The sequence below is a fragment of the Pinus tabuliformis genome, chromosome X, assembly GCF_031772625.1.
Source record: "Pinus tabuliformis cultivar Carrire ecotype Pingquan chromosome X, CPIR1, whole genome shotgun sequence".
NCBI classification, from domain to species: domain Eukaryota; kingdom Viridiplantae; phylum Streptophyta; class Pinopsida; order Pinales; family Pinaceae; genus Pinus; species Pinus tabuliformis.
The window spans coordinates 470,791,174-470,863,262 of record NC_142308.1 but is presented as its reverse complement, the minus strand read 5'-3'; the positions used below and the strand labels follow the sequence as shown (position 1 = coordinate 470,863,262).

Sequence of the window (72,089 nt, the reverse complement as noted above, 5' to 3'; positions counted from 1 at the left end):
ACCTCTTCCTATCTCTTCTACTTTTGAAAACATTTCTTCTTCAGATGATGAAAGTGAGGATGATAATCCTCCCCCACCTTCTCAGGATCCTCAACTTCCAAGATGGGTCCGTGCTACTCGAGATGCAGCAGGTGATCTTGCCGGTGATCCTACAGATCAGCGACGTACACGTTCTCAGTTTGAAAGAGCCTCTTCTTTACTGGCTCAAGCTCCAGTAAATCATGATCCTGACACTTTTGCAGAAGCTTCAGGCCATCCACATTGGGAAGCAGCTATGAATGAAGAATATCATTCATTGATGACAAATGATACATGGGATCTTGTTCCTCTACCAAAGGGACGCAAACTTGTTAGATGTAAATGGGTTTACAGAACCAAGTATGGACCAGATGGGAAAATTGATAAACATAAAGCTCGTCTTGTTGCTAAGGGCTTTTCACAGGTTGAAGGCATTGACTACACTGAAACCTTCTCCCCTGTTGCCAAAATGAACTCTATCCGCCTTGTTCTTTCCCTTGCTGCCTCTTTAAAATGGGAAGTCCATCAAATGGATGTTAAATCTGCCTTCTTGCATGGGGACTTGCAGGAAGAAATCTATATGGAACAACCCATTGGCTTCATACAAACAGACTCCAGCCTTGTGTGTCGACTTAAGAAATCCCTTTATGGTCTCAAGCAAGCTCCTCGGGCTTGGTATGCCAAAATGGATAGCTTTCTTTTAGAATCTGGCTTTTCTAGGTGTCATTCTGACAATACTGTCTACACCAAGAAAGTGGGTGACTCTCTTATCATCCTTGTTCTTTATGTTGATGATCTTATCCTTACTGGTAGTGATCCCAACCTTATAAACCATGTGAAGTCTATCCTTAAAAAGAAATTTGAAATGACAGACTTAGGACACTTACACTATTTTCTCGGTCTTCAAGTCTTGCAATCCAAGGAGGGTATTTCCCTTTCCCAGTCCAAGTATGCTTGTGATATTCTTCGTCATTTTCACATGGAAGACTGTAAGCCAGCCCCTTCTCCCTTTCAGTCTGGAGTCAAACTTTCAGTCTCTTGTACTTCTCCTGAAGTTGATGCTACCTTATACCGTCAACTTGTAGGAAAACTCTTGTACTTAACCCATACTCGTCCTGATCTTTCCTTTGCTGTTGGCCTTGTTGCTCGTTTTATGCAAAACCCCCGTGAAAGTCATTGGAAAGCAGCCAAAAGAATACTTCGTTATGTTCGAGGTACAGTACAGTTTGGGATTCATTACAGTGCCAAAGCAGCTCCTCTGTTAGTTGGTTTCACTGATTCTGATTGGGCTGGTGACCCTGATGATCGGAAGTCTACTGCCGGTTATGTCTTCACTCTTGGTTCAGGACCTATTACATGGGCTTGTAAGAAACAGGCTGCCATTTCTCTTTCGTCAGCAGAAGCAGAGTATCGTGGTGCCGTGGAAGCTAGTAAGGAAGCCTTGTGGCTTCGTCAGATCCTATCAGAGTTTGGCTTTGAGCAGCAGCATCCAACCACACTTTGGTGTGATAATCAAAGTGCCATTCAGCTATGCAAAGATCCAGTCCAGCATCAGCGCAGCAAACACATCGAACTACACATGCACTTCATCAGAAAACTCATTCATGACCATGTTCTTGAAGTGCAATATTGTCCAACAGATGATCAGGTTGCAGACATCTTCACAAAGGCTCTCACAGAGGCGAAGTTCACTAAACTTCGATATATGCTTAGAGTTCAGGAAGTTGTCACTAAGGGGGGATAGGCTCTAGTGCCTCCTTCCTTCTCCTATTGTGTCATATTTGTAAATCCTTCAATCCTATCCCAAGTTGTTCTTAAGGGGGGATGTTAGGATATTCCGACACATAGGATATAGTTAAGATCAACTTGGTCTAGTTTAGAGTTAGGTAAAGTGTCTTTCTTTACCGTTGTACATATTGTAACTTACAATCCGACGGTCACGATATGTAGTGATCCGACGGTTCACTCTCACCTCGGTATTATCGACACTTGATCCGTGGCTTGACACCCGATTGGTCCATGAGTTCTATTTAAAGCGCATGGAGGGTCATTGTTCGGGTAATCCGTGCATGAGAGAAGCTTATGTAAATTTTCATTCTTTGATTAATAAATTGTCTGTACCCACGTTGGGACAGGCCGTGGACTGTTTCCCTCCTTGCACTCTGAGGGTTTTAACCACGTCAAAAATACTGGTGTATTGATTTGAGATCTGGTTGTGAGCGGTGTCCTTTTGGTATTCTTTCTGAGGAACTTACCCTGTAAATTCCTACAATAGCTTCGTGTAATTTTTTTGTTGGTAGATTTTATATTTGAGTTTGAATTTTAGTAAAAGGGTTGATTGCATTATAATAATTTCTTGTGGGTATTTGATGATATTAGGTTGACAGCTGTATGTAATTTTTTTTGTTTGTAGATTTTATATTTGAGTTTGAATTTTAGTAAAAGGGTTTAGGAAAATTTAATAGTATGTTTAAATTTTATTTAAGTTTATTTTTAAATTTCTAGAATCTCTGTTATTTATATTTTCAATTTAATATCTCTATAAATATTAGGTGAAAATCATTTTAATTCTTCTCATTGTATATAATAATGTGATATAATTTATTTTATTCTTTTTTCCATTTTATTGTAAATTATTTTTCAAAATTTTAACAATGTAATTATTTTTCTCTATATCTTAATATTAATACCTATTTTCTAATGTTTTTGCAGGGAGATGGAGAATGAAGATGATTCAGAATTATAATTTCTTATTTTTTGTTTATTTATATGTAAATTATATTATTATTTCTAAACAATAACAATTTTTATTAATAAGATTTCTATTTATTTTGAGGGAGTGCCTTTTCCCTCTCTCTAAGACCTCAAGATAGCTATGGCTATGACTATCTGTGAGGAATGTCTAGTGTGATTATGGTTATTTTGTTATTATTTTTTTCTGTCTTCTTAAAGAAATTTACAAAAAAAAATTGTGGAATGTAGTAAAAATTATAAAATGGTGACAATTTGTCCAAATAAATTGATATTGGTAATGAATGAACAATGAAACTTTAAAGAAAATAAATAAATAATTAAATTGAACTTCCTTATCCCACAATGAAATTGGGTTGTACAACTTCTCTTCCTCATTGATCAAACCTTAAGCTCCTTTAATCTATGCCTCATGTAACAGTCACCGTAGTCCTTCAATGGTGATGTATTTAGGGCCAACTTGGTCCAATCTCATGCTTCCCTCCAATAGTCAACATGTCTCCAATACTAAAATTTGCAACCTGGACCTCTGATTCAACTAGAAAATCAACATCAACAGGAGGATACACATACCTTTCTTTCCACCACACTCCTTGTCCTCTTGTCCTCAAGACCTAAGCTTCTTGAGATCTAGTTAGGGCACACCAACAACCCTAAATGGCTATTCCCAACTATGTTTACCTTCTCCAAACACATGCTCTTCTTTGAATTCCTTTCTAGACTTTTAGAACATTATTTTGGGCATAAGGAACCTCCTAAAAATACCCTACAATTCTCTATCTCAAGATATATGTAAAAGTCCATAAAGATAAAACGAATGCCAAGAACAACGATTTGAGGACATAAAAAATAGTTGGGTTGAAGAAATTGTGTTGTGTCAAAGATGTTACAAAAAGAAAAAGGAAGCAAAAAAACCAAAGTCACGGTTTAAAGTTGAAAAGGAAAGTCAAATATTAACACTGTTTGCAAGCAGATTAAGACATTGATTAAATGTTTGGATAACAAAAAAAATCATCTAAGAATCAATAAAGAAGTTAAAATGCAAGAAAGAGTCAATGCCAATTGTAACCTCAAATCCGACCCTTGCAATTCAATATCAGACTACTTTAATAACTATGCTTTAGACCTGATATTTTTCGACAGTCTGCAATAGGTCACTGTTGAGGAGAAGTAAGCTTACAAGTGATTGAAAAAATACACTCCAATCATTAATAACATGCAACATACCTTAGAAGATCCTCACAACCTAGACAAATCAATCAAATAAAGCCCACAACCCTGCAAGAGAAATCTAGAAAGAATTTTTATGTGTGAATCCTCATTGTTTCTTTCTAGATTTCTTGTTTCTTTGTGTGAATTTAATTATTTAAAGCCTCTTGTAATATGAAATTTTGTGTGTGAAAACCATTCCAATTATGAGTTTTAGATCCGACATGTATTTAGTCATCCGTAAGGCTCATGTTAAGGAAATGTAAGATTGAAGTTACAATATATAAATAAAGCGCTCATTGATTGCAAAGGCCAATGGATTACCTTGTTTTCTAATACAATTTTTTAAAATCAGAATCTCGTGGTAACTCTGTAGGTTGTTACATCCATGCCAAGAGTTTCTATTGCATATGGTACAAGGAACATGAGGAGGCGAGGGGCGAGCCAACTGTGATCTAGTTCATCAGATGAGGGTGGGGGGGTGATGTGAACTCTCGTAAGGCACCCAGTAATGTCGTTGAAAAGTACATTGTGGTGGCATATCATGCTATCCCACCATCAACCACAGTGAAAGGTGCAAGTTCAATAAAGAAAATCAACGTCATCAGAGGCTAGACAAAGCAAGATATGCTAGCTGCAATTGATGAGATCGAGTTTAAGTGACATTCAATCTGTGCCACTGCAAAAAAACATGGTATTGTTGCCTTTAACATACATCATTGGATAAATGGGTTGACTAATACAAAGCGGGTCTGTTACAGTTATGATTGAAGAGGAGGAGGAGGTGGTTGAGTGGTGTAAGGAGATGGACCAATTGGGACATGGGTTAGAGTTTATACAACTTAAATCCGCAGTAGCTCAAATCTGTCAGGGGAGACCAAACCCTTTCAAAGATGGGTTCCCTGGTAAATCATGGTGGAGTGGGTTTAAAAAAAGTCATCAAGACCTTGTGCTACGTACAACTTAGGGCCTTGACAGAGACAGGGCTTTAAATCTATGCCCTACAATTGTGTCCAAGTTCTATAACACTCTTTCTGCTGCATATGAGCAACACTCATATGCCCCATACCATATATGGAACTGTGATGAAACAAGCTTACAGGCAGGAAGGAATTGTGGTATGCGGGGATTTTCCAAGAGAGGGAGCATAAATGTGCCTAAGATTTTCCCCAAGGGCAGGGGGTGGATCATTATTCTTTGTTGTGTTAATGCAATTGGTTCTTTAATCCCGGGATTTTATCTATTCAAAGGTAAAACACAACTAAAAAACTGTATACAAAATTGTGAAACACGTGCATGCATGGCTACACATTCCCATGCATGGATGACAAAGCAACTATTCCTAAATTGGCTTTGTCACTTTGCTGCATCTGTAGCAGGTGGTGTCTCGCCTTAAAACAAACACCTACTAGTTTTGGATGGCCATGGAAGCCACTTAGTTGTGTAGACAATTTAGGAGGCCAACAATTTGGGCATTGACATGTTAATATTGCCGAATCATAACACTCATATATTGCAACCCCTTGACGTCAACGTTTTTGGGCCTTTTAAGAACTATTTCAGGGTCAAGTGATCTTCGTGTATGACAAAGAATCTAGGGGTGGAAGTAAAGAGGTTTGAGTTCGCTGAGCTTGCAAGTAAAGTATTTAAAAGGGCTGTCACACCTTTTAATATCAAGGCTGGATTTAGGAGGACTGGTATATGGCCACTTAACGTTGATGCTCTTATGCATGATATTGGTTGTAGCCAAGCATTTGATGTGGAAGGTCAAGATGCAGAGAACTTACAAGACCATGTTGATGGTCAAGAAGATGTTGTTGCTGCTGAAGGTATAACGTCCCTTTCTGAAGAGCACTTCTATGGTGATGATGATGAACATGTGAGTGAGACATAGTTTAATCATGAACCAACTGTCAATATCATGGAGGCTGTCACACCCATTGAACCACCGACCAATTCTTCATGTGATATTCCATATGAGGTAGTTGATCAAGCAAATGAAAATGCAAACTTGATTTCAAATGATAATGCAATAGGATTAAACAATGAGCAATTGAGCATGCCAACCCAAGTAAGCCCACCACCATGGTTGGTAGAGGCCATGATGAATATCAACACACATAATGTGTCTACCACCAATGAGGAAAGCATGGACATGCCTTCAAAACCATCAGAGTTGAACACCGAAATTGTTCATTATTTTGTGGACAATGGGTCACTGGAAGAGGAGCCTATTCAACATGAAGTACCTAAAGAAGACAACAATGGGGGCCAATCAGTTGTCCCAGAGGTTGAAATCCAAGTGTTAGGTCTTGAGGAGCATGGGACATAAAAGAAGAGAATACTTGGTGCATTCCTAAAGTTACCAATAGAGAGAGTGAAGGCCTCATCAAGGCACTGAACATCAGATTGTCTTCGTTTGGGGATGAGTTCATAATTGCTCACATCTGAAGATTATATGAATTTATTGTTTGAGTATGAACGTAAAAAAAATGAAATTCAGGAATCTTAAAAAAGAAAGAAGGAGCTGGCCAAGGAAAAGAGAACTGCAAGGATTGCAGTAGCAGAAGCTCGAGCAAAGGAAATGTTGGAAATACAAAAATCAAGGGAATTTAAGGAACATATTTTTTTTTTTGGCAAGGCAAGAAAGGGAGGCAAGAAAGGTTCAACAAGTGTTGGAAAAAGGAGGGGTGACAAGCATGGAAGACTATGGTCCAAGACAATTTGAAGAAAATAGGATGATGTCGAACACGCTGGACCACATTTGCAGAGCACACACCATCATACCAAGATCTGATTAACATCCAAGTTCCCCGCCATCAGTGAGGGGTTATTCCCATCTCTTATACCCCTACCAGTGCAGGTCTAAATCCCAACTGTTTCTATATGACACCTTCACTCAGTGTTGGGTTTAGTAACACAAGTGGACACTTGGGCTACTTAGTCACTCCATGGATACAAGGAGGGAATTGGAGTCAAGCATATGGTAACATTCATGCACATCCTAATCAACTAATCTTGGGTAGTCCACCATACTTGGGTCAGGCAGGCGACACAACAATTTTGGGAAATGCAGGAAATGGAGGCCACCAAACATAGGGGTGGCATGACATAATTTTTGTAACCACATCACAATGTAAATTTTGTAAGGATGCAATATGTTGATTGGTTTAATAGTATAAGCTACACTTCTACACAATTAAGGATTATCTAGTTCATCAGATTGAGGATTGCAAATGATAAAAAATACCATTCTCTTCTATATAATTACATCGAGTTTTACTTGATTTGAGAATGTTTGGTAATGGTCATTGTGATGATCAAGGAACAAAGGTAGATGAACTGAATTCAAGAATTTGAACTTTGTTGGGATAATATGATCTGTAGATAATTGAACTTTGTTTGGATAATTGATCAAAGTTAGATAAATTGAATTCAAGAATCTGAACTCTATTGAATTTGAATTTGAATTTGAATTCTAATCTAAAAAATATTTTTATTTTGATGTTAGGTTTTTATGCTTTTTTCAATCATCAAAATCTCCTCTTTTATTTAGAGAAAATCACTAACTCTAAAGCAATGAATCATTTAGTTTAATATTTTCCTTGGAAGCTTTAGTTTATGGTTTTGTTAAGAGTCAGTAACAACAACGTTTTTAAGCATCTTATTGCTAACCAACTTTTCTAGTTTGAATCACAAGTTCCATACAACAACATACAAGCCCTAAATGTGATTCTAAGCATCTTCTCTGATGAATCTACAAGCACTTTCTTTGTTGCAATCACATATGATGGTTGTATCTCCTCCTCACATAATTTGTTGGCCATGAAAAAGCAGAGAGACTTCCAAACCTTTCTCTATCACCACAAATATACAACTCACAACTCAATCGTTTAAACCATTAGGGGAGGGATGCCATTACTCACATTAAAAAGAGGGAGGGAGGGACTATAGACAGTGAATAAAATCACATGTATTTAGGCAAATTTTGAATTTAAATCTAACAAACAAACAAACAAGCTAACAACATTTTACTGCTAACCACTGCTAACAATTAAATGTATTATACCGCTGACAGTTGCTAACAATTTTAATGTATTATACTGCTAACAACTTCAGCCAACATTATACTGCTAACAACTGCTAACAAAAATTATGCATCAGTCAATTACATTCATAACATAATCCTAATCCAATCAAGTACCAATCATAATCTAGACTACTTATAACATGTACCTGCCATACCCTTTATCACAAAAACCAGAAACTCTAACTCATTGAAGAAAATCACATGTATTTAGGCAGTTTTTAAATTTAAATCTAACAAACAAACAAGCTAACAACATTTTACTGATAACAACTGCTAACAATTTAAATGTATTACACTGTTGACAACTGCTAACAATTTAAATGTATTACACTGCGAACAATTTCTAACAACACTATATTGCTAACAACGGTTAACAAAAATTATGCATCATTCAATTATAGTGGTAACATAATCATAATCCAATCAAATACCAATCATAATCTAGACTACTGATAGCATGTACCCACCATATCCTCCATCACAAAAACCCAAAAACTCTAACTCACTGAAAAAATATACCAACATAACCGCACAACATCAACTACAAACTAGTACCATTTCAACTTGAAAAGAAAAACACTGCCCAAAAAATCTCAACAAGATCGTAGCCAAGCCAATTAGCAACACTAATAGCCAAAAACCCTGTTTACTTACAAAATTTCAATCAAGACCATGATTTACTAGATTCCTCTATCTTAAGAGATTCGAAGGTGAATTACTTAGTTAGATCTCTTCGTCTTAAGTTGGTTGTAAACACTTTTCTATTTGTAAAACACCATGTCTAGAAGTTTTATTAATAATATTAAGGGCAAGTGCCCATTTTCTGTAACAAGATTTCAATAATATTTGTGCTCTGTCTATTTTGTCGAGGGTTTCACCTCCTCCTAAGGATTTATTTCCAGACTCTTATTTCACTCTTCAATTCTTGGCTGAGGCCCATATGGCCACGATTGTAATTTTTCTTCTTACATTTCCAAGACAATAAATACCTACTTCTCTATAATTCATTAGGAACGATAGTTAAACATGAATTCTCTTATGGGGCTTCTTATCTTGTTTAAAAATTAAGGCTGAGGCCTGTAGGGTCATAAATTTTTAGAATTCTTTCTTTGTTTTAAAGAAAAACAACTATATGCTCTCTTTGTCCTTTTATAGTTGAACCTGTAGCTTATTAAATATTTCAACAATACTTTCTACCTTGGTAGGTTGTGCTCATTTCAAAGCCTATTCTCACATACAAAGCAGTATAATACACCAAACGCCAACACTGAGCGCGCAACCAGAATAAATTATCACAACCAGGGCACCAAAACACCAAAACTACAACCAAACTTGACGCACTATTGCTGCACAAATGACTCGACGCGTGGAGTCTTTATGCTTCAAACCCCACAATTTACACAAAGCCCATAATTTAGACAAAACCCACAATTTGGACAAAACCAACACAACTGAAAGTGTTCAAAGACATAGGCAAATAAGCACAAAGGTACAACAATCCATCCAGTTAAATGTGTTTAAAAACACAGGTAGATATAGGATGGTAGGACAATGTCCTACCTTCCAGGTCTCGTTTTGTCGGCTTCCTCCATGCCAGCGCGCCACAGGAACCCTAGATGCTCTATAAATTGTAGGTCAAACTGCCAATCGCACAGTGACCCGCAAGACAGACCTGACATGGGGTTAGACATCCAAAAACCTGCATAAAACAAGAAATATCTCCAATGTAGCTCAGAAGCTTACTCTTTTACTTGATAAAACCCTTCGGAGCACGAAACTGCCATAACCAGCACCAAGCCAAGCTAAATCCGCCATAAGGACAAATGCAGACGAATACCAAGGCCAATACACCATACGGGGAAGAGAAAACAACCCAATAAACCATACCAAAATCTAGATAACAACCTCACAACCTCTCAAACAAGCAACAAAAAGACCCCAAAACCCGCTATTTGCAGGGCCAAGGACAGACATGGATGCGAGCGACATTGTAGCAGCCCCGTGCAAGTACTCGGGACCAAAAACGCACAAGAAACATGTCCGAATAAAATAAGGCAGAGGTTGAATGAACGCTCGAACAAGTGACTGCTAGGTTAACTTAACATGCCCTAAACCGATTGAATCGGTCACCACACACGCATGACAAGTGTCTGCAGGCCGAGGACAGGTGTCATACGACACCTCAACTGATTGATGTGGCATTGATGAGGTCCTAGCTGGACTCGTTCGCGTAATGGCATCCCTCCCCTAGTGAATTTCAATAATAAGTACACCAAATACTTTAATTTCAAAGGCTCAAAATGGAATATGACCTAAAAAATTCATATGAATTTTGGAATAAAGCTACCCTATTTAAATGTTGAAAATATTGTTCATTCACAATTTGAGTTTACCCATTGTTTTTCTATTTCTTCATAATTAATGTGCTTCTTTCTATGATAGTGCATAATCTTTTGGATAGTGAATGAATTCCGTCTATCATAAAGATTTCGTGCGTTTCATCCACTTAACAACCATATCATTTTGATCCTGCCATGGAATCTTTAAAATAAAAAGAATATCGGATAATATATTCTAATGGTAAAAAATCTTATTAGAATTGTTAAAATAAAAGGAATATGTGGTAATATATTCTAATGGTAAAAGTTCTTATTTCATGGGTACAATAATAAAGTTTAGGGAGATGGATGTTACAATTTACAACAATTTTGCATGAGAGCTTTTCTGAAAGGAACAAGATTTATTTATTAAAGAGTGACTAAAGGGCGGTGGTGGTCACATAGTATAGCCTTTTTTGTGCTGACATTAGCAGCAAGAATTATTCTTTGCGTAATTATCTCTTTCTCTTTAAACCGAAATGGAACAAAATTAAAAAGACATGGTGTAGGCAAGGATTTAATGGATACTATAAATTATTTATTAACTAAAGAGTGACTAAAGGGTAGTGGTGGTTAGTATAGCCTTTTTTGTGCTAACATTAATAGCAAGAATTATTCTTTTCCTACTTATCTCTTCTCTTTAAACTGAAATGAAACAAAATTAAAGAAACATGGTGTAAGCAATGATTTAATAGATACTATAAATTAGACATACCCAATACAAATTATAAAACACTAATGACAAATGAATAAAATTGATCTTAATTTAAAATTTTAAAGATTTAGAAAAATACTAGTTCATTTTAGTTTTTTTTAATAAAAAGTTTATTTAATATACACTTTAACCCTATTAAGAAGATCCATCAACAATCGAGAATCAGAAAATGTATTCTTTTTATATTGTAAATATATTCCTATAAGATGTCGATGAAATAAAACTTAATTTTTGGAAATATTTTGGAAAAATCCCATTGATTTCGAGTCAGATATTCAATAATGAAAAAGATTCGTTAGTGAAAATATATATATATATATATTTATTTATAGCCTTCCAAATTAAATTAAAACTGTACCACTCAAATTTAATGTTGCATTGTTTTTTCAAATTAAAATGGTACAAATTGCAGTTGTGGATGGGAAAGATCAGTAAAATATCAAAAAACATCACACCACATGTCTAGTATTTTTCTTGTTTGCTTCGTCTTTTTATACAATAAATTTGATTACTAATGTTCCGAATTTTTAAAGTTAATGGGTGGAAATAATCAAAATTTGCTTTGTCTTTTTATACAATAAATTTGATTACTAATGTTCCGAATTTTTAAAGTTAAATGGTGAAAATAATCAAAATTTCAGGTTCGTCAATTTTTCTTCTCTCCCTTATGACCTAATCTCAGCAGTTGTGAGGATAAATTTTCTTTTACTTGTATGCCCAAATTCCCGATAAATATTCTCTGCTGGACCGCAGGTGTGCCCACATATATCTCAATACCCTACCCACATGATTAAACGGCTCCATTTCTGCCTCCTTCCCACTTTTCCCTCTGCTTATTCTGGTCCTTTCCGCGACAGAGTCTTTCCATTTGTTTCAAATGGGCCGAGCGTTTAAGGGTTCCTTTGGAGAGCACAATTGAGAGCTCAGAAGGTTTCACGTTGTAAAAGACTGGAATTGATAATAATGGAACCTCCCACTTTAACACGAGGAGGAGCTTCTTCATTCAAAAATGAGGTCTGTATGAGCTCTCCTCATATTGAAGTCGGTGTTTCTCATTATTTCCCTCTTTTACAGCGTGAGATCTTCTAGGTTTAGATGCAGGACAAAGATGTAGTGTATGCTAACGAAAATTTTCGAAATACAAGAAGTGACAGAGGCACTCTTTGACGTCTCATCTTTAATCTGTCGACACGAGATTAGAGGCGTGTTTTGAGTGAAATATCTTACTCTCTTATTACCCCTTGTTATTTTATCAAGTTGCATGGGTTTACAAAGTTTCAGGTGATTTTTCTTTGTTTTATAGTGAAGTATTGTGGAGAAGGGTTTTATAAAACAACCTTGACTGTGGATATACCCATTCAAGACAAAAAGAGGGTATATCAACGCAGGTCGAACTTTTATCTTGGGTATATCCACACAGGTCGAACTTTTAAGATAAACTGTACACATCGATCAAAGATCCTTAGAGCAGTATGCGATCGAATATCTATCTTGTTTAGAAGAAAAGCAGAGATTTAAAAAAACTGTTGTTATTGCAGTAGTGGCCAAGGGCGTAGAGGTTTGGGTGTCGAAAAAACAACCTTGGCCAAATAATTCTTCTTAACCCGTAAAAGATCTTATTAGTTCGGCCCTGCATAAGTTACAGCTACAAGGTCTTTCAATTCGTTCATCGGGGCTTAACTCAACATGATTTGCGAATAGACAGTGACGACTAAGGTATGTACATAATCTCTCACTTCCCTGAGCTTTTCCGCTTGCAGGCCTTTCACTAGCCACCACCTCATCTCGTTGTATTGTAGGATTTGATTTGAACAACTAGTTACAGAGTTTTTGGATGCGTTCTATGGATTGCTCTACTGATGTAAGCATCCTTACCCTTCCCTGTCTTCCCTTCAAAAGATCCTAAGGTTTTTGTTGGAACTTTGGAAACATGATCATTGAAGCGAAGCACCCCACTTACGATTTCCAAAGCCCACAAGGAAGCTGTTACAAATATTTTCTTGCTATAAGGCGTTTTCTAATTTGGAAACTTTGGTGTTTGATCCATGTGTCGGATGAGAACATATCTTTTCTCCTAAAATGTTACAAGTTCAAATACAGATTACAGCAAAATATGTATACCTCCAGAGATTATTGAAGCCGAGCACCCCACTTGAAATTTCCAAACCCCATAAGGAGCCGAGCAACCCACTTGAAATTTCCAAACCCCATAAGGAGCCGAGCACCCCACTTGAAATTTCCAAACCCCATAAGGAAGCTGTTGCAAATATTTTCTTGTTTGAAAGCTTTGTCTGATTTGGAAACTTTGGTGTTTGATCTATCTGTCTAATGGTTGAGAACATATCTTTCTTCTTTAAGTTCAAATACAGAATAGAGCAGAGTATGTACACCTCCAGATTTTAGCAATCAAATAAGTCAAATATGTGGAGGGTCCCATTATCTTACAAATGTCTGGCTTGGCTATTGTTGCTGTTGTTATTGTTATTGTTAATGGAGCGGCAATCTACATCCACTTAGTTTCAACAAATATACTTTCAAATTCTCTAATAATTTGGTACTTCTTGAGTGCGATGTCGCAACAATTTCACTATCTCAGGTAAGAGACAAAAATATTTGCACTGTGTGGTCCTTAGATCTCACAAGTACAAATAGCACATCGACTATGCTGGGTAGAAACACACTTGATAGGTACAAACTTGAGAAAAGCATTTTGTAGTGGTATTGGAAATCTAAGCAATTTTACAGTCTTGGATATCATAAGTTCTTTGTTGAAAATGCTGACCCTTGCTTGACTTAGTTACTTAAGGAGCTTGAAAGAAAACTATTGGCTCTTTTGTTTATTATTTGGAATCTTTGTTAGATTTATTGGCATTCAACAGTGTCTAGGATCACTATGTGAAAGTGGCAATTACCTTGGATGATATGGTGAGGGTTGAGGAGCTTGGGTTAAATTTGACTCTCCCTTAGAGGCAGGGTTGAGGAGTTTGGGTTAAATTTGACCCTCCCTTAGAGGCACCATTTTGTGAATGTCTGATGACAATTTAGTGGAGGTTGGAGCGCTGCCAACAAGGAATTGACTTAGCCACTTAGCATTGTGCGTTGAAGGAAATATAATTTCTTTGGAGTAATTGAAACTGCTAAAATTAAGAGTCTTTTATAAAAGAGGATGAACCAAGGCTTTACATTTAAGGTCCATTGTGAATCCTCCAAGCCAGTTGCGTTAAAAGAATAATGAACCATCTTCGTGATAGTTGTCAACTTCGTCTTGAAAAGGCGAGTTATGGAACTATTTGATAAATCAGTTATAGACTAGCAGAAATCAGAAAATAGAACATATGCATCTGATTTGTTGATGTTGCAATCGTTGTTGTCATTGTTTTGTTGGATCAACAACATTTTGAAGAGCACCACTTACTAGGAGAGAAATTAGATGGAATGGGTGTACACCTAATTCGTCACAACAAGAATGTGTGAACCCAAATGGAAAGATTCAGTCAACTGTAACATTTCATGATCCTAACCTTAATTTAAAAGTTAAAACATCATGAATCCATAATCTCAACCTCAACTCAGGCAGAATTGTAAGAATCTCCCCGTACGCCATTGTGTAATGAAGAGTTAGATTCCAAGGTGGGGAAAGAGCCCAAGGATGAATGTGAAGAAGCCAAAAAACTCCATACCAAAATGTGGGTATGGAATAGGAGTGATATGGCGTTGTTATGCTGAGTCTCGTTCTTGAAAATGGTGAGGAAAATTGTCATTTGATAAGTAAAGGAGGGCCCACTTTCGTCCCTTGCAGAATTTTGTCAATCCTACATAAGAGGATAATTAGTGCGATTCTATGGGGTCATCTCTTGAGTCCTAAACATGAATTAAAGCTAATAGGAAGGTCAAAATTGACTAGTTGACCACGCAGGAAGACATGAAATATGGGTATCGACAACTAGGATAAAATTAGGGATGGCTGGAAAACTGTAAGGCATCTAAGACTATAAGGCATCCAAGAGGCTAGAAAAGTAATAAGAATGGCCACAATACAAAATAAGACTACTGACGATTTTGAAAGAGGCCAAATGTTTGTGCATATGCTTGCTGTAGTTCCTGTAGGGATAGATTAAAGGTTGGACAAAGTCCAATTGCTGGCAGTTTTTCTCCTGCAGGCAGGTCTCCAAGGATGGTTGCTTTTTCTCCAGCAGTAGGATTCTGAGGATGGTTGCTAGCAGCAAGAAATACTATCGTTGTATTAAAATTGGCAACTAGGGCAAAATTCCACCTTGGGACAACTCATTTGATGGAGATGATGATTGCATTAGATTCCTCTTTTTGAGAGGACCAAGATTGATATAAATATCATCACATTCGGACAAGCAAATGTATGATTTTGAATTTGTGCCCACTCACAAATTGTTCAGGTTGGCTTCGTCATCATGTAGATTCATGGAGCTCAATAGACATGACCCTTTCAACTTCATTGACTTGTATAAATACAAGTGTCCCTCCTCCTCATTTGGCACATTCATCACTAACTCATTCTCTTTCCTTCTCTTATTGGTTCGTACAACATTGGGCAGTGTCTCTCTCTCACACGTGTGGCAAGAAGGACGAGTTTTTTCTGGGTTGAATTGCAAAACCGATATTTCAGAATTTTAGACAGTTTGACTAGCGTTGACCAAGGGCTTGTTTACTAGTTTTGACTACGATTTTTGGAGGAACATTTCTGTTTGACCAAGCCGCATTTACTGGCATAGAAATCGAGATTTCTTGGGTTGTTTGACCTGTGTTGACTGTAGGGTTGACCACAGGTTGACCGAATTTGATTGTTGCTTTTGTGACTGTTTTGGGCTGACTTTGACCACTGTTGGAGGCTGAGTTTGACTGTTGTTTTGACCAACGTTGACTTTTTGGTTAGGGCTGAAGTTTGACTATGGAAATACACATGGCTGCTTTGACTTTGAATTGGGCAAGTCAATTTGACTTTTGTACTCTCTCTCTCTGTTGAACTTTTGATATAATAATAAGAAGAATTGATCAAGGGGTTTTTCCCACATTGGGGTTTTTCCCTGGCATCTGCGAAATTTGGTGTCTTCTTGTCTTGGCTTGTCTTCTACATTTTGTTTCATGTTCTATCTGCTTTTATTGTTAATGTGATTATTGTGATTGCTAATGGAAATTCTTATTGGGCTACTAAGGAACATTGAAGTAAATTGTGCTAAGCATAAAACATACCATTGTTAACTAAAATTAACATGGAATTAGAGCCCAGGTGAAGACAAAGCCCAAGCAATAGTGAGAAAAGCAATCACTAAGGAAAGTTGTTGGACAAAGAATATTGGTCTAGATTCAATGAGGACTACATCATACTTCAAATCCAAGGACAAGCTCAAGGACAAATCCGACTATCGTGCATGGAAGATGACTTTGGATTTGATTTTGGAAGAGGATGATGCTATGGACTATGTAAAGGGAAGAGTGGTGGAGCCTCCTTCAAATGCACCTGCTGCTGCAAAAACAAAGTACAAGAAAGGTGAGGTCAAAGATAAGAAAATTATTGTAGATTCCATTCACAAGCCTTTGGTTGCCTATATTTATGATTTGGAAACATCTAAGGAGATGTATGACAAGCTGGTTGGGATATTTAAAGTAAACAATGCAAATCAAGTCTTTCTCAAGAACAAACTGAAAGACATCAAGATGGATAGAGGAGAGTCCATTCAATCCTACTTCATGGGGATTACCGAAATCAAGGATGGTCTCCAATCTATTGAAGAAGTTGTTGGTGACAGGAGCTCACTCTTATTGCACTTGGAGGTCTTACAAGAGCATGGAATGTGTTTAACACCACCATCCTCAACAATGACAGGATTCCAGGTTTTGATGAATTATTGGCTAGATGCACTCAAGAAGAAATAAGGATGATGGAGAGAGATAAGCCTTCAAATGGAAATGATCCTACCGCTTTCTCCGCTCATGCTAAAAGGAAGAAAAATGGTGGTCCAGGAAGACAAGGTCAAGGATTTAAGCTGAGATTCAAAGAAGTAAGAAAAGGAAGAGGCTTCAATTGCAACAAGTTTGGCCACTATGCTAGAAAGAGTCCTCACAAGAAGGATACTCCAAGGGATGATGAAAACAACAACCACAACAACTACAAAGGCAATGAAAATCAAAGAAACAACAAGTTCAACAATAAAGGAAAGAGGAATGCTGCCGCTACTCGATATGGAAATGGTCGTCCTCCCAAAAGATCAAGAAATTTCAGGTATGAGGAAAGTAATGTTGTAGAAAAACAAAATGAATTTTATCTTATTTCCTCTTTATTTATTGCCTCTCCTCCGGATACATTGGATCATTGGTTGATTGATAGTGGAGCCTCAAGGCACTTTACTGGGTACAAAGAGGTCCTCTCAAATTTGGTTGAAAATAAGACTAACTTGGAAATCATACCATCACTCTTGTGAAAGGAATAGGTACCATCACTCTTCACTCAAATCAAGGGAAAACCATTCATATACAAGAAGTATTTGTATGCTCGATTTGAAGAACCTGTTATCTATTTCTGCGATGGAAGATAAAGACTTAAAGGTAACATTTATTGATGGAAAGGTACATCTTTGTCAAAGAAACCCTAAAGACGCATTTACACTTAAATTTAGGGTTGGTGGTCTTTATTAAATTGGAGGAAGTCCTTTGGGAGCCATGTCTTGCAATACTTCTTTTCAATCAGAATTATGGCATCAAAGATTTTCCCACCTTCATTTCAAAGCCTTACCTCGGATAAAGAAGATAGTCACAGGTATGCCCGATTTCAACATGAATCATGAAAGTGTTTGTCAGGGTTGTGAAGCTAGGAAACTTACAAGGGGACCATTCCCTTCAAGTGAAAGTCAAACTTATGATATTCTTCAATTGGTCCATGCTGACCTATTTGGTATGTTGGCCATAACATTATTAGGAGGATTTTTATATTATGCTATCTTTGTGGATGACTTCTCTCGCAAAACATGGATCTATTTCTTGAAGAAGAAGGAAGAAGTGTTCAAATGGTTTCGTTCTTTCAAAGTCTTGGTGGAGAATCAAACAAGGAATAAGATCAAAATATTGAGGACCGATAATGGAACCAAATATGAATCAAATGAATTCATTGACTTTTGCAGAGAGTCTGGCATTAAGAGGGAGACAACCGTTGTATACACTCCTGAGCAAAATGGAGTTGTTGAAAGAAAGAATCGAACGATCATGGAAACCACTTGTGCCATGCTTCATGATCTAGGTATATTGAAGTTCTTATGGGGAGAAGCTACAAATACCGCCGTATATGTTCAAAATAGGTGTCCACATGAAGCATTGGATTTCAAGACACTCGAAGAAGTTTTCACTGGTAAGAAACTTGATGTTTCTCATTTTAGAATATTTGGTTGTCCCGTATATTTTCATGTGCCTAAAGAAAAGAGAAACAAGTTGGGAGCATGTAGGAAGAAAGTAACTTTTGTGGGCTATAGTGAAAACTCAAAGGCATATAGAATTTATGTACCTGGTCAATGAGATGTGGAAGTAAGCCATGATGTTACATTCGATGAAGACACTGCTCTTGGGAAAGCCAGAGATCTCCCCATTCCAGGAAAAGAGAATGATGATGCTACAGGAAAGCATATGCCCGATGTTGAAGGCCCGATGGATCCCACTGGTCCACCTCCTAGTGATCCCTCTTTCTCAAGAAAAAGGACCTTTGTTGCTCAAAGACACCCTCAAAGATGTTGAAAGCATATTGCTCCAAGAGGAACATTTCGTGAAAGTGAGAATCCAAACAGGTATCAAGGGTACCTTGCTGACATGAGTACTATTGTTCAATCTGAGCCTTGTATGTTTGAAAAATCTGTGAAACAACGAGTATGGAAGGATGCGATGAATGAGGAGTACAAATCAACCATGAAGAATGATGTATGGGATGTGGTTCTTAGACCCAAGGACAAGTCTGTGGTCACTTCTAAATGGCTTTACAAAATCAAACATGGAGCTGATGGGAGTGCTGAAAAATGCAAGGCCAGATTCGTTGCTCGAGGCTTCTCTCAAAAGGAAGGGGTGGACTATAATGAGATATTTGCACCAGTTGCCTGATATACCACTATCTGTTCAATTATAGCTCTTACTGCCTCTCAAGGATGGAGCCTACACCAAATGGATGTTAAGACTGCTTTTTTGCATGGCTCGCTTAAGGAGGAAGTCTACTACAGATTGAAGATTTCCCTCTGTGGGTTGAAGCAAGCCCCTAGGGCTTGGTATGAGAGGATTGATAGCTATCTTATGAAGCTGGGATTTACAAGGAGCAAAGCTGACCCTAACCTAAATTTCAAGGTTGAAAATGACACGCCTCTCATTCTGGTCCTTTATGTGGATGATCTCTTTCTAACAGGTGCAAACCCTCTCATTTATCAATGCAAGAGGGAGTTGGTTTCCGAATTCGATATGAAGGACCTAGGACTGATGCATTACCTCCTAGGCTTGGAGGTCTGGCAAAAGGTAGGTGAGACTTTCCTATCTCAAGGAAAATACATTGTGAAGCTACTCGAGAGATGTGGGATGGTGGATTGCAAGTCTATGTCTGTTCTGATGGAACTCAACTTCAAGACGCTGTGTGGAAGTGTTGTTGGGCCCGAATTGGCAAATCCTTCTAAATATAGAAAACTTGTGGGGGCCCTGATGTTCTTGGTAAATTCCTGTCTTGACTTATACTTCGCTGTGAATACGTTGAGTCAATATATGGTTGAGCTTCATCACGTTCATTGGATTGCTGCTAAGAATTTCTTGAGATATCTCCGAGGCACAATCTATTATGGACTGAGATAAACTGCCTGGAATTTGAGGTTGCATGGGTATACAGATGCTGACTGGGCTGGCAATGTGGTGGATCGTAAGCGCACATCTAGTTGTTGCTTCTCATTAGGATTTGCTTCAATTTCCTGGATGAGCAGGAAGCAGAAATCAATTGCACTAAGCACCACCGAGGCCAAATACATTGTAGCTAGTATGACCTTATGAAGCTGTTTGTTTGAGGAAGCTCTTCAGTGAGCTATTTGAGCATGTTTTAGACTGTGATCTTCTGCGACAACCAAAGTGGGAATCGCCTTTCAAAGAATACCGTATTCCACAACCGCTCTAAGCACATTGATATCAGGACCACTTTATTCGTGATATGGTACAGTGGGGAGCAATAAGGCTCCAACACATCAGGACTGATGAGCAGGTCATAAATATCCTCATGAAGCCTTTGGGGAAGGTCAAATTCTTAACCTTTTGAGAGAGACTTGGAGTCGTGGAAAAACCCTCCCATGAGTGTCCTGCTTGAGTTGGACATTGAGCTCTGGAAGCTCCTAGGGGCTTGGGGTACTTCTTGGAGCTATGAGCGACCACAAGGTGAGTGGTTCACCTTCCCCTATGTGGTGCGTTGTGTACAGGGTGAGTGGTTCACCTTCCCCTATGATACCCCATGGTGACATGTGTGTAGGGTGAGTGGTTCACCTTCCCCTATGATTGACATATGGCATATAAGCAGGATGAGTGGTTCAACTTCTCCTATGTCATATAAGCAGGATGAGTGGTTCACCTTCTCCTGTTGATGCCCCAACATACATCCTACCCATGTAGTTCGGGACTCATGGGAAGTATCTCTCATCTGGCCAATGAGTTGGGAAATGTGGATAGCGACCGTTGCATTAGCGATGGATGCATCGTGTACTGTCGTACTCCCTATGTCTAAAATGCATTGTGTTCAACAACTTGATCTGGGATCATTTGAGGTTCTACCTTTGGACTGACTTTTGTTAGTGGAGAGTGGTAAGGTCTTGTGACTCACTCTCGATTGATTCTTCTTCATTATTACTTCACGGTTCAACAGAGCAGAGATGAGATGACATAGATGATACATGAAGACAGATGGATTGGTAGTGGAATTCTCCCTAGTTGAGAAGGAGTGTTAAAATTGGAAACTAGGGCTAAATTCGACTTTGGGACAACTCATTTGATTTATATGATGATTGCATTAGATTCCTCTTTTCGAGAGGACCAAGATTGATATAAAGATCATCTCATTCGGACAAGTAGAAGTATGATTTTGAATTTATGCCCAGTGATGTACAAATTGTTCAGGTCGGCCTCATCATCATGTAGGCTCATAGAGTCCAATAGACATGACACTTCACCCTCTTCAACTTGTATAAATACAAGTGTCCCTCCTCCTCATTTGGCACATTCATCACTTGCTCATTCTCTCTCCTCCTCTTATTGGTTCGTACAACATTGGGCAGCTTCTCTTTCACATGTGTGGCAAGGACGAGTTTTTTCTGGGCTGAATTGCAGAACCAAAATTTCAGAATTTCAGACAGTTTGACCAGTTTTGACTGTGGTTTTTGGAGGAACATTTCTGTTTGTCCAGGCCGCATTGACTGGCACATAAATCGAGATTTCCTGGTCTGTTTGACCTGTGTCGACCGCTGCTTTTGTGACTGTTTTTGGCTGACTTTGACTGCTGCTGGAGGCCGAGTTTGACTGCCTTTGACCGAGCTTCAAAGGAGGAGTTTGATTGCTGTTTTGACCAGTGTTGACTTTCTGGTTAGTGCTGAAGTTTGACTGTAGTTGACTGCAGAAATTTACAAGGCTGTTTTGATTTTGAATTGGGCAAGTCAATTTGACTTTTGTACTCTCTCTGTGCTGAACTTTTGATATAATAATAAGAAGAATTGATCAAAGGGTTTTTCCCACATTGGGGTTTTTTCTTGGCATGTGCCAAATGGTGTCCTCTTGTCTTGGATTTTCTTCTGCATTTTGTTTCATGTTCTATCTGCTTTTATTGTCAATGTGATTATTGTGATTGCTATTGGAAATTGTTATTGGGCTACTAAGGAACATTGAAGTAAATTGTGCTAAGCATAGAACATACCATTGTTAACTAAAATTAACACGTTCAAATCCTCTTATCTTGAGTTTCCCTGGCTTTGTTCCCTTAGGAGATATGGGAGATGACTTTATTTCATTATCCTCAGAATGCTTATCTTTCATAGCGCTCCAAATCTAACATGGTGTGAAACATGGACACTTTCATGTATAATAAAAAAGATGCTCTTCAGAACATTAGCGCAAACAGTATTTTTTTATGGTTGTCCTGTTTAGGCTCTGGGCCTCTCCAAAAAATCTTGGAAGAAAGTTGAAAAAGTTCAGAAACTATTTCTTATAGAGTATCTGGGAGTTAAAAATATAAACCCATTACTCTGATGTTAGCAGAAACAAGTGTGTTACTTTTAGAAGGAGAAGCATTATGTCAATTTATGATATATATTATCAAAATACAGCATATGGATATGAATGCATTACTGAGGCAATCTAAGGTTGCATCTCAAGATAAGGTAGCATTCAGTGATTACTATGTGAGCGGATGAAAAACCCTTCAGATCTTTGGTTAGTAATCCAACGCTTAGTTTCCCAAGTCACTCAGGAGCCATTGACCTGATGGATTCTGTGCTTCCACCACTTATCTTGAATAACGTGGCACCCTCGCAGAAATTCAGATGGCCTAATCTCCTCGTGCAGCCTATTGAGATTTTTCATGATTTCAAACAGCTGCATTTGAAATCTTCCACTTCAAAAATCATGAAAGCATGAAAACAAGCTGCACTAACCAAAAGGAAATGAGTTAAATCTTCAAGCTATTTTTGATCAATTGAAAACAGAAACTAGATAAAAGAAAGCAAACTGAAATCGAAAGCAATAGAATCAAAATTCTACAACAAATTGTTCAAGCAAAACATCAAAAGTAAAATTATAAGCAATGGAAATTAACAATAACGAGAGCAAAACTAGGTTTGAGCAGAAACAGAGTCTTGAGAGGCAACCGTCCAATTTTGATAAGCAGAAAATAAGCTGCAAGCAAACAAAATTACTTTTGGAAAAATGAAGTGAAGCTTGCTCATTCAGTTCCTGGAGAAAGGCTCATCTGTATAGAAGGCCAGTAGGTAAACATCTTGTTGAAAACAGTTACATCACTTGGATGAATCAGGACCACTTTCATGGCTGATTGCTCAATTTCTGATCACTGATCCTCATTACCTTGGTTCCTTAGATGGGGTTACTTGGATCCTCAGTCATGCACACAATGTTATGTTTTATGATCAGCGAATTTACTTTTGAATTTCCCCTTTGAATCGTGCTTATGTTTACATCAAATCACAAGTGTTTGCGAATTCTTCTGATTTATTACTACAGTGCAACTGTTGGTTTCTTTTCAATTTGCTTTGACTCTGATACGGATAAGAATAACAGTGGTGGCAAGAATCCATTGCATTTATTGCTGCATCGTTTGCCAGTAGTATAGTTCAACATTGATTCCTGGCCACCCTTCTTTTTAGCCTCCCATCTCATGTGCAAGTACAGACTTAAATTGTTAAAGAAGGCATTCAATTCGTGAATTCTTGTGGGTTACTGTGATTTTGATTCCTGAAAAATCAGATTCTTCGAAAGCAATGCTCCAACACTTGCATAGTTTACTAGAGTAGTAAATAACATAGCAAGAATGGTCTTAACCTAGATGAGCACCACTCTGAGAGAGCAAGAAATCGAATTGAAAATCCTTGCTGACTAAATGACACTTTGACTTTTGATCATCAATACGCCAGCTTTAATGTGATGTTTCATTGTTAGCAGCAAAGTGTTTGTATTTGTATAATCTTCTAAACTGGCAGGCTTTCTAAAGATAATTTGAGACAGGTCACAAAGGATTGAAATTCCTTGCTGCGTTATTGAAGATCTACTCTAGAGATAATTGACGGTTGTTTTGATTTCCAGGAAAAGAATACGTGTCCCTAAAATCTCCAGAATATTCTATCAACAGAACAACAGACACTCAATGCGAAAGCCTAATTGCACACTCACATGACTGGTAAAAGGGTGTGGAGGTAGGTTTCCTCAGTAGATTTTTTTCAAGATCCCAATTTACTTCAAACAGGCAAGTGGTTTTTTTAGTACAGCATTCTATATATCAACACATCCGAATAACTTAATTTAGTGAAAACGCATACCTGTTTCAAAAGTTAATAGCCTAACTTTTGACTAGCTATTCTTGATTATGGAAAGCAAGAAAATAGCCATGGTGGGGAAGGTTCCTTTTTCCAACAGCTCCTCCAAAATGTCCTCCCATAAGACTCCATACAATAGGTCATAAATAAACCAGTGATCAAGACAGGCGTTCAGGAATGTGTTAGAATCATAAGAGACATCAAAGACTAGCAAGTTGGCAAGGCTATGCTGAAATGAAAGCAAAAGGTAGATGACAAACATGAAACCAAGATTAAAGGAATCTTATTCTTGCAAAAAGATAAAAAATTCTTATTCTAAGCAAGCAAAATGTTGAACGCGTAAACCTATTCTATAGACAGAAAATAATACCTAGCTGGACATCAAAGACTAGCAAGTTGGCAAGGCTATGCTGAAATGAAAGCAAAAGGTAGATGACAAACATGAAACCAAGATTAAAGGAATCTTATTCTTGCAAAAAGATAAAAAATTCTTATTCTAAACAAGCAAAATGTTGAACGCGTAAACCTATTCTATAGACAGAAAATAATACCTATTTCTGTGTCATATGTTGAACATGAACAACGTATGTCATATGAAGTAATATTGGTAGTGTAACCATCCATACTGATGGTTCAGCCCTGAACATGGTTCTGGTGTTGAGTGGGCAAAAAAGTACTCTGCAAAATGGTATAAAACAAGGTACAATCCAGAAATAGCTCCCTTATGATGAAAATTTCATGAAAATTTAAAATACAAAGGGCCTCGATAATGACCAGGAGTAATGTTTTTGGATTTTGGCCCAGTAATCATCACTGTTTTTGTAATGTTCCCAATTTTATGAATGAAAAAATTAAAAATCACTAAGGAGTTTTGCCAATTTTTTGTAATATTAAATTAATAAAGGAAAATATTATTTTTGGTGGAGAAAGGTGGAAATTATTATTTTAATGGAGGATGGTGGCAAAATAATATTTTATTGAGGGGAGACAAATCATTATCTTGAGAATGACGACAATAATATTTTATTGGAGAATTGAGACATTATTATTTTATTTAAAATGAAGAATCTAGAAGCTAGAGGGAGACTCCATGAATAATTATAACAGGAGGAATTCAATTGCAAATAATTTTATTCCTATCTATATCTTGACATAGAAAATAGGTTAAGCAAGTTTCAAGAGTTTCATGCAAAAGTCAAAGCTAATTTCGGTGGACTTCGAGTGCCACCCTATTTAGCTCTTTGGGAGGATTATTTTAGATCTTCCATTGTGCTTATTATAGAAAATCTAATTATCATTGTTTGCAGGAGGCTCCAACATTGGGATGTAATTTGGTTGCAGGATCATTCGATCACCAGGGCCGAGCTTATTTGTCTCACCAAGTGAAGATCGAACTGCCCAATCTGGAGGAGGAATTTATATTTGCAAATCCAGAATTTATCTTGGGCTAAGAAGGGGTTGAGTTCATTAAAATTGCAGGAGGGCTGAGTTAATAATGACGAGGGCTGAACTGAATTGCTGATTTAATGATCGAATTGCTGATTTAATGATGAGCCGAAATTATCTCCAAGGAGGGACGTTATGCAAAAAGGATTTAGGAGGCTGCATATTCTATCTTGATGCCAAGGAAGAACACATTTAAATTCTGACAAGAAGAGGATCGAGCTCATTCAAGAGGGAAGAGGCCAAGTCATCTTGCACCAATACTTGAGCTCATTCAAGAGGGAAGAGGCCAAGTCATCTTGCACCAATACTTGAGATTCAACACGCCAAAAGACACATTTTAGAGGAGGATTGATTGCCTTGATTACCTGATCCTTCATTCTAGACTTAGAGACTCTTGGGCCGAACTGTCATTCATCATTCTGCTTCCAATTCTAATTGCTATTTTCGTCATACAAGAAGGGACATATTAGTTTAAGGTGAGGAGGATGAATTATGAAGTTTCCAGGCATTGTATTTTAGAGGGCTGAGCAATATATTGCATAAGTGTTTATGGTACCAAGTGCTGGCAAAAAGGGGACAAAATTCTAAATTAGGGAGTCATTAATACGCTCATGTACCAGATCTAGAAATTTCCTTGAGACCACATTCTTTGCATGCCTGTAGCAGCCTATTCAGGGGAGGCCGAGTTGGATTTAGAAGTACAACCAAATCAGTCAACTTAAGTTCTGTTCGTCGGTGCACTTTCTAGGTGTATACTTGACAGTGGCATTGTAAATTTGACATTTTTCTCTCAATTAAAGATATGAATTGCTTCATAATTTATGAATGTTATCTCTCAAGTTTGATACACATCCTATGTTGTCCATGGAAGCAAATTTATAGAATTGCTTACAAACTGTTGTTTACGATTGGATCATTATATTGTTTGTCATCTATCTCTATGCTTTCAGAATTGAAAAAGTGGAGGAATAAGCTCACAGGACTGTTTTTACCGGCAGAACACAATGTGGCAAAATAAGTCCTAAAACCTTGTGAGAGCATTCTGAGGCATCAATCGACGTTTTTTGGGGTAAAACTTTGGCGCAACACTTTTTCATGCTATTCTACACATAGATACCTTTCCAACGGTGCAAGAATCACATCAGGGAAAAGTTATGCCACTCAGAAGTTGACTTTCCTGTTTTCACCACCATAATTCGAGAGGGTGTCACGTCAACCCCCATTATTTATGAAAAAGGGGCTAGCATGTGATTATGATGTAGAAGACTCTAGAAGAGTCTATATTGTAACTTTGGTCAAGAGTTGAGATAGTCAAACCTAACCACTAGTAGGCTATCATGTTGTGTGATAATTGAGCCACTAGGAGGAAAAGAGATTTCATTCTTTTGAGTGCATTTGTTCCATCACTGAGCAAAAAGAGCCAAGAGAGATAAGATGTAGAGCACATAGAGAGGATTTGTGCACTGTAGCAGCGCACGGGCCACAAGCCATACGTCATTGTACTTGCAGCCATATTTCCATTCAGAGAAAGAGAGCGGAGCGACTTGACCTTCTAGCTACGTTTTTCTCTCTAAAGGGTTTCCCAAAGCATATTTTGTGTCAAATGTGTGTGTGAGCTTTTATTTTGCCGTTCTCTATTTTTTGCATAATTTTTATTCACATGCATGTACTATTAACAATAGATCTACATATCCAAAAAATCTAATAAAAATGTAAGTGTAAAATTTCAGATTTAAAATATATTTTTATTAGATTTATTGTGACGTGCAACGGAATATCCACGACGATTTACGGATCATATTGGTATCACAACAATTTCTTTCGAGAATATTGCGAAGATCAAGATCCGTTGAGCGAAAAGTCATAAAACCCTAATCATGGCCGACGAATCTGTGAATAACCCTCGTGATCCTGCAAAGGAGAGGTTTTCGTGGTTGGAACAACAAGTCATTGATATAAATCATCCTCATGGTGGCCATGAGTAATAAGCTTGGGATATTTGGAGAAGATGGGGGTTCAAATGTAGATGACAACTCAGAAGGGGGATCAAGAGATTGGAAAGAAATAGAGAACCAACTAAAGAAAGAATTTGGAAAAAATCAATCCAGTTTGAGTGTTGTGAATCAATCACAACCCTTGTTTAAAATGGAAGCAAAGGTTGATATCAAGTTGTACCACGATGAGATCGACGCTTTGAAGTTAAATCATTGGTTGCAACAACTAGAGTGTATTTCGATGTCCAACAAATTGAGGAAGAACAAAAGATTTCATTTGCGCGACTTAAATTAAAGGGCCATGCCCCGAGTTGGTGGGAGAGCCACACAGAGACCCTTGAGGTTGGAAGGGGATCCTCCAATGAATAATTGGGAGGACTTCAAACCCTCATTAAGTAATAGTTTTACCCTATTGGGTACATAGAGGACCAGTGGATTCGATGGCACTACTTCGACAAAAGTTGGGGCAAAATGTGCAGGAGTACACCACAAAGTTCAAAAAGATTAGCATAATGCTGGGTATCTCCTCAAAGAACCCATATGTACTTAAGTATTTGGGGGGCCTACACTGTCACCTATGGGAGCAAGTGATGTTGTTCAAGCCCAAATCAATGGACAAGGCTTGTGTACAGGGACATAATCTGGAGAACATAGGCTTGAAGAGGGTGCAATCAAGTGGATCGAAGCACAAGGAGCAATAAGACGCTTCTAAGGATGGGAAAAAGAAGCATAAAGCATGAAAATATAAAAAGATGGTATCCAGAACACATCAGTGCAAAGATCCCAACAACCATTGCAACCACTGCAACATAGACAACCATACAGAGGAGAAGTGTTGGAAGTGCATCCAAAGCTAAATCCAAAGAACAAAAAGAAAGACAATAAGAAGAAGAATGTCATGGATACTGATTTGAGCAGACAAGTTGAAGAAACTTGGACGTGGATGAGAAGATTGTCTGTACATCAGTGCAAAAAGAGGTGAATTTGAGTAGCCTTTAGCAACAAGAAGAGAAAGAAATGACCAAACACTTCCATATTAAGATACAAGTCAAGAAGACAAAAATTGATGCTCTATTTGACTCAAGATTGCAGGTGAATCTCCTTGCAGCATAGTTGGTCAAGAAATTGGGGTTGGAAGTTCTTGATCATCCAAACCCATATCCATTGGGATGAGTAAATAAGGATGTAGAGTTGATGGTAACAAAACATTGCAAAATTAGATTTTCTATTAGTGTTGATTTTATTGATGAAACAGAACTAGATGTGGTTCCCCTAAATGTATGTGGAGTCATGTTTGGGAGTCCCTATGTGTACATGTGAGATGCAATATTAATGTGGAGAGCCAACTAGTATTAGCTCGTCAAGGATGGAAAATCGTTCATGATCAACACACAAAGGGAAGTCAAAAATTTTGCTGGTAAGTGTTAACCAAGTCAAGAAATTGATCAGTTCTAGCAAGATGTATGTTTTATTGTTTTTAAGAGAAAATTAGTTTATAGAAGAGTCAGTAAGAGGCAAGGCATCCTTGGAGGGGTGCACTAAGAAACATAAACAACAACTGGAAGAGTTGCTATAAGTATACAAGGATGTGTTCTGAGAGCCTAAAGGGTTATCGCCTAAGAGGGAGATGGAGCACGAGATCCAACTATTGCCGGACTCCGCATTGCCAATAATTGGGTTGTATAGGCAGTCAGTTATAGAAGCATGTGAGGTGAAGAAACAATTGCAGCAACTTTTGGAACATGGCATCATTTGATCGAGTAAATGATCATGTGGGTCATCCATCATCATTGTGCCAAAGAAAGATGGGACTTGGCGAATGTGTATAGATTATAGGGCGTTGAACAAAATCACGCTCAAGAACAAGTACCCTATGTCGAGGATAGATGATCTGTTGGATTAACTGCTGTAAGCAAAATACTTCGCCAAGCTGGACTTAAAGTCTAGATACGCCAGGTTCATGTCAAAAAACAAAGATACCTGGACAACCGCCTTCAAAACCAGTCAAGGTTTGTATGAGGGGTTTGTGATGCCATTTGGCCTATGTAATGCGCCGACTACATTTATGAGATTAATGAATGATGTATTGCACTATTTTATAGATTCATTTGTTATTGTCTATTTGGATGATATACTAGTATACAATGCTACCTAGGAAGATCACATCTCACATTTGACATAGGTGTCAGAGACATTAAAGAAGCACCAACTACTAGCAAACCTTAAGAAGTGTGAGTTTGCATAGCAATCTTTGCGATATGTGATAGGTGGAGGAGAGATGTAGATAGACCCTGCCAAGATGGAGGCCATCATGAAATGGATGGTGCCTACTAATGTTTTTGAGGTCAAGAGTTTCATTGGGGTAGCTCAGTACCAGTACCTGAGGAAATTCATAGCCTCATTTTCAATAGTAGCAACATCGCTCCATGCCATAACAACAAGTGGCAAGATTTTCCAATGGGGAAAGCATCAACAAAGGGATTTCGAGGAGCTAAAGAAAAAGATCAATCAAGCACAAGTTATGGTATTACCAAACTTGCAGCGACTCTTCGAAGTGGAGACAGATGCGAGTGGGTATGCTATAGGAGCGGTTTTGATATAACGAGGATGACTCGTATGCTACATTTTTGAATTCTTTTATGGGGCAGTTTTTAACTACCCTACCTACAACAAGGAGCTCTATGCCGTGGTGCAAGCTGTGAAGAAGTGGAAGCCCTATTTGATGGGAAAGGAGACAATAATCCACACAGATCACCAACCACGACAACACTTGTATGCCTAGAGTAAGTTACAACAAACCAGACATTCCAGACCTTGTGCTATGTACAACTGAGGGCCTTGACAGAGATAGGGCTTTAAATCTACGCCCTGCAATTGTGTCCAAGTTCCATAACACTCTTTCTGTTGCATACGAGCAACACTCATATGCCCCATACCATATATGGAACTGTGATGAAACAGGGTTACAGACAGGAAAGAATTGTGGTACGTGAGTATTTTCCAAGAGGGAGCATAAGTGTGCCAAGATTTTCCCTAAGAGCAGGGGGTAGATCGCTATTCTTTATTGTTTCAATGCAATTGGTTCTTCAATCCCAGGATTTTATCTATTCAAAGGTAAAACACAACTAAAAAACTATATACAAAACTGTGAACCAGGTGCATGCATGGCTACACATCCCCATGCATGGATGACAAAGGAACTATTCCTGAATTGGCTTTGTCACTTTGTTGCATTTGTACCAGGTGGTGTCTCGCCTGAAAATAGACACCTACTAATTTTAGATGGCCATGGAAGCCACATGGTTGTGCAGACAATTGAGGAGGCCAACAATTTGGGCATTGACCTGTTAACATTGTTGGCTCATACCACTCATATATTGCAACCCCTTGATGTCAACGTGTTTGGGCCTTTCAAGAACTATTTCAGGGTCAAGCGAGCTTCGTGGATGACAAAATCTAGGGGTGGAAGTAAAGAGGTTTGAGCTAGCTGAGCTTGCAAGTAAAGCATTTAAAAGGGCTCTCACACCTTCTAATATCAAGGTTGGATTTAGGAGGACTGGTATATGGCCACTTAATGTTGATGCTCTTATGCATGATACTGGTTGTAGCCAAGCATTTGATGTGGAAGGCCAAGAAGCAGAGAACTTGCAAGACCATGTTGATGGTCAAGAAGATGTTGCTGCTGCCGAAGGTATAATGTTCCTTTCTGAAGGGCACTTCTATGGTGATGATGATGAACATGTGAGTGAGACACCATTTAGTCATGAACCAACTGTCAATATCTTGGAGGTTGTCACACCCATTGAACCACCGACCAATTCTTCATGTGATATTCCATATGAGGTAGTTGATCAAGCGAATGAAAATGCAAACTTGATTTCAAATGATAATGCAACAGGATTAAACAATGAGCAATTGAGCATGCCAACCCAAGTAAGCCCACCATCATGGTTGGTAGAGGCCATGATGAATATCAACACACATAATGTGTCTACTACCAATGAGGAAAGCATGGGCATGCCTTCACAACCATCAGAGTTGAACATTGAAATTGTTCATTATTTTGTGGACAATGGGTCACTGGAAGAGGAGCCTATTCATCATGAAGTACATGAAGAAGACAACAATGGGGGCCAATTAGTTGTCCTGGAGGTTGAAAGCCAAGTGTTAGGTCCTGAGGAGCATGGGACATTAAAGCAAAGAATACTTGGTGCATTCCTAAAGTTACCAGTAGAGAGAGTGAAGGCCTCATCAAGGCACTAAACATCATATTGTCGTCGTTTGGGGAGTTCACAGTTGGTCACATCTGAAGATTATGTGAATTTATTGTTGACTCTGAACGTAAAAAAATTGAAATTCAAGAATCTAAAAAGAGAAAGGAGTTGGCCAAGGAAAAGAGAGCTGCAAGGATTGCAGTAACAGAAGCTTGAGCAAAGGAAAGGTTGGAAAGACAAAAAGCAAGAGAAGACAAGGAACATAATTTTTTTTGGCAAGGCAAGAGAGGGAGGCAAGAAAGGTTCAACAAGTGTTGGAAAAAGGAGGAGGGGTGACAAGCATGGAAGACTATGGTCCAAGACAATTTGAGGCAAATAGGATGATGTCCAACACGTTGAACCACATTGCAAAGCACACACCATCATTCCAAGCCCTGATTAACATCCAAGTCCCCCGCTATCAGCTAGGGGTTATGTGCACCTCTTATACCCCTACCAGTGCAGGTTTAAATCGTAACTATGTTTATATGACACCTGCACTCAGTGTTGGGGTTAGTAACACAAGTGGACATTTGGGATACTAAGTCCCTCCATGGCTACAAGGAGGAAACTGGAGTCAAGCATATGGCAACATTTAGGCACATCCTAATCAACCAATCTTGGGTAGTCCACCATACTTGGGCCAGGCTGGCAACTCAACAATTTTGGGCAAGCATGACATAATTTTTGTAACCACATCGCAATGTAAATTTTGTAAGGATACAATATGTTGATTGGTTTAATAGTAGAAGCTACACTTCTACACAATTAAGGATTATCTAGTTCATCAGATTGAGGATTGCAAATGATAAAAAATACCATTCTCTTCTACACAGTTACATCGACTTTTTCTTGATTTGAGAATGTTTGTTAATGGTCATTGTGATGATCAAGGAACGAAGGTAGATGAATTGAATTAAAAAATATGAACTCTATTGAATTTGAATTTGAATTCTAATTTGAAAAATATTTTTATTTTGATGTCCGGCTTTTATGATTTTTTCAATCATCAACATCTGTGCTTTTATTTAGATAAAATCACTAACTTTAAAGCAATGAATCATTTTGTTTAATGTTTTACTTGGAAGCTTTAATTTATGGTTTTGTTAGGAGTCAGTGACAACAACATGTTTAGGCATCTTATTGCTAACCAACTTTTCTAGTTTGAATCACCCAGTTCCATACAACAACATACAAGCCCTAAAGCTAATTCTAAGCACCTTCTTTGATGAATTTGCAAGCACTTTTCTCTATTGCAATCACATATGGTGGTTGTATCTCCTCCTCACATAATTTTTTGGCCATGAAAAAACAAAGAGACTTCCAAACCTTTCTTTGGCACCACGAATATACAACTCATAATGCAAGCATTTAAACCATTAGGGGAGGGACACCATTATCCAAATTGAAAAGAGTGAGGGAGGGACTAAAATTAGTGAAGAAAATCACATGTATTTAGGCAATTTTTAAATTTAAATTTAACAAACAAACAAACAAACAAGCTAACAACATTTTACTGCTAACCACTGCTAACAATTTAAATGTATTATATTGCTAACAATTTAAATGTATTATATTGCTAACAACTTCCGTCAACATTATACTGCTAACAACTGTTAACAACTTCGGTCAACATTATACTGCTAACAACTACTAACAAAAATTATGCATCATTCAATTACACTGGTAACATAATCATAATCCAATCAAGTACCAATCATAATCCAGACTACTAATAACATGTACTGCCATACCCTCCATACCCTCCTTAAAAAAAACTAGAAAATCTAACTTACTGAAGAAAATCGCATGTATTTAGGTAGTTTTTAAATTTAAATCTAACAAACAAACAAACAAGCTAACAACATTTAACTGCTAACAACTGCTAACAATTTAAATGTATTACACTGTTGACAACTGCTAACAATTTAAATGTATTATATTGCTAACAATTGCTAACAACTGCTAACAAAATTTATGCATCATTCAATTACACTGGTAACATAATCATAATCCAATCAAGTACCAATCATAATCCAAACTACTGATAGCATGTACTCGCCATACCGTCCATCACAAAAACCAGAAACTCTAACTCACTGAAAAAAATATACCAACATAACCACATGACATCAACTTCAAACTAGTACCATATCAACATGAAAAGAAAAACATCGCCCAAACAATCTCAGCAAGATCGTAGCCAAGCCAATTAGCAACACCAACAGTGAAAAACCCTGTGTACTTACAAAATTTCAATCAAGACCATGATTTACTAGATTCCTCTATTCTTAAGAGATTCGACGCTGAATTACTTAATTAGGTCTCTTCGTCTTACGCCGGTTGTAAACACTTTTCTATTTGTAAAACACTATGTCTAGAAGTTTTATTAATAATATTAAGGGCAAGTGCCCATTTTCTGTAACAAGATTTCAATAATATTTGTGCTCTGTCTATTTTGTCGAGGGTTTCACCTCCTCCTAAGGATTTATTTCCAGGCTCTTATTTCACTCGTCAATTCTTGGTTCAGGCCCATAAGGCCGTGACTATAATTTTTCTTCTTACATTTTCAAGACAGTGAATACATATTGTTCTATAATTAATTAGGAACGATAGTTAAACATGAATTCTCTAATGGGGCTTCTTATCTTGTTTAAAAATTAAGGCTCGGGCTTGTAGGGTAATAATTTTTTAGAATTCTTTCTGTGTTTTAAAGAAAAACCATTGTATGCTCTCTTTATCCTTTTACAGTTGAACCTGTAGCTTATTAAAGATTTCAACAATACTTTCCACCCTGGTGGGTTGTGCTCATTTCAAACCCCATTCTCACATACAAAGCAATTTAATACACCAACCCCAGCACTGAGCACGCAATCAAAATAAATTATCGCAACCAGAACACCAAAACATTAAAACTACAACCAGATTCGATGCACCATTGCTGCACAAAGGACTTGACGCATAAAGTCTTCATTCTTCAAACCCCACAATTTACAAAAAACCCACACAAAATCCACAATTTAAACAAAACCAACACAACTGAAAAGTGTTCAAAAACACAAGCAGATAAGCACAAAGGCACAATAATCCATCCAGTGAAATGTGTTTAAAAACACAAGTAGATATAGGATTGTTACAATTTACAATTTACAATAATTTTGCATGAAAGCTTTTTTGGAAGGAACAAGATTTATTAACTAAAAAGTGACTAAAGAGCCGCAGTGGTTAGAAAATATGGTCTTTTTTTTGCGCTGACATTAGTTATTAACTAAAGAGTGACTAAAGAGTGGTTACAGAATAGAGTCTTTTTTTGCGTCGACATTAGTAGTAAGAATTATTCTCTGCTTAATTATCTCTTACTCTTTAAACGGAAATGGAAACCGAAATGGAGCAAAATTAAAGGGACATGGTGTGGTAGGCAAGGATTTAATGGGTACTATAAATTATTTATTAATCAGAGAGTGACTAAAAAACGGGGGTGGTTACAAAGTATAGTCTTTTTTGCCCTGACATTAGTAACAAGAATTATTCTCTGTTTAATTATTTCTTTCTCTTTAAACTGAAATGGAGTAGCTTAATTATCTCTTGCTCTTTAAACCAAAATGGAGCAAAATTAAAGAGAAATGATATAGGCAAGGATTTAATGGATACTATAAATTAAACATGCCCAACACAATTTATAAAACATTAATGACAAATCTTAATTTAAAATTTTTAAAATTTAGAAAAATATTATTTCATTTGGTTTTTTCAATAAAAAGTTTATTTAATATACACGTGTGTAAAATTGCATTTTTTTTTAAAACTTTTAATAGTTGAAAAGTTAAATATATATATGCCGTTCCAAATTAAATTAAAACTGGAGCATTCAAATTTAATCAGTGGACAGCGGTGGATGGGAAAGATCAAGTGAAATACCAACGTGTCTAGCATCTTTCTTTTTTGTCTTTTTCTACGATAAATTTGATTACTATTGTTCCGAATTTTAAAAGTTAAATGGTGAAAATAATCAAAATTCCAGGTCCGTCAATTTTTCTTTTCTCCCTTGTGACCTAATCGCAGCAGTTGTGAGGTTTCTTTTCTCCCTTACGACCTAATCGCAGCAGTTGTGAGGTTTCTTTTCTCCCTTACGACCTAATCGCAGCAGTTGTGAGGATAATTTTTCTTTTACTTGTATATGCCCAAATTCCCGATAAATACTCTGCTGGACCGCTGGTGCGCCCACACATCCATCTGAATACCCTACCCACATGATTAAACGTCTCCCTTTCTGCTTCCTTCCCATTTTCCTCCTCTGCATATTCTGGTCCTTTCCGCGACAGAGTCTTTCCATTTGTTTCAAATGGGGCGAGAGTTTAAGGATTCCTTTGGAGAGCACAATTGGGAGCTCAGAAGGTTTCACTTTGTAAAAGACGGGAATTGATAATAAAGTGGGAACCTCCCACTTTAACATGAGGAGGAGCTCATTCATTCATAAATAGGATAGGTCTGTATGAGCTCTCCTCATATTGAAGTCGGTGTTTCTCATTATTTCCCTCTTTTACAGCGTGAGATCTTCTAGGTTTCCATGCAGGGCAAAGATGGAGTGTATGCTCACGAAAATTTTCGAAATACAAGAAGTGACAGAGGCCCTCTTTGATGTTTCATCTTTAATCTGTCGACACGAGCTTAGAGGCGTGTTTTGAGTGAGATATCTTACTCTCTTATTACCCCTTGTTATTTTATCAAGTTGCATAGGTTTACAAAGTTTCAGGTGATTTTTCTTTGTTTTATAGTGAAGTATTGTGGAGAAGGGTTTTATAAAACAACCTTGACTGTGGATATACCCATTCAAGACAAAAAGAGGGTATATGAACGCAGGTCGAACTTTTATCTTGGGTATATCCACACAGGTCGAACTTTTAAGATAAACTGTACACATCGATCAAAGATCCTTAGAGCAGTATGCGATCGAATATCTATCTTGTTTAGAAGAAAAGCAGAGATTTAAAAAAGCTGTTGTTATTGCAGTAGTGGCCAAGGGCGTAGAGATTTGGGTATCGAAAAAACAACCTTGGCCAAATAATTCTTCTTAACCCGTAAAAGATCTGATTAGTTCGACCCTGCAGAAGTTACAGCTACAAGGTCTTTCAATTCGTTCATCGGGGCTTAACTCAACATGATCTGCGAATAGACAGTGACGACTAAGGTATGTACATAATCTCTCACTTCCCTGAGCTTTTCCGCTTGCAGGCCTTTCACTAGCCACCACCTCATCTCGTTGTATTGTAGGATTTGATTTGAACAACTGGTTACAGAGTTTTTGGATGCGTTCTATGGATTGCTCTACTGATGTAAGCATCCTTAACCTTCCCTGTCTTCCCTTCAAAAGATCCTAAGGTTTTTGTTGGAACTTTGGAAACATGATCATTGAAGCGAAGCACCCCACTTACGATTTCCAAAGCCCACAAGGAAGCTGTTACAAATATTTTCTTGCTATAAGGCGTTTTCTAATTTGGAAACTTTGGTGTTTGATCCATGTGTCTGATGAGAACATATCTTTTCTCCTAAAATGTTACAAGTTCAAATACAGATTACAGCAGAATATGTATACCTCCAGAGATTATTGAAGCCGGGCACCCCACTTTAAATTTCCAAACCCCATAAGGAGCCAAGCACCCCACTTGAAATTTCCAAACCCCATAAGGAAGCTGTTGCAAATATTTTCTTGTTTTAAAGCTTTGTCTGATTTGGAAACTTTGGTGTTTGATCCATCTGTCTAATGGTTGAGAACATATCTTTCCTCTTTAAGTTCAAATACAGAGTAGGGCAGAGTATGTACACCTCCAGATTTTAGCAATCAAATAAGTCAAATATGTGGAAGGTCCCATTATCTTACGAATGTCTGGCTTGGCTATTGTTGCTGTTGTTATTGTTATTGTTAATGGAGTGGCAATCTACATCCACTTAGTTTCAAACAAATATACTTTCAAATTCTCTAATAATTTAGTACTTCTTGAGTGCGATGTCGCAACAATTTCACTATCTCAGGTGAGAGACAAAAATATTTGCACTGTGTGGTCCTTAGATCTCACAAGTAAATCTCACAAGTACAAATAGCACATCGACTATGCTGGGTAGAAACACACTTGATAGGTACAAACTTGAGAAAAGCATTTTGTAGTGGTATTGGAAATCTAAGCAATTTTACAGTCTTGGATGTCATAAGTTCTTTGTTGAAAATGCTGACCCTTGCTTGACTTAGTTACTTAAGGAGCTTGAAAGAAAACTATTGGCTCTTTTGTTTATTATTTGGAATCTTTGTTAGATTTATTGGCATTCAACAGTGTCTAGGATCAGTATGTGAAAGTGGCAATTACCTTGGAAAGTTGGATGATATGGTGAGGGTTGAGGAGCTTGGGTTAAATTTGACTCTCCCTTAGAGGCAGGGTTGAGGAGTTTGGGTTAAATTTGACCCTCCCTTAGAGGCACCATTTTGTGAATGTCTGATGACAATTTAGTGGAGGTTGGAGCGCTGCCAACAAGGAATTGACTTAGCCACTTAGCATTGTGCATTGAAGGAAATATAATTTCTTTGGAGTAATTGAAACTGCTAAAACTAAGAGTCTTTTATAAAAGAGGACGAACCAAGGCTTTACATTTAAGGTCCATTGTGAATCCTCCAAGCCAGTTGCGTTAAAAGAATAATGAACCATCTTTGTGATAGTTGTCAACTTCGTCTTGAAAAGGCGAGTTATGGAACTATTTGATAAATCAGTTATAAACTATGGAACCATTTGATAAATCAGTTATAGACTAGCAGAAATCAGAAAATAGAACACATGCATCTGATTTGTTGATGTTGCAATCGTTGTCGTCATTGTTTTGTTGGATCAACAACATTTTGAAGAGCACCACTTACTAGGAGAGAAATTAGATGGAATGGGTGTACACCTAATTCGTCACAGCAAGAATGTGTGAACCCAAATGGAAAGATTCAGTCAACTGTAACATTTCATGATCCTAACCTTAATTTAAATCGTCATGAATCCATAATCTCAACCTCAACTCAGGCAGAATTGTAAGAATCTCCCCGTACGCCATTGTGTAATGAAGAGTTAGATTCCAAGGGGGCAAAAGAGCCCAAGGATGAATGTGAAGAAGCCAAAAAACTCCATACCAAAATGTGGGTATGGAATAGGAGTGATATGGCGTTGTTATGCTGAGTCTTGTTCCTGAGAATGGTGAGGAAAATTGTCATTTGATAAGTAAAGGAGGGCCCACTTTCGTCCCTTGCAGAATTTTGTCAATCCTACATAAGAGGATAATTAGTGCGATTCTATGGGGTCATCTCTTGAGTCCTAAACATGAATTAAAGTTAATAGGAAGGTCAAAATTGACTAGTTGACCACGTAGGAAGACATGAAATATGGGTATCGACAACTAGGATAAAATTAGGGATGGCTGGAAAACTGTAAGGCATCCAAGAGGCTAGAAAAGTAATAAGAATGGCCACAATACAAAATAAGACAACTGACGATTTTGAAAGAGGCCAAATGTTTGTGCATATGCTTGCTGTAGTTCTTGTAGGGATAGATTAAAGGTTGGACAAAGTCCAATTGCTGGCAGTTTTTCTCCTGCAGGCAGGTCTCCAAGGATGGTTGCTTTTTCTCCAGCAGTAGGATTCTGAGGATGGTTGTTAGCAGCAAGAAATGCTATCGTTGTATTAAAATTGGCAACTAGGGCAAAATTCCACCTTGGGACAGCTCATTTGATGGAGATGATGATTGCATTAGATTCCTCTTTTTGAGAGGACCAAGATTGATATAAATATCATCACATTCGAACAAGCAAATGTATGATTTTGAATTTATGCCCACTCACAAATTGTTCAGGTTGGCTTTGTCATCATGTAGATTCATGGAGCCCAATAGACAAGACCCTTTCAACTTCATTGTCCCTTTCAATTTCATTGACTTGTATAAATACAAGTGTCCCTCCTCCTCATTTGGCACATTCATCACTAACTCATTCTCTTTCCTTCTCTTATTGGTTCGTACAACATTGGGCAGTTTTTCTCTCTCACACGTGTGGCAAGAAGGATGAGTTTTTTCTGGGTTGAATTGCAAAACCGAAATTTCAAAATTTTAGATAGTTTGACCAGCGTTGGCCAAGGGCTTGTTGACTAGTTTTGACTACGATTTTTGGAGGAACATTTCTGTTTGACCAAGCTGCATTTACTGGCATAGAAATTGAGATTTCTTGGGCTGTTTGACCTGCGTTGACTGCAGGGTTGACCACAGGTTGACCGAATTTGATCGTTGCTTTTGTGACTGTTTTGGGTTGACTTTGACTATTGTTGGAGGCTGAGTTTAACTGTTGTTTTGACCAACGTTGACTTTCTGGTTAGCGCTGAAGTTTGACTATATAAATACACATGGCTGCTTTGACTTTGAATTGGGCAAGTCAATCTGACTTTTGTATTCTCTCTCTCTACTGAACTTTTGATATAATAATAAGAAGAATTGATCAAGGGGTTTTCCCCACATTGGGGTTTTTCCCTGGCATCTGTGAAATTTGGTGTCTTCTTGTCTTGGCTTGTCTTCTACATTTTGTTTCATGTTCTATCTGCTTTTATTGTTAATGTGATTCTTGTGATTGCTATTGGAAATTCTTATTGGGCTACTAAGGAACATTGAAGTAAATTGTGCTAAACATAGAACATACCATTGTTAACTTAAATTAACATGGAATTAGAGCCCAGGTGAAGACAAAGCCCAAGCAATAGTGAGAAAAGCAATCACTAAGGAAAGTTGTTGGACAAAGAATATAGGTCTAGCTTCAATGAGGACTACATCATACTTCAAATCCAAGGACAAGCTCAAGGACAAATCCGACTATCATGCATGGAAGATGACTTTGGATTTGATTTTGGAAGAGGATGATGCTATGGACTATGTAAAAGGAAGAGTGGTGGAGCCTCCTTCAAATGCACCTGATGCTGCAAAAACAAAGTAAAAGAAAAGTAAGGTCAAAACTAAGAAACTTATTGTAGATTCCATATATCTTGAGGACCACAACATAATTATCTTAGCTTTTTCCCAACGGATGGAGTCAAGACCACAACGAAAAGCTTTTTCTGAATGCCTCACTCGCATTACTCCAGTCCCAGTATTTCACCAACGTTAGTAGTCGCTCAACGTCCCAGTCGTCAATCATTGCCTCGTCTGTCAGAAAATTCAAAAGCTCCACAACGCGCTGATTTTAAACAATTCAATAAAGGTGCGTATAAGGCCGAAGTTATTGGAATTTCCACTTTCGGCTTCCCGCCTAGATAGTTTACTTGCCATTAGCCATTATTGGAGAATGGGTTCTGAGCAATTGCAAGTGAGTTTTCCCTTAATTATTATTGTTTTTTTGTTTTATTAAATATTATATTAACAATCTGTTTCACGTATCACATTATAATAATTTTTTCTGCGTATTTGATGATATTAGGTTGATAGCTTCGTGTAATTTTTTTGTTGGTAGATTTTATATTTGAGTTTGAATTTTAGTAAAAGGGTTGATTGCATTATAATAATTTCTTGTGGGTATTTGATGATATTAGGTTGACAGCTGCATGTAATTTTTTTCGTTTGTAGATTTTATATTTGAGTTTGAATTTTAGTAAAACGGTTTAAGAAAATTTAATAGTCTGTTTAAATTTTATTTAGGTTTATTTTTAAATTTTTAGAATTTCTGTTATTTATATTTTCAATTTAATATTTTTAATATTTTCAATTTAATATCTCTATAAATATTAGGTGAAAATCATTTTAATTCTTCTCATTGTATATAATAATGTGATATAATTTATTTTATTCTTTTCTCCATTTTATTGTAAATTATTTTTCAAAATTTTAACAATGTAATTATTTTTCTCTATATCTTATTATTAATACCTATTTTCTAATGTTTTTGCAGGTAGATGGAGAATGAAGATGATTGAGAATTATAATTTCTTATTTTTTGTTTATTTATATGTAAATTATATTATTATTTCTAAACAATAACAATTTTTATTAATAAGATTTCTATTTATTTTGAGGGAGTGGCTTTTCCCTCTCTCTAAGACCTCAAGATAGCTATGGCTATGACTATCTATGAGGAATGTCTACTGTGATTATGGTTATTTTGATATTATTCTTTTTTCTCTCTTCTTAAAGAAATTTACAAAAAAAATTGTGGAATGTAGTAAAAATTATAATTTGTTTAAATAAATTGATATTGGTAATGAATGAACAATGAAACTTTAAACAAAATAAATAAATAATTAAATTGAACTTCCTTATCCCACAATGAACTTGGGTTTATCAAACCTTAAGCTCCTTCGATCTATGCCTCATGTAGCAGTCACCTTAGTCCTTCAATGGTGATGTATTTAGGGCCAACTTGGTCCAATCTCATGCTTCCCTCCAATAGTCCACATGTCTCCAATACCAAACATTGCAACCTGGACCTCTGATTCGACTAGCAAATCAACATCAACAAGATGATACACATACCTTGCTTTCCACCACACTCTTGGTTCTCTTGTCCTCAAGATCTAAGCTTCTTGAGATTTTGTTAGGGCACACCAACAACCCTAAATAGCTACTCCCAACTATGTTTCCCTTCTCCAAACACATGCTCTTCTTTGTTTTCCTTTCTAGACTTCCAAAGCATTATTTTGGGTGTAAGGAACCTCCTAAAAATACCCTACAATGCTCTATCTCAAGATATATGTAAAAGTCCATAAAGATAAAATGAATGCCAAGAACAACGATTTGAGGACATAAAAAACAGTTGGGTTGAAGAAATTGTGTTGTGTCAAAGATGTTACAAAAAGAAAAAGGAAGCAAAAAAACCAAAGTCACGGTTTAAAGTTGAAAAGGAAAGTCAAATATTAACACTGTCTGCAAGCAGATTAAGACATTGATTAAATGTTTGGATAACAAAAAAAATCATCTAAGAATCAATAAACAAGTTAAAATGCAAGAAAGAGTCAATGCCAATTGTAACCTCAAATCCGACCCCTGCAATTCAATATCAGACTACTTTAATAACTATGCTTTAGACCTGATATTTTTCGACAGTCTGCAATAGGTCACTTTTGAGGAGAAGTAAGCTTACAAGTGATTGAAAAAATACACTCCAATCATTAATAACATGCAACATACCTTAGAAGATCCTCACAACCTAGATAAATCAATCAAATAAAGCCCACAACCCTGCAAGAGAAATCTAGAAAGAATTTTTATGTGTGAATCCTCATTGTTTCTTTCTAGATTTCTTGTTTCTTTGTGTGAATTTAATTATTCAAAGCCTCTTGTAATATGAAATTTTGTGTGTGAAAACCCTTCCAATTATGAGTTTTAGATCCGAGATGTATTTAGTCATCCGTAAGGCTCATGTTAAGGAAATGTAAGATTGAAGTTACAATATATAGATAAAGCATTGATTTTTGTTGCTCATTGATTGCAAAGGCCAATGAATTACCTTGTTTTCTAATACAATTTTTAAAATCAGAATTTCGTGGTAACTTTGCAGGTTGTTACATCCATGCCAAGAGTTTCTATTGCATATCGTACAAGGAACATGAGGAGGCGAGGGGCGAGCCAACTGCGATCTAGTTCATCATATGAGGGTGGGGGGGTGATGTGAACTCTCGTAAGGCGCCCAATAATGTCGTTGAAAAGTACATTGTGGTGGCATATCATGCTATCCCACCATCAACCACAGTGAAAGGTGCAAGTTCAATAAAGAAAATCAACGTCATCAGAGGCTGGACAAAGCAAGACATGCTAGCTGCAATTGATGACATCGAGTTTAAGTGACATTCAATCTGTGCCACTGCAAAAAAACATGGTATTGTTGCCTTTAACATACATCATTGGATAAATGGGTTGACTAATGCAAAGCGGGTCTGTTACAGTTATCACTGAAGAGGAGGAGGAGGAGGTGGTTGAGTGGTGTAAGGAGATGGACCAATTGGGACATGGGTTAGAGTTTATACAACTTAAATCCACAGTAGCTCAAATCTGTCAGGGGAGACCAAACCCTTTCAAAGATGGGTTTCCTGGTAAATCATGGTGGAGTGGGTTTAAAAAAAGTCATCAAGACCTTGTGCTACGTACAACTTAGGGCCTTGACAGAGACAGGGCTTTAAATCTATGCCCTACAATTGTGTCCAAGTTCTATAACACTCTTTTTGCTGCATATGAGCAACACTCATATGCCCCATACCATATATGGAACTGTGATGAAACAAGCTTATAGGCAGGAAGGAATTGTGGTATGCGGGGATTTTCCAAGAGAGGGAGCATAAATGTGCCTAAGATTTTCCCCAAGAGCAGGGGGTGGATCACTATTCTTTGTTGTGTTAATGCAATTGGTTCTTTAATCCCAGGATTTTATCTATTCAAAGGTAAAACACAACTAAAAAACTGTATACAAAATTGTGAAACACGTGCATGCATGGCTACACATCCCCATGCATGGATGACAAAGCAACTATTCCTAAATTGGCTTTGTCACTTTGCTGCATCTGTAGCAGGTGGTGTCTCGCCTTAAAACAAACACCTACTAGTTTTAGATGGCCATGGAAGCCACTTGGTTGTGTAGACAATTTAGGAGGCCAACAATTTGGGCATTGACATGTTAATACTGCCGAATCATACCGCTCATATATTGCAACCCCTTGACGTTAGCGTGTTTGGGCCTTTTAAGAACTATTTCAGGGTCAAGCGATCTTCGTGTATGACAAAGAATCTAGGGGTGGAAGTAAAGAGGTTTGAGTTCGCTGAGCTTGCAAGTAAAGAATTTAAAAGGGCTGTCACACCTTTTAATATCAAGGCTGGATTTAGGAGGACTGGTATATGGCCACTTAACGTTGATGCTCTTATGCATGATACTGGTTGTAGCCAAGCATTTGATGTGGAAGGTCAAGAAGCAGAGAACTTACAAGACCATGTTGATGGTCAAGAAGATGTTGTTGCTGCTGAAGGTATAACGTCCCTTTCTGAAGGGCACTTCTATGGTGATGATGATGAACAGGTGAGTGAGACACAGTTTAATCATGAACCAACTGTCAATATCATGGAGGCTGTCACACCCATTGAACCACCGACCAATTCTTCATGTGATATTCCATATGAGGTAGTTGATCAAGCAAATGAAAATGCAACAAGATTAAACAATGAGCAATTGAGCATGCCAACCCAAGTAAGCCCACCATCATGGTTGGTAGAGGCCATGATGAATATCAACACACATAATGTGTCTACCACCAATGAGGAAAACATGGACATGCCTTCAAAACCATCAGAGTTGACCGAAATTGTTCATTATTTTGTGGACAATGGGTCACTGGAAGAGGAGCCTATTCAACATGAAGTACCTAAAGAAGAAAACAATGGGGGCCAATCAGTTGTCCCAGAGGTTGAAATCCAAGTGTTAGGTCTTGAGGAGCATGGGACATAAAAGAAGAGAATACTTGGTGCATTCCTAAAGTTACCAATAGAGAGAGTGAAGGCCTCATCAAGGCACTCAACATCAGATTGTCTTCGTTTGGTGATGAGTTCATAGTTGCTCACATCTGAAGATTATATGAATTTATTGTTTGAGTATGAACGTAAAAAAATGAAATTCAGGAATCTTAAAAAAGAAAGAAGGAGCTGGCCAAGGAAAAGAGAACTGCAAGGATTGCAGTAGCAGAAGCTCGAGCAAAAGAAATGTTGGAAATACAAAAATCAAGGGAATTTAAGGAACATATTTTTTTTTTGGCAAGGCAAGAAAGGTTCAACAAGTGTTGGAAAAAGGAGGGGTGACAAGCATGGAAGACTATGGTCCAAGACAATTTTAAGCAAATAGGATGATGTCAAACACGCTGGACCACATTTGTAGAGCACACACCATCATACCAAGACCTGATTAACATCCAAGTTCCCCGCTATCAGTGAGGGGTTATTCCCATCTCTTATACCCCTACCAGTGCAGGTCTAAATCCCAACTGTGTTTATATGACACCTTCACTCAGTGTTGGGGTTAGTAACACAAGTGGACACTTGGGCTACTCAGTCACTCCATGGATACAAGGAGGGAATTGGAGTCAAGCATATGGTAACATTCATGCACATCCTAATCAACTAATCTTGGGTAGTCCACCATACTTGGGTCAGGCAGGCGACTCAACAATTTTGGGAAATGCAGGAAATGGAGGCCATCAAACATAGGGGTGGCATGACATAATTTTTGTAACCACATCACAATGTAAATTTTGTAAGGATGCAATATGTTGATTGGTTTAATAGTATAAGCTACACTTCTACACAATTAAGGATTATCTAGTTCATCAGATTGAGGATTGCAAATGATAAAAAATACCATTCTCTTCTACATAATTACATCGAGTTTTACTTGATTTGAGAATGTTTGATAATGGTCATTGTGATGATCAAGGAACAAAGGTAGATGAACTGAGTTCAAGAATTTGAACTTTGTTGGGATAATATGATCTGTAGATAATTGAACTTTGTTTGGATAATTGATCAAAGTTAGATAAATTGAATTCAAGAATCTGAACTCTATTGAATTTGAATTCTAATCTAAAAAATATTTTTATTTCGATGTTAGGTTTTTATGCTTTTTTCAATCATCAAAATCTCCTCTTTTATTTAGAGAAAATCACTAACTCTAAAGCAATGAATCATTTAGTTTAATATTTTCCTTGGAAGCTTTAGTTTATGGTTTTGTTAAGAGTCAGTAACAACAACGTTTTTAAGCATCTTATTGCTAACCAACTTTTCTAGTTTGAATCACAAGTTCCATACAACAACATACAAGCCCTAAATGTGATTCTAAGCATCTTCTCTGATGAATCTACAAGCACTTTTCTCTGTTGCAATCACATATGATGGTTGTATCTCCTCCTCACATAATTTGTTGGCCATGAAAAAGCAGAGAGACTTCCAAACCTTTCTCTATCACCACAAATATACAACTCACAACTCAATCGTTTAAACCATTAGGGGAGGGATGCCATTACTCAAATTGAAAAGAGGGAGGGAGGGACTAAAGACAATGAATAAAATCACATGTATTTAGGCAAATTTTGAATTTAAATCTAACAAACAAACAAACAAACAAGCTAACAACATTTTACTGCTAACAACTGCTAACAATTAAATGTATTATACTGCTGACAACTGCTAACAATTTAAATGTATTATACTGCTAACAACTTCGGTCAACATTATACTGCTAACAACTGCTAACAAAAATTATGCATCAGTCAATTACATTCATAACATAATCATAATCCAATCAAGTACCAATCATAATCTAGACTACTTATAACATGTACTTGCCATACCCTTTATCACAAAAACCAGAAACTCTAACTCATTGAAGAAAATCACATGTATTTAGGCAGTTTTTAAATTTAAATCTAACAAACAAACAAGCTAACAACATTTCACTGATAACCACTGCTAACAATTTAGATGTATTATACTGTTGACAACTGCTAACAATTTAAATGTATTATACTGCGAACAATTTCTAACAACACTATATTGCTAACAACTGTTAACAAAAATTATGCATCATTCAATTACAGTGGTAACATAATCATAATCCAATCAAATACCAATATAATCTAGACTATTGATAGCATGTACCCGCCATACCCTCCATCACAAAAACCAAAAACTCTAACTCACTGAAAAAATATACCAACATAACAGCACAACATCAACTACAAACTAGTACCATTTCAACTTGAAAAGAAAAACACAGCCCAAAAAATTTCAACAAGATCGTAGCCAAGCCAATTAGCAACACTAATAGCCAAAAACCCTGTTTACTTACAAAATTTCAATCAAGACCATGATTTACTAGATTCCTCTATTCTTAAGAGATTCGAAGGTGAATTACTTAGTTAGGTCTCTTCGTCTTAAGTTGGTTGTAAACACTTTTCTATTTGTAAAACACCATGTCTAGAAGTTCTATTAATAATATTAAGGGCAAGTGCCCATTTTCTGTAACAAGATTTCAATAATATTTGTGCTCTGTCTATTTTGTCGAGGGTTTCACCTCCTCCTAAGGATTTATTTCCAGACTCTTATTTCACTCTTCAATTCTTGGCTGAGGCCCATATGGCCACGATTGTAATTTTTCTTCTTACATTTCCAAGACAATAAATACCTATTTCTCTATAATTCATTAGGAACGATAGTTAAACATGAATTCTCTTATGAGGCTTCTTCTCTTGTTTAAAAATTAAGGCTCAGGCTTGTAGGGTCATAAATTTTTAGAATTCTTTCTTTGTTTTAAAGAAAAACAACTATATGCTCTCTTTGTCCTTTTACAGTTGAACCTATAGCTTATTAAATATTTCAACAATACTTTCTACCTTGGTAGGTTGTGCTCATTTCAAACCCTATTCTCACATACAAAGCAGTGTAATACACCAAACGCCAACACTGAGTGCGCAACCAGAATAAATTATCACAACCAGGACACCAAAACACCAAAACTACAACCAAACTTGACGCACTATTGCTGCACAAATGACTCGACGCGTGGAGTCTTCATGCTTCAAACCCCACAATTTACACAAAGCCCATAATCTAGACAAAACCCACAATTTGAACAAAACCAACACAACTGGAAGTGTTCAAAGACATAGGCAAATAAGCACAAAGGCACAATAATCCATCCAGTTAAATGTGTTTAAAAACACAGGTAGATATAGGATGGTAGGACAATGTCCTACCTTCCAGGTCTCGTTTTGTCGGCTTCCTCCATGCTAGCGCGCCACAGGAACCCTAGATGCTCTATAAACTGTAGGTCAAACTGCCAATCACACAGTGACCCGCAAGACAGATCTGACATGGGGTTAGACATCCAAAAACCTCCAAAAACCTGCATAAAACACGAAATATCTCCAATGTAGCTCAGAAGCTTACTCTTTTACTTGATAAAACCCTTCGGAGCACGAAACTGCCATAACCAGCACCAAGCCAAGCTAAATCCGCCATAAGGACAAATGCAGACGAATACCAAGGCCAATACACCATACGGGGAAGAGAAAACAACCCAATAAACCATACCAAAATCTAGATAACAACCTCACAACCTCTCAAACAAGCAACGGAAAGACCCCAAAACCCGCTATTTGCAGGGCCAAGGACAGACATGGCTGCGAGCGACATTGTAGCAGCGCCGTGCAAGTACTCGGGACCAGAAACGCACAAGAAACATGTCCGAATAAAATAAGGCAGAGGTTGAATGAACGCTCGAACAAGTCACTGCTAGGTTAACTTAACATGCCCTAAACCGATTGAATCGATCACCACACATGCATGACAAGTGTCTGCAGGCCGAGGACAGGTGTCATACGACACCTCAGCTGGTTGATGTGGCATTGCTGAGGTCCTAGCTGGACTCGTTCGCGTAATGGCATCCCTCCCCTAGTGAATTTCAATAATAAGTACACCAAATACTTTAATTTCAAAGGCTCAAAATGGAATATGACCTAAAATATTCATATGAATTTTGGAATAAAGTTACCCTATTTAAATGTTGAAAATATTGTTCATTCACAATTTGAGTTTACCCATTGTTTTTCTATTTCTTCATAATTAATGTGCTTCTTTCTACGATAGTGCACAATCTTTTGGATAGTGAATGAATTCCGTCTATCATAAAGATTTCGTGCGTTTCATCCACTTAACAACCATATCATTTTGATCCTGCCATGGAATTTTTAAAATAAAAAGAATATCGATAATATATTCTAATGGTAAAAAATCTTATTGGAATTGTTAAAATAAAAGGAATATGTGGTAATATATTATAATGGTAAAAGTTCTTATTTCATGGGTACAATAATAAAGTTTATGGAGATGGTTGTTTTGTATTTTTTTTTTCTAATTTATGGAGATGGATGTTACAATTTACAACAATTTTGCATGAGAGCTTTTATGAAAGGAACAAGATTTATTTACTGAAGAGTGACTAAAGGGCTGTGGTGGTCACAAGTACAACCTTTTTTGCGCTGACATTAGCAGCAAGAATTATTCTCTGCTTAATTATCTCTTGCTCTTTAAACCGAAATGGAACAAAATTAAAAAGACATGGTGTAAGCAAAGATTTAATGGATACTATAAATTATTTATTAACTAAAGAGTGACTAAAGAGCAGTGATGGTTACAGAGTATAACCTTTTTTGTGCTGACATTAATAGCAAGAATTATTCTCTGCCTACTTATCTCTTGTTCTTTAAACTGAAATGAAACAAAATTAAAGAAACATGGTGTAAGCAATGATTTAATAGATACTATAAATTAGACATACCCAATACAAATTATAAAACACTAATGACAAATGAATAAAATTGGTCATAATTTAAAATTTTAAAGATTTAAAAAAATACTATTGAAAAAAATTCGTTAGTAAAAATAATTTTTTTTATAACTTTTATATATATAGCCTTCCAAATTAAATTAAAACTGTACCACTCAAATTTAATGTTGCATTGTTTTTTCAAATTAAAATGGTACAAATTGCAGCTGTGGATGGGAAAGATCAGTAAAATATCAAAGCATCACACCACGTGTCTAGTATTTTTCTTATTTGCTTTGTCTTTTTATACAATAAATTTGATTACTAATGTTCCGAATTTTTAAAGTTAAATGGTGAAAATAATCAAAATTTCAGGTTCGTCAATTTTTCTTTTCTCGCTTATGACCTAATCTCAGCAGTTGTGAGGATAAATTTTCTTTTACTTGTATGCCCAGTGTGCCCACATATATCTCAATACCCTACCCACATGATTAAACGGCTCCCTTTCTGCCTCCTTCCCACTTTTCCCTCTGCATATTCTGGTCCTTTCCGCGACAGAGTCTTTCCATTTGTTTCAAATAGGCCGAGCGTTTAAGGGTTCCTTTGGAGAGCACAATTCGGAGCTCAGAAGGTTTCACGTTGTAAAAGACTGGAATTGATAATAATGGAACCTCCCACTTTAACATGAGGAGGAGCTCGTTCATTCAAAAATGAGGTCTGTATGAGCTCTCCTCATATTGAAGTCGGTGTTTCTCATTATTTCCATCTTTTACAGCGTGAGATCTTCTAGGTTTCGATGCAGGGCAAAGATGTAGTGTACGCTAACGAAAATTTTCGAAATACAAGAAGTGACAGAGGCCCTCTTTGACGTTTCATCTTTAATCGGTCGACACGAGCTTAGAGGCGTGTTTTGAGTGAGATATCTTACTCTCTTATTACCCCTTGTTATTTTATCAAGTTGCATGGGTTTACAAAGTTTCAGATGATTTTTCTTTGTTTTATAGTGAAGTATTGTGGAGAAGGGTTTTATAAAACAACCTTGACTGTGGATATACCCATTCAAGACAAAAAGAGGGTATATCAACACAGGTCGAACTTTTATCTTGGGTATATCCACACAGGTCGAACTTTTAAGATAAACTGTAAACATCGATCAAAGATCCTTAGAGCAGTATGCGATCGAAGAAAAGCAAAAATTTAAAAAAACTGTTGTTATTGCAGTAGTGGCCAAGGGTGTAGAGATTTGGGTGTCGAAAAAACAACCTTGGCCAAATAATTCTTCTTAACCCGTAAAAGATCTGATTACTTCGACCCTGCAGAAGTTACGGCTACAAGGTCTTTCAATTCGTTCATCGGGGCTTAACTCAACATGATCTGCGAATAGACAGTGACGACTAAGGTATGCACATCATCTCTCACTTCCCTGAGCTTTTCCGCTTGCAGGCCTTTCACTAGCCACCACCTCATCTCGTTGTATTGTAGGATTTGATTTGAACAACTGGTTACAGAGTTTTTGGATGCGTTCTGTGGATTGCTCTACTGATGTAAGCATCCTGACCCTTCCCTGTCTTCCCTTCAAAAGATCCTAAGGTTTTTGTTGGAACTTTGGAAACAGGATCATTGAAGCGAAGCACCCCACTTACGATTTCCAAAGCCCACAAGGAAGCTGTTACAATATTTTTTTGCTATAAGGCGTTTTCTAATTTGGAAACTCTGGTGTTTGATCCATGTGTCTGATGAGAACATATCTTTTTCTCCTAAAATGTTACAAGTTCAAATACGGATTACAGCAGAATATGTATACCTCCAGAGATTATTGAAGCCGAGCACCACACTTGAAATTTCCAAACCCCATAAGGAGCCGAGCACCCCACTTGAAATTTCCAAACCCCATAAGGAGCCGAGCACCCCACTTGAAATTTCCAAACCCCATAAGGAAGCTGTTGCAAATATTTTCTTGTTTTAAAGCTTTGTCTGATTTGGAAACTTTGGTGTTTGATCCATCTGTCTAATGGTTGAGAACATATCTTTCCTCTTTAAGTTCAAATACAGAGTAGGGCAGAGTATGTACACCTCCAGATTTTAGCAATCAAATAAGTCAAATATGTGGAGGGTCCCATTATCTTACAAATGTCTGGCTTGGCTATTGTTGCTATTGTTATTGTTAATGGAGCGGCAATCTACATCCACTTAGTTTCAACAAATATACTTCCAAATTCTCTAATAATTTAGTACTTCTTGAGTGCGATGTTGCAACAATTTCACTATCTCAGGTGAGAGACAAAAATATTTGCACTGTGTGGTCCTTAGATCTCACAAGTACAAATAGCACATCGACTATGCTGGGTAGAAACACACTTGATAGGTACAAACTTGAGAAAAGCATTTTGTAGTGGTATTGGAAATCTAAGCAATTTTACAGTCTTGGATATCATAAGTTCTTTGTTGAAAATGCTGACCCTTGCTTGACTTAGTTACTTAAGGAGCTTGAAAGAAAACTATTGGCTCTTTTGTTTATTATTTGGAATCTTTGTTAGATTTATTGGCACTCAACAGTGTCTAGGATCACTATGTGAAAGTGGCAATTACCTTGGATGACATGGTGAGGGTTGAGGAGCTTGGGTTAAATTTGACTCTCCCTTAGAGGCAGGGTTGAGGAGTTTGGGTTAAATTTGACCCTCCCTTAGAGGCACCATTTTGTGAATGTCTGATGACAATTTAGTGGAGGTTGGAGCGCTGCCAACAAGGAATTGACTTAGCCACTTAGCATTGTGCGTTGAAGGAATATAATTTCTTTGGAGTAATTGAAACTGCTAAAACTAAGAGTCTTTTATAAAAGATGATGAACCAAGGCTTTACATTTAAGGTCCATTGTGAATCCTCCAAGTCAGTTGCGTTAAAAGAATAATAAACCATCTTTGTGATAGTTGTCAACTTCGTCTTGAAAAGGCGAGTTATGGAACTATTTGATAAATCAGTTATAGACTAGCAGAAATCAGAAAATAGAACATATGCATCTGATTTGTTGATGTTGCAATCGTTGTCGTCATTGTTTTGTTGGATCAACAACATTTTGAAGAGCACCACTTACTAGGAGAGAAATTAGATGGAATGGGTGTACACCTAATTCGTCACAACAAGAATGTGTGAACCCAAATGGAAAGATTCAGTCAACTGTAACATTTCATGATCCTAACCTTAATTTAAATCGTCATGAATCCATAATCTCAACCTCAACTCAGGCAGAATTGTAAGAATCTCCCCGTACGCCATTGTGTAATGAAGAGTTAGACTCCAAGGGGGGAAAGAGCCCAAGGATGAATGTGAAGAAGCCAAAAAACTCCATACCAAAATGTGGGTATGGAATAGGAGTGATATGGCGTTGTTATGCCGAGTCTCGTTCCTGAAAATGGTGAGGAAAATTGTCATTTGATAAGTAAAGGAGGGCCCACTTTCGTCCCTTGCAGAATTTTGTCAATCCTACATAAGAGGATAATTAGTGCGATTCTATGGGGTCATCTCTTGAGTCCTAAACATGAATTAAAGCTAATAGGAAGGTCAAAATTGACTAGTTGACCACGTAGGAAGACATGAAATATGGGTATCGACAACTAGGATAAAATTGGGGATGGCTGGAAAACTGTAAGGAATCTAAGACTATAAGGCATCCAAGAGGCTAGAAAAGTAATAAGAATGGCCACAATACAAAATAAGACTACTGACGATTTTGAAAGAGGCCAAATGTTTGTGCATATGCTTGCTGTAGTTCCTATAGGGATAGATTAAAGGTTGGACAAAGTCCAATTGCTGGCAGTTTTTCTCCTGCAGGTAGGTCTCCAAGGATGGTTGCTTTTTCTCCAGCAGTAGGATTCTGAGATGGTTGCTAGCAGCAAGAAATACTATTGCTGTATTAAAATTGGCAACTAGGGCAAAATTCCACCTTGGGACAACTCATTTGATGGAGATGATGATTGCATTAGATTCCTCTTTTTGAGAGGACCAAGATTGATATAAATATCATCACATTCGGACAAGCAAATGTATGATTTTGAATTTATGCCCACTCACAAATTGTTCAGGTTGGCTTCGTCATCATGTAGATTCATGGAGCCCAATAGACATGACCCTTTCAACTTCATTGACTTGTATAAATACAAGTGTCCCTCCTCCTCATTTGGCACATTCATCACTAACTCATTCTCTTTCCTTCTCTTATTGGTTCGTACAACATTGGGCAGTGTCTCTCTCTCACACGTGTGGCAAGAAGGACGAGTTTTTTTTGGGTTGAATTGCAAAACCGAAATTTCAGAATTTTAGACAGTTTGACCAGTGTTGACCAAGGGCTTGTTGACTAGTTTTGACTACGATTTTTGGAGGAACATTTCTGTTTGACCAAGCTGCATTTACTGGCATATAAATCGAGATTTCCTGGGTTGTTTGACCTGTGTTGACTGCAGGGTTGATCACAGGTTGACTGAATTTGACCATTGCTTTTGTGACTGTTTTGGGCTGACTTTGACTACTGTTGGAGGCTGAGTTTGACTGTTGTTTTGACCAATGTTGACTTTCTGGTTAGGGTTGAAGTTTGACTATAGAAATACACATGGCTTCTTTGACTTTGAATTGGGCAAGTCAATTTGACTTTTGTACTCTCTCTCTCTGTTGAACTTTTGATATAATAATAAGAAGAATTGATCAAGGGGTTTTCCCCACATTGGGGTTTTTCCCTGGCATCTGCGAAATTTGGTGTCTTCTTGTCTTGGCTTGTCTTCTACATTTTGTTTCATGTTCTATCTGCTTTTATTGTTAATGTGATTATTGTGATTGCTATTGGAAATTCTTATTGGGCTACTAAGGAACATTGAAGTAAATTGTGCTAAGCATAGAACATACCATTGTTAACTAAAATTAACATGGAATTAGAGCCCAGGTGAAGACAAAGCCCAAGCAATAGTGAGAAAAGCAATCACTAAGGAAAGTTGTTGGACAAAGAATATTGGTCTAGATTCAATGAGGACTACATCATACTTCAAATCCAAGGACAAGCTCAAGGACAAATCCGACTATCGTGCATGGAAGATGACTTTGGATTTGATTTTGGAAGAGGATGATGCTATGGACTATGTAAAGGGAAGAGTGGTGGAGCCTCCTTCAAATGCACCTGCTGCTGCAAAAACAAAGTACAAGAAAGGTGAGGTCAAAGATAAGAAAATTATTGTAGATTCCATTCACAAGCCTTTGGTTGCCTATATTTATGATTTGGAAACATCTAAGGAGATGTATGACAAGCTGGTTGGGATGTTTAAAGTAAACAATGCAAATCAAGTCTTTCTCAAGAACAAACTGAAAGACATCAAGATGGATAGAGGAGAGTCCATTCAATCCTACTTCATGGGGATTACCGAAATCAAGGATGGTCTCCAATCTATTGGAGAAGTTGTTGGTGACAGGGAGCTCACTCTTATTGCACTTGGAGGTCTTACAAGAGCATGGAATGTGTTTAACACCACCATCCTCAACAATGATAGGATTCCAGGTTTTGATGAATTATTGGCTAGATGCACTCAAGAAGAAATAAGGATGATGGAGAGAGATAAGCCTTCAAATGGAAATGATCCTACCGCTTTCTCCGCTCATGCTAAAAGGAAGAAAAATGGTGGTCCAAGAAGACAAGGTCAAGGATTTAAGCTGAGATTCAAAGAAGTAAGAAAAGGAAGAGGCTTCAATTGCAACAAGTTTGGCCACTATGCTAGAAAGAGTCCTCACAAGAAGGATACTCCAAGGGATGATGAAAACAACAACCACAACAACTACAAAGGCAATGAAAATCAAAGAAACAACATGTTCAACAATAAAAGAAAGAGGAATGCTGCCGCTACTCGATATGGAAATGGTCGTCCTCCCAAAAGATCAAGAAATTTCAGGTATGAGGAAAGTAGTGTTGTAGAAAAACAAAATGAATTTTATCTTATTTCCTCTTTATTTATTGCCTCTCCTCCGGATACATTGGATCATTGGTTGATTGATAGTGGAGCCTCAAGGCACTTTACTGGGTACAAAGAGGTCCTCTCAAATTTGGTTGAAAATAAGACTAACTTGGAAATCATACTTGGAGATAATGCAACATATCTTGTGAAAGGAATAGGTACCATCACTCTTCGCTCAAATCAAGGGAAAGCCATTCATCTACAAGAAGTATTTGTATGCTTGATTTGAAGAACCTGTTATCTATTTCTGCGATGGAAGATAAAGACTTAATGGTAACATTTATTGATGGAAAGGTACATCTTTGGCAAAGAAACCCTAAAGACGCATTTACACTTAGATTTAGGGTTGGTGGTCTTTATTAAGTTGGAGGAAGTCCTTTGGGAGCCATGTCTTGCAATACTTCTTTTCAATCAGAATTATGGCATCAAAGATTTGCCCACCTTCATTTCAAAGCCTTACCTCGGATAAAGAAGATAGTCACAGGTATGCCTGATTTCAACATGATTCATGAAAGTGTTTGTCAGGGTTGTGAAGCTGGGAAACTTACAAGGGGACCATTCCCTTCAAGTGAAAGTCAAACTTATGATATTCTTCAATTGGTCCATGCTGACCTATTTGGTATGTTGGCCATAACATCATTAGGAGGATTTTTATATTATGCTATCTTTGTGGATGACTTCTCTCGCAAAACATGGATCTATTTCTTGAAGAAGAAAGATGAAGTGTTCAAATGGTTTCGTTCTTTCAAAGTCTTGGTGGAGAATCGAACAAGGAACAGGATCAAAATATTGAGGACCGATAATGGAACCGAATATGAATCAAATGAATTCATTGACTTTTGCAGAGAGTCTGGCATTAAGAGGGAGACAACCGTTGTATACACTCCTGAGCAAAATGGAGTTGCTGAAAGAAAGAATCGAACGATCATGGAAACCACTTGTGCCATGCTTCATGATCTAGGTATATTGAAGTTCTTATGGGGAGAAGCTACAAATACCGCTGTATATGTTCAAAATAGGTGCCCACATCAAGCATTGGATTTCAAGACACTCGAAGAAGTTTTCACTGGTAAGAAACTTAATGTTTCTCATTTTATAATATTTGGGTGTCCCGTATATTTTCATGTGCCTAAAGAAAAGAGAAACAAGTTGGGAGCATGTAGGAAGAAAGGAACTTTTGTGGGCTATAATGAAAACTCAAAGGCATATAGAATTTATGTACCTGGTCAATGAGATGTGGAAGTAAGCCATGATGTTACATTCGATGAAGGCACTGCTCTTGGGAAAGCCAGAGATCTCCCCATTCCAGGAAAAGAGAATGATGATGCTACAGGAAAGCATATGCCCGATGGATCCCACTGATCCACCTCCTAGTGATCCCTCTTCCTCAAGAAAAAGGACCTTTGTTGCTCAAAGACACTCTCAAAGATGTTGAAAGCATATTGCTCCAAGAGGAACATTTCGTGAAAGTGAGAATCCAAACAGGTATCAAGGGTACCTTGCTGATATGAGAACTATTGTTCAATCTGAGCCTTGTATGTTTGAAAAATCTGTGAAACGACGAGTATGGAAGGATGCGATGAATGAGGAGTACAAATCAACCCTGAAGAATGATGTATGGGATGTGGTTCTTAGACCCAAGGACAAGTCTGTGGTCACTTCTAAATGGCTTTACAAAATCAAACATGGAGCTGATGGGAGTGCTGAAAAATACAAGGCCAGATTCGTTGCTCGAGGCTTCTCTCAAAAGGAAGGGGTGGACTATAATGAGATATTTGCACCAGTTGCGTGATATACCACTATTTGTTCGATTATAGCTCTTACTGCCTCTCAAGGATGGAGCCTACACCAAATGGATGTTAAGATTGCTTTTTTGCATGGCTCGCTTAAGGAGGAAGTCTACTACAGATTAAAGATTTCCCTCTATGGGTTGAAGCAAGCCCCTAGGGCTTGGTATGAGAGGATTGATAGCTATCTTATGAAGCTGGGATTTACAAGGAGCAAAGCTGACCCTAACCTAAATTTCAAGGTTGAAAATGACACGCCTCTCATTTTTGTCCTTTATGTGGATGATCTCTTTCTAACAGGTGCAAACCCTCTCATTTATCAATGCAAGAGGGAGTTGGTTTCCGAATTCGATATGAAGGACCTAGGATTGATGCATTACCTCCTACTATGCATGGAGGTCTGGCAAAAGGTAGGTGAGACTTTCCTATCTCAAGGAAAATACATTGTGAAGCTACTCGAGAGATGTGGGATGGTGGATTGCAAGTCTATGTCTGTTCTGATGGAACTCAACTTCAAGACGCTGTGTGGAAGTGTTGTTGGGCCTGAATTGGCAAATCCTTCTAAATATAGAAAACTTGTGGGGGCCTTGATGTTCTTGGTAAATTCCTGTCTTGACTTATGCTTCGCTGTGAATACGTTGAGTCAATATATGGTTGAGCTTCATCACGTTCATTGGATTGCTGCTAAGAATTTCTTGAGATATCTCCGAGGCACAATCTATTATGGACTGAGATAAACTGCCTGGAATTTGAGGCTGCATGGGTATACGGATGCTGACTGGGCTGGCAATGTGGTGGATCGTAAGCGCACATCTAGTTGTTGCTTCTCATTAGGATTTGCTTCAGTTTCTTGGATGAGCAGGAAGCAGAAATCAATTGCACTAAGCACCACTGAGGCCAAATACATTGTAGCTAGTATGGCCTTATTAAGCTGTTTGTTTGAGGAAGCTCTTTAGTGAGCTATTTGAGCATGTTTTAGATACCACTGTGATCTTCTGCGACAACCAAAGTGGGAATCGCCTTTCAAAGAATACCGTATTCCACAACCGCTCTAAGCACATTGATATCAGGTACCACTTTATTCGTGATATGGTACAGTGGGGAGCAATAAGGCTCCAACACATCAGGACTGATGAGCAGGTCATAAATATCCTCATGAAGCCTTTGGGGAAGGTCAAATTCTTAACCTTTTGAGAGAGACTTGGAGTCGTGGAAAAACCCTCCCATGAGTGTCCTGCTTGAGTTGGACATTGAGCTCTGGAAGCTCTTAGGGGCTTGGGGTACTTCTTGGAGCTATGAGCGACCACAAGGTGAGTGGTTCACCTTCCCCTATGTGGTGTGTTGTGTACAGGGTGAGTGTTTCACCTTCCCCTATGATACCCCATGGTGACATGTGTGTAGGGTGAGTGGTTCACCTTCCCCTATGATTGACATATGGCATATAAGCAGGATGAGTGGTTCAACTTCTCCTATGTCATATAAGCAGGATGAGTGGTTCACCTTCTCCTGTTGATGCCCCAACATACATCCTACCCATGTAGTTCGGGACTCATGGGAAGTATCTCTCATCTGGCCATTGAGTTGGGAAATGTGGATAGCGACCATTGCACTACCGATGGATGCATCGTGTACTGTCGTACTCCCTATGTCTAGGATGCATGGTGTTCAACAACTTGATTTGGGATCATTTGAGGTTCTACCTTTGGACTGACTTTTGTTAGTGGAGAGTGGTAAGGTCTTGTGACTCACTCTCGATTGATTCTTCTTCATTATTACTTCACGGTTCAACAGAGCAGAGATGAGATGACATAGATGATACATGAAGACAGATGGATTGGTAGTGGAATTCTCCCTAGTTGAGAAGGAGTGTTAAAATTGGAAACTAGGGCTAAATTCGACATTGGGACAACTCATTTGATTTATATGATGATTGCATTAGATTCCTCTTTTCGAGAGGACCAAAATTGATATAAAGATCATCTCATTCGGACAAGTAGAAGTATGATTTTGAATTTATGCCCAGTGATGTACAAATTGTTCAGGTCGGCCTCATCATCATGTAGGCTCATAGAGCCCAATAGACATGACACTTCACCTTCTTCAACTTGTATAAATACAAGTGTCCCTCCTCCTCATTTGGCACATTCATCACTTGCTCATTCTCTCTCCTTCTCTTATTGGTTCGTACAACATTGGGCAGCTTCTCTTTCACATGTGTGGCAAGGACGAGTTTTTTCTCGGCTGAATTGCAGAACCAAAATTTCAGAATTTCAGACAGTTTGACCAGCTTTGACCAGTTTTGACTGTGGTTTTTGGAGGAACATTTCTGTTTGTCCAGGCCGCATTGACTGGCACATAAATCGAGATTTCCTGGTCTGTTTGACCTCTGTTGACCGCTGCTTGTGTGACTGTTTTTGGCTGACTTTGACTGCTGCTGGAGGCCGAGTTTGACTGCCTTTGACCGAGCTTCAAAGGAGGAGTTTGATTGCTGTTTTGACCAGTGTTGACTTTCTGGTTAGTGCTGAAGTTTGACTGTAGTTGACTGCATAAATTTACAACGCTGTTTTGATTTTGAATTGGGCAAGTCAATTTGACTTTTGTACTCTCTCTGTGTGCTGAACTTTTGATATAATAATAAGAAGAATTGATCAAAGGGTTTTTCCCACATTGGGGTTTTTTCTTGGCATGTGCCAAATGGTGTCCTCTTGTCTTGGATTTTCTTCTGCATTTTGTTTCATGTTCTATCTGCTTTTATTGTCAATGTGATTATTGTGATTGCTATTGGAAATTGTTATTGGGCTACTAAGGAACATTGAAGTAAATTGTGCTAAGCATAGAACATACCATTGTTAACTAAAATTAACATGTTCAAATCCTCTTATCTTGAGTTTCCCTGGCTTTGTTCCCTTAGGAGATATGGGAGATGACTTTATTTCGTTATCCTCTGAATGCTCATCTTTCATAGCGCTCCAAATCTAACATGGTGTGAAACATGGACACTTTCATGTATAATAAAAAAGATGCTCTTCAGAACATTAGCGCAAACAGTATTTTTTTATGGTTGTCCTGTTTAGGCTCTGGGCCTCTCCAAAAAATCTTGGAAGAAAGTTGAAAAAGTTCAGAAACTATTTCTTATAGAGTATCTGGGAGTTAAAAATATAAACCCATTACTCTGATGTTAGCAGAAACAAGTGTGTTACTTTTAGAAGGAGAAGCATTATGTCAATTTATGATATATATTATCAAAATACAGCATATGGATATGAATGCATTACTGAGGCAATCTAAGATTGCATCTCAAGATAAGGTAGCATTCAGTGATTACTATGTGAGCGGATGAAAAACCCTTCAGATCTTTGGTTAGTAATCCAACGCTTAGTTTCCCAAGTCACTCAGGAGCCATTGACCTGATGGATTCTGTGCTTCCACCACTTATCTTGAATAACGTGGCACCCTCGCAGAAATTCAGATGGTGGCCTAATCTCCTCGTGCAGCCTATTGAGATTTTTCATGATTTCAAACAGCTGCATTTGAAATCTTCCACTTCAAAAATCATGAAAGCATAAAAACAAGCTGCACTAACCAAAAGAAAATGAGTTAAATCTTCAAGCTATTTTTGATCAATTGAAAACAGAAACTAGATAAAAGAAAGCAAACTGAAATCGAAAGCAATAGAATCAAAATTCTACAACAAATTGTTCAAGCAAAACATCAAAAGTAAAATTATAAGCAATGGAAATTAACAATAACGAGAGCAAAACTAGGTTTGAGCAGAAACAGAGTCTTGAGAGGCAACCGTCCAATTTTGATAAGCAGAAAATAAGCTGCAAGCAAACAAAATTACTTTTGGAAAAATGAAGCTTGCTCTCTATTGCAGGGTATTCACAAGCAAACATACATCATAAGAAAACCAATGCTCATTCAGTTCCTGGAGAAAGGCTCATCTGTATAGAAGGCCAGTAGGTAAACATCTTGTTGAAAACAGTTACATCACTTGGATGAATCAGGACCACTTTCATGGCTGATTTCTCAATTTCTGATCACTGATCCTCATTACCTTGGTTCCTTAGATGGGGTTACTTGGATCCTCAGTCATGCACACAATGTTATGTTTTATGATCAGTAAATTTTCTTTTGAATTTCCCCTTTGAATCGTGCTTATGTTTACATCAAATCACAAGTGTTTTGCGAATTCTTCTGATTTATTACTACAGTGCAACTGTTGGTTTCTTTTCAATTTTTTGTCATCACTGAAACTTACTCTAGAAAATTTTGCTTTGACTCTGATACGGATAAGAATAACAGTGGTGGCAAGAATCCATTGCATTTATTGGTGCATTGTTTGCCAGTAGTATAGTTCAACATTGATTCCTGGCTACCCTTCTTTTTAGCCTCCCATCTCATGTGCAAGTACAGACTCAAATTGTTAAAGAAGGCATTCAATTCGTGAATTCTTGTGGGTTACTGTGATTTTGATTCCTGAAAAATCAGATTCTTCGAAAGCAATGGTCTTAACCTAGATGAGCACCACTGTGAGAGAGCAAGAAATCGAATTGAAAATCCTTGCTGACTAAATGACACTTTGACTTTTGATCATCAATACGCCAGCTTTAATGTGATGTTTCATTGTTAGCAGCAAAGTGTTTGTATTTGTATAATCTTCTAAACTGGCAGGCTTTCTAAAGATAATTTGAGACAGGTCACAAAGGATTGAAATTCCTTGCTGCGTTTTGAAGATCTACTCTAGAGATAATTGATGGTTGTTTTGATTTCCAGGAAAAGAATACGTGTCCCTAAAATCTCCAGAATATCCTATCAACAGAACAACAAACACTCAATGCGAAAGCCTAATTGCACACTCGCATGGTAAAAGGGTGTGGAGGTAGGGTTCCTTAGTAGATTTTTTTCTAGATCCCAATTTACTTCAAACAGGCAATTGGTTTTTTTAGTACAGCATTCTATATATCAACACATCCGAATAACTTAATTTAGTGAAAACGCATACCTGTTTCAAAAGTTAATAGCCTAACTTTTGACTCGCTATTCTTGATTATGGAAAGCAAGAAAATAGCCATGGTGGGGAAGGTTCCTTTTTCCAACAGCTCCTCCAAAATGTCCTCCCATAAGACTCCATACAATAGGTCATAAATAAACCAGTGATCAAGACAGGCGTTCAGGAATGTTTTAGAATCATAAGAGACAGGTACTTAGCTGGACATCAAAGACTAGCAAGTTGGCAAGGCTATGCTGAAATGAAAGCAAAAGGTAGATGACAAACATGAAACCAAGATTAAAGGAATCTTATTCTTGCAAAAATATAAAAAATTCTTATTCTAAGCAAGCAAAATGTTGAACGCGTAAACCTATTCTATAGACAGAAAATAATACCTATTTCTGTGTCATATGTTGAACATGAACAACGTATGTCATATGAAGTAATATTGGTAGTGTAACCATCCATACTGATGGTTCAGCCCTGAACATGGTTCTCGTGTCGAGTGGGCAAAAAAGTACTCTGCAAAATGGTATAAAACAAGGTACAATCCAGAAATAGCTCCCTTATGATGAAAATTTCAAGAAAATTTAAAACACAAAGGGCCCCGATAATGACCAGGAGTAATGTTTTTGGATTTTGGCCCAGTAACCATCACTGTTTTTGTAATGTTCCCAATTTTATGAATGAAAAAAATTAAAAATCACTAAGGAGTTTTGCCAATTTTTGGTAATATTAAATTAATAAAGGAAAATATTATTTTTGGTGGAGAAAGGTGGAAATTATTATTTTAATAGAGGATAGTGGCAAAATAATATTTTATTGAGGGGAGACAAATCATTATCTTGATGGAGAATGACGACAATAATATTTTATTGGAGAATTGAGACATTATTATTTTATTTAAAATGAAGAATCTAGAAGCTAGAGGGAGACTCCATGAATAATTATAACAGGAGGAATTCAATTGCAAATAATTTTATTCCTATCTATCTCTTGACATAGAAAATAGGTTAAGCAAGTTTCAAGAGTTTCATGCAAAAGTCAAAGCTAATTTCGGTGGATTTCGAGTGCCACCCTATTTAGCTCTTTGGGAGGATTATTTTAGATCTTCCATTGTGCTTATTATAGAAGATCTAATTATCATTGTTTGCAGGAGGCTCCAACATTGGGGTGTAATTTGGTTGCAGGATCATTCGATCACCAGGGCCGAGCTTATTTGTCTCACCAAGTGAAGATCGAACTGCCCAATCTGGAGGAGGAATTTATATTTGCAAATCCAGAATTTATCTTGGGCCAAGAAGGGGTTGAGTTCATTAAAATTGCAGGAGGGCTGAGTTAATAATGACGAGGGCTGAACTGAATTGCTGATTTAATGATGAGCCGAAATTATCTCCAAGGAGGGACGTGATGCAAAAAGGATTTAGGAGGCTGCATATCTATCTTGATGCCAAGGAAGAACACATTTAAATTCTGACAAGAAGAGGATCGAGCTCATTCAAGAGGGAAGAGGCCAAGTCATCTTGCACCAATACTTGAGCTCATTCAAGAGGGAAGAGGCCAAGTCATCTTGCACCAATACTTGAGCTCATTCAAGAGGGAGGAGGCCAAGTCATCTTGCACCAATACTTGAGATTCAACACGCCAAAAGACACATTTTAGAGGAGGATTGATTGCCTTGATTACCTGATCCTTCATTCTAGACTTAGAGACTCTTGGGCCGAACTGTCATTCATCATTCTGCTTCCAATTCTAAGTGCTATTTTCGTCATACAAGAAGGGACATATTAGTTTAAGGTGAGGAGGATGAATTATGAAGTTTCCACGCATTGTTTTTTAGAGGGCTGAGCAATATATTGCATAAGGGTTTATGGTACCAAGTGCTGGCAAAAAGGAGACAAAATTCTAAATTAGGGAGTCATTGATACGCTCACGTTCCAGATCTAGAAATTTCCTTGAGACCACATTCTTTGCATGCCTGTAGCAGCCTATTCAGGGGAGGCCGAGTTGGATTTAGAAGTACAACCAAATCAGTCAACTTAAGTTCTGTTCGTCGGTGCACTTTCTAGGTGTATACTTGACAGTGGCATTGTAAATTTGACATTTTTCTCTCAATTAAAGATATGATTTGCTTCATAATTTATGAATGTTATCTCTCAAGTTTGATACACATCCTATGTTGTCCATGGAAGCAAATTTTTAGAATTGCTTACAAACTGTTGTTTAGGATTGGATCATTATATTGCTTGTCATCTATCTCTATGCTTTCAGAATTGAAAAAGTGGAGGAATAAGTTCATAGGACTGTTTTTACCGGCAGAACCCAATGTGGCAAAACAAGTCCTAAAACCTTGTGAGAGCATTTTGAGGCATCAATCGACGTTTTTTGGGGTAAAACTTTGGCGCTTTGGCGCAACACTTTTTCATGCTATTCTACACATAGATTCCTTTCCAACGGTGCAAGAATCACATCAGGGAAAAGTTATGCCACTCAGAAGTTGACTTTCTTGTTTTCACCACTATAATTCGAGAGGGTGTCACGTCAACCTGCATTATTCATGGAAAAGGGGCTAGCCATGTGATTATGATGTAGAAGACTCTAGAAGAGTCTATATTGTAACTTTGGTCAAGAGTTGAGATAGTCAAACCTAACCACTAGTAGGCTATCATGTTGTGTTATAATTGAGCCACTAGGAGGAAAAGAGATTTCATTCTTTTGAGTGCATTTGTTCCATCACTGAGCAAAAAGAGCCAAGAGAGATAAGATGTAGAGCACATAGAGAGGATTTGTGCACTGTAGCAGCCCACGGGCCACAAGCCACACTTCATTGTACTTGCAGCCATATTTCCATTCAGAGAAAGAGAGCGGAGCGACTTGACCTTCTAGCTATGTTTTTCTCTCTAAAGGGTTTCCCAAAGCATATTTTGTGTCAAATGTGTGTGTGAGCTTTTATTTTGCCGTTCTCTATTTTTTGCATAATTTTTATTCACATGCATGTACTATTAACAATAGATCTACATATCCAAAAAATCTAATAAAAATGTAAGTGTAAAATTTCAGATTTAAAATATATTTTTATTAGATTTGTTGTGACGTGCAACGAAATATCCACGACGATTTACGGATCATATTGGTATCAGAGCAATTTCTTTCGAGAATATTGCGAAGATCAAGATCCGTTGAGCGAAAAGTCATAAAACCCTAATCATGGCCGACGAATCTGTGAATAACCCTCGTGATCCTGCAAAGGAGAGGTTTTCGTGGTTGGAACAACAAGTCATTGACATAAATCATCCTCATGGTGGCCATGAGTAATAAGCTTGGGATATTTGGAGAAGATGGGGGTTCAAATGTAGATGACAAATCAGAAGGGGGATCAAGAGATTGGAAAGAAATAGAGAACCAACTAAGAAAGAATTTGGAAAAAATCAACCCAGTTTGAGTGTTGTGAATCAATCACAACCCTTGTTTAAAATGGAAGCAAAAGTTGATATCAAGTTGTACCACGATGAGATCGACGCTTTGAAGTTAAATCATTGGTTGCAACAACTAGAAGTGTATTTCAATGTCCAACAAATTGAGGAAGAACAAAAGATTTCATTTGCGCGACTAAAATTAAAGGGCCATGCCCCGAGTTGGTGGGAGAGCCACACAGAGACCTTAAGGTTGGAAGGGGATCCTCCAATGAATAATTGGGAGGACTTCAAAACCCTCATTAAGTAATAGTTTTACCCTATTGGGTATATAGAGGACCAGTGGATTCGATGGCACTAATTCGACAAAAGTTGGGGCAAAATGTGCAGGAGTACACCACAAAGTTAAAAAATATTAGCATAATGCTGGGTATCTCCTCAAAGGACCCATATGTACTTAACTATTTGGGGGGCCTACACTGTCACCTATGGGAGCAAGTGATGTTGTTCAAGCCCAAATCAATGGACAAGGCTTGTGTACAGGGACATAACCTGGAGAACATAGGCTTGAAGAGGGTGCAATCAAGTGGATCGAAGCACAAGGAGCAATACGACGTTTCTAAGGAGGGGAAAAAGAAGCATAAAGCATGAAAATATAAAAAGATGGTATCCAGAACACATCAGTGCAAAGATCCCAACAACCATTGCAACCACTGCAACATAGACAACCATACAGAGGAGAAGTGTTGGAAGTTGCATCCAAAGCTAAATCCAAAGAACAAAAAGAAAGACAATAAGAAGAAGAATGTCATGGATACTGATTTGAGCAGACAAGTTGAAGAAACTTGGACGTGGATGAGAAGATTGTCTGTACATCAGTGCAAAAAGAGGTGAATTTGAGTAGCCTTTAGCAACAAGAAGAGAAAGAAATGACCAAACACTTCCATATTAAGATACAAGTCAAGAAGACAAAAATTGATGCTCTATTTGACTCAAGATTGCAAGTGAATCTCCTTGCAGCATAGTTGGTCAAGAAATTGGGGTTGGAAGTTCTTGATCATCCAAACCCATATCCATTGGGATGAGTAAATAAGGATGTAGAGCTGATGGTAACAAAACATTGCAAAATTAGATTTGCTATTAGTGTTGATTTTATTGATGAAACAGAACTAGATGTGGTTCCCCTAAATGTATGTGGAGTCATGTTTGGGAGTCCCTATGTGTACATGTGAGATGCAATATTAATGTGGAGAGCCAACTAGTATGAGCTCGTCAAGGATGGAAAATCGTTCATGATCAACACACAAAGGGAAGTCAAAAATTTTGCTGGTAAGTGTTAACCAAGTCAAGAAATTGATCAGTTCTAGCAAGATGTATGTTTTATTGTTTTTAAGAGAAAATTAGTTTATAGAAGAGCCAGTAAGAGGCAAGGCATCCTTGGAGGGGTGCACTAAGAAACATAAACAACAAATGGAAGAGTTGCTATAAGTATACAAGGATGTGTTCTGAGAGCCTAAAGGGTTATCACCTAAGAGGGAGATGGAGCACGAGATCCAAATATTGCCGGACTCCGCATTGCCAACAATTGGGTTGTATAGGCAGTCAGTTATAGAAGCATGTGAGGTGAAGAAACAATTGCAACAACTTTTGGAACATGGCATCATTCGATCGAGTAAATGATCATGTGGGTCATCCATCATCATTGTGCCAATGAAAGATGGGACTTGGCGAATGTGTATAGATTATAGGGCGTTGAACAATATCACGCTCAAGAACAGGTACCCTATGTCGAGGATAGATGATCTGCTGGATTAATTGTTGTAAGCAAAATACTTCGCCAAGCTGGACTTAAAGTCTAGATACGCCAGGTTCATGTCAAGAAACAAAGATACCTGGACAACCGCCTTCAATACCAGTCAAGGTTTGTATGAGGGTTTGTGATGCCATTTGGCCTATGTAATGCGCTGACTACATTTATGAGATTAATGAATGATGTATTGCACTATTTTATAGATTCATTTGTTATTGTCTATTTGGATGATATACTAGTATACAATGCTACCTAGGAAGATCACATCTCACATTTGACATAGGTGTCAGAGACATTAAAGAAGCACCAACTACTAGCAAACCTTAAGAAGTGTGAGTTTGCATAGCAATCTTTGCGATATGTGATAGGTGGAGGAGAGATGTAGATAGATCCTGCCAAGATGGAGGCCATCATGAAATGGATGGTGCCTACTAATGTTTTTGAGGTCAAGAGTTTCATTGGGGTAGCTCAGTACCAGTACCAGTACCTGAGGAAATTCATAGCCTCATTTTCAATAGTAGCAACACCGCTCCATGCCATAACAACAAGTGGCAAGATTTTCCAATGGGGAAAGCATCAACAAAGGGATTTCGAGGAGCTAAAGAAAAAGATCAATCAAGCACAAGTTATGGTATTACCAAACTTGCAGCGACTCTTCGAAGTGGAGACAGATGCGAGTGGGTATGCTATAGGAGCGGTTTTGATATAACGAGGATGAATCGTATGCTACCATTTTGAATTCTTTTATGGGGCAGTTTTTAACTACCCTACCTACAACAAGGAGCTCTATGCCCTGGTGCAAGCTGTGAAGAAGTGGAAGCACTATTTGATAGGAAAGAAGACAATAATCCACACAGATCACCAACCACGACAACACTTGTATGCCTAGAGTAAGTTACAACAAACCAGACATTCTAGACCTTGTGCTATGTACAACTGAGGGCCTTGACAGAGATAGGGCTTTAAATCTACGCCCTGCAATTGTGTCCAAGTTCCATAACACTCTTTCTGTTGCATACGAGCAACACTCATATGCCCCATACCATATATGGAACTGTGATGAAACAGGGTTACAGACAGGAAAGAATTGTGGTATGCGAGTATTTTCCAAGAGGGAGCATAAATGTGCCAAGATTTTCCCTAAGAGCAGGGGGTAGATCGCTATTCTTTGTTGTTTCAATATAATTGGTTCTTCAATCCCAGGATTATATCTATTCAAAGGTAAAACACAACTAAAAAACTGTATACAATACTGTGAACCAGGTGCATGCATGGCTACACATCCCCATGCATGGATGACAAATGAACTATTCCTGAATTGGCTTTGTCACTTTGTTGCATTTGTACCAGGTGGTGTCTCGCCTGAAAATAGACACCTACTGATTTTAGATGGCCATGGATGCCACATGGTTGTGCAGACAATATAGGAGGCCAACAATTTGGGCATTGACATGTTAACATTGCTGGCTCATACCACTCATATATTGCAACCCCTTGATGTCAGCGTGTTTGGGCCTTTCAAGAACTATTTCAGGGTCAAACGAGCTTCGTGTATGACAAAATCTAGGGGTTGAAGTAAAGAGGTTTGAGCTAGCTGAGCTTGCAAGTAAAGCATTTAAAAGGGCTCCCACACCTTCTAATATCAAGGTTGGATTTCGGAGGACTGGTATATGGCCACTTAATGTTGATGCTCTTATGCATGATACTGGTTGTAGCCAAGCATTTGCTGTGGAAGGCCAAGAAGCAGAGAACTTGCAAGACCATGTTGATGGTCAAGAAGATGTCGCTGCTGCTGAAGGTATAATGTTCCTTTCTGAAGGGCACTTCTATGGTGATGATGATGAACATGTGAGTGAGACACCATTTAGTCATGAACCAACTGTTAATATCTTGGAGGTTGTCACACCCATTGAACCACCGACCAATTCTTCATGTGATATTCCATATGAGGTAGTTGATCAAGCGAATGAAAATGCAAACTTGATTTCAAATGATAATGCAACAGGATTAAACAATGAGCAATTGAGCATGCCAACCCAAGTAAGCCCACCATCATGGTTGGTAGAGGCCATGATGAATATCAACACACATAATGTGTCTACCACCAATGAGGAAAGCACGGGCATGCCTTCACAACCATCAGAGTTGAACATTGAAATTGTTCATTATTTTGTGGACAATGGGTCACTGGAAGAGGAGCCTATTCATCATGAAGTACATGAAGAAGACAACAATGGGGGCCAATTAGTTGTCCTAAAGGTTGAAAGCCAAGTGTTAGGTCCTGAGGAGCATGGGACATTAAAGCAAAGAATACTTGGTGTGTTCCTAAAGTTACTAGTAGAGAGAGTGAAGGCCTCATCAAGGCACTAAACATCATATTGTCGTCGTTTGGGGAGTTCACAGTTGGTCACATCTGAAGATTATGTGAATTTATTGTTGACTTTGAACGTAAAAAAATTGAAATTCAAGAATCTAAAAAGAGAAAGGAGTTGGCCAAGGAAAAGAGAGCTGCAAGGATTGCAGTAACAGAAGCTTGAGCAAAGGAAAGGTTGGAAAGACAAAAAGCAAGAGAAGACAAGGAACATAATTTTTTTTGGCAAGGCAAGAGAGGGAGGCAAGAAAGGTTCAACAAGTGTTGGAAAAAGGAGGAGGGGTGACAAGCATGGAAGACTATGGTCCAAGACAATTTGAGGCAAATAGGATGATGTCCAACACGTTGAACCACATTGCAAAGCACACACCATCATTCCAAGCCCTGATTAACATCCAAGTCCCCCGCTATCAGCTAGGGGTTATGTGCACCTCTTATACCCCTACCAGTGCAGGTTTAAATCGTAACTATGTTTATATGACACCTGCACTCAGTGTTGGGGTTAGTAACACAAGTGGACATTTGGGATACTAAGTCCCTCCATGGCTACAAGGAGGAAACTGGAGTCAAGCATATGGCAACATTTAGGCACATCCTAATCAACCAATCTTGGGTAGTACACCATACTTGGGCCAGGCTGGCAACTCAACAATTTTGGGCAAGCATGACATAATTTTTGTAACCACATCGCAATGTAAATTTTGTAAGGATGCAATATGTTGATTGGTTTAATAGTAGAAGCTACACTTCTACACAATTAAGGATTATCTAGTTCATCAGATTGAGGATTGCAAATGATAAAAAATACCATTCTCTTCTACACAGTTACATCCACTTTTTCTTGATTTGAGAATGTTTGTTAATGGTCATTGTGATGATCAAGGAACAAAGGTAGATGAATTGAAATAAAAAATATGAACTCTATTGAATTTGAATTTGAATTCTAATTTGAAAAATATTTTTATTTTGATGTCCGGTTTTTATGATTTTTTCAATCATCAACATCTGTGCTTTTATTTAGATAAAATCACTAACTTTAAAGCAATGAATCATTTTGTTTAATGTTCTACTTGGAAGCTTTAATTTATGGTTTTGTTAGGAGTCGATGACAACAACATGTTTAGGCATCTTATTGCTAACCAACTTTTCTAGTTTGAATCACCCAGTTCCATACAACAACATACAAGCCCTAAAGCTAATTCTAAGCACCTTCTTTGATGAATTTGCAAGCACTTTTCTCTGTTGCAATCACATATGGTGGTTGTATCTCCTCCTCACATAATTTTTTGGCCATGAAAAATCAAAGAGACTTCCAAACCTTTCTTTGGCACCACGAATATACAACTCATAATGCAAGCATTTAAACCATTAGGGGAGGGACACCATTATCCAAATTGAAAAGAGTGAGGGAGGGACTAAAATTAGTGAAGAAAATCACATGTATTTAGGCAATTTTTAAATTTAAATT

General features: G+C 37.7%; 1 long non-coding RNA gene across 1 annotated transcript; it reads right to left on the bottom strand.

Moving 5' to 3' along the window:
* Positions 1 to 21,688: 21,688 nt before the first annotated feature.
* LOC149140718 (uncharacterized) lies at positions 21,689 to 64,828 on the bottom strand. The gene is made up of 4 exons (XR_016265142.1): positions 63,423 to 64,828; positions 63,040 to 63,281; positions 50,140 to 50,202; positions 21,689 to 22,817 (listed from the first exon to the last, which is right to left on the bottom strand). It is a non-coding gene; the product is annotated as an uncharacterized LOC149140718 (long non-coding RNA).
* Between the last annotated feature and the right edge of the window lie 7,261 nt (positions 64,829 to 72,089).